The 71,890-nt window shown below is 42.8% G+C and overlaps 1 protein-coding gene across 4 annotated transcripts; it reads left to right on the top strand.

Moving 5' to 3' along the window:
- The first annotated feature begins 11,894 nt into the window (after positions 1 to 11,894).
- Positions 11,895 to 69,979, top strand: TAPT1 (transmembrane anterior posterior transformation 1). Of its 4 annotated transcripts, none has more exons than XM_036329382.1 (14): positions 11,895 to 12,123; positions 23,690 to 23,820; positions 37,150 to 37,268; positions 47,217 to 47,379; positions 49,971 to 50,106; positions 51,391 to 51,488; positions 51,664 to 51,733; positions 54,194 to 54,274; positions 56,921 to 57,030; positions 58,006 to 58,065; positions 58,453 to 58,521; positions 62,475 to 62,551; positions 65,838 to 65,998; positions 67,818 to 69,979. In XM_036329382.1, the coding sequence occupies exons 1-14, from the start codon at positions 11,934 to 11,936 to the stop codon at positions 68,030 to 68,032; spliced, it is 1,680 nt and encodes a 559-aa protein (XP_036185275.1). In that variant the 5' UTR covers positions 11,895 to 11,933; the 3' UTR covers positions 68,033 to 69,979. The 4 variants fall into 4 exon arrangements, with proteins under 4 accessions (XP_036185275.1, XP_036185268.1, XP_036185293.1 ...); XM_036329375.1 differs by having other exon boundaries at positions 67,815 to 69,979; XM_036329392.1 differs by lacking the exon at positions 11,895 to 12,123 and adding an exon at positions 17,928 to 19,522 and having other exon boundaries at positions 67,815 to 69,979.
- The last annotated feature ends 1,911 nt before the right edge of the window (positions 69,980 to 71,890 follow it).

Below are 71,890 nucleotides of genomic sequence, written 5' to 3'. Positions count from 1 at the left end.
TGCTAGGGACCCCACCTGTGCATGAATTTCATGCACTGAGTCTCAAGTGAGGAAATAAACTGGTCAATAGAGAAGCAAACAAGCTACCCTTCCTGCAGCCGGCATCTGTACAAATGCCCCCAGTCGCTTCCTTCTCTCTGTGGTACTCCCAGCTGGGTATTTCTTTCTGCATTCAGGCTGGCTGTCACTGAGGACAGTCATGGTGTCATGCTGCTGACTCTAGAGGACACATTGCAGTGTGTATCCTAGGGGCCCTCGGCAGCAGCCTCAGCACTGACCTCTCCTCCGCCTTGACCTGATTCTTCCTACTTCCTGCCTCTCCTTCATGGCCTCCTCCTCCTCCTCCAACCAGAATGTTGGTGCTCCTTCTGCTTTCCCGGGTGCTCTTCTTTCGTGCTATACATCCTCTCATGGGATGTCACCCAACCCCTTGTTCAACATCCAGATGCAAATGACTCCCAGACCTATATCTGGCTCCAGATGTCTCTCCACATCACCAGACCTATATACATATCATGTTTCCTGGACACCTCCTCTTAGCCATCGACAGGCTGAGTGTATCATTTTGACTCTGTCAATCTGAGGGCCAAAAGGATCCATAGTAAAATGTGTTGTAAATGAAAGGTTGACTTGAGAATCACGTATCATTAACAGATTTTAAAACTGCAAAAATTGTTTAAGGAAAATATGAGGCTTGATTTAAAAAATATAAACTACAGCTGACTATAGCAAGGATAGCAAATGGTACAAAAGTATCATTTCTTACAAATTGATGAAAAATCAAACATTTGTTAAAATGGTCTATGTGTGAAACCTGACATGCTAAATTTGCCATGGCAACAACAGTGGACCTAAAAGACAACTTAGCATGGAAAAAGCTGTACAAATTGACCAAGATGGAGAAAAATAAGTGGAAAAATCCAGCCTTCATTATAAAATCCACACAAGAAAGACTTTATCCTGATGAATAATGTTGATAAAATAAAAACTAAAGCAAAAACAGTTGGAAACAGTTTAAATATGCCATATAGAAAATGGATCAAGAAATTAAATTGGCTTAATGGAGTTCACCCCAGAATAAATATTTGTCACAAAATTCACTATTGTTGATATCATCCTTACAGTAATGTTTATATTCAAGAAAAAAAAACAAACCAGCAGGTCCAAAACCCAGAGTGGAACAAAAGTAGGTTTACAGTTGTGAGTATGCAAAATACAGAGTTTATTCTTTTATAATTATTTATTAGTTACTAGAGGCCCAATGCAGGAAAATTCATGCAAGAGTAGGCCGTCCTTCCCCCACCTGCTGGTACCGTCTTCCCTCTGGGACCCGGACCCGGGCTGGCTTCCCTCTGGCCCTGGCTTCATGAGGAAGGATGTCCGGTCTAATTAGCATATTACCCTTTTATTATTATAGACTGTATTATTTTCCATATGAACAACTGTAAACCTACTTTTGCCCCACCCTGCATACAAGAACTCAAAATGATGAAGTCAAAATGTCCTACTCTGCCCATGGGCACTCATACCCCATAGTTCCCACACCGGATTCCCTTTCCATTCCCCACCTACAATCCAAACCACTGACTTCTCTTGTGTTTCCTCTCCCTTCCTTACCACCTTTCCCCCACCGCCATATGTGATTATATCCTGACTTTTCTAGCTCCTAAGTACAGTCTTATTTCAATCCCATTGTAACGCCTTCCATGGAGGCCATCATCTAGGCAAACATCCTCTTACCTGTTTCCCTTGGCTATCTCACACCACTCCACACACTGCCAAGGAAGATCTTTCTGAAAAGCAAACTGACCACACATTCTTCACGGGTGCTCTGTGGTAGCCACATCTCCAGCTGCAGCCCCATGGCCACTGCTATTTTATGCCTCTCTCTGTGTCTGGATTCACTGTCCTTTCTCTGGCTCAAAGGCATTGCACATATTCCACCCCAAATCCTGCTGCCTTCACTCAGACCCCTAGACCTTGTGCTAGTGAATTCTTAACTCATCCTTCAAGACTTAAACTGCAATGATCTAGTTTTCCTGTTTGCCTCTCCCACCAAATTATAACATTCTCAGGGCAGGTCGTGCCTTATTCGCCGTTATATTCTTAGCACCCACGTGTTTTAGGACCTCTCTGTTTTTGTTAAACTGATGGATAGATCTCATTTAATCTTCACAACAATCCTTCACAGCAGGCAATACTACCTTTACTTAAAGAAGCTCAATGGAAATTTACTTGCCCAAGTTCCCCTAGCAAGTAACTTAGGATTTAACTAACAGCAGTTTAACTATAAAGTGCATGGTTTTTCTATCACCATGCAGTGCCTTTTAACTGGATTCAACCAAAACACTGATGGGCACACAGTTTCGACAAATATGGCATTGAGAGTCAAGAAGGGAGACTAACGCATGAAAAATCATGACAACACAGTGTGGTCACGCGGTTGGAGATATATGGACAAAAGGTATATTCAGAAAAGAGAATGGCCATCAGGGAAAGACACTAGGGAAGACTGTGAGGGGGATATTAGAACTGGGGTTCAAAGGATGAGTAAGAGCTTTGCTGGCAAAGTTGAGAAGCAAATTCTGGGCAGATGTAGAAAATGACTTTAGCCTTCTTTTACATCAACTGCTGATCAGAATAAGCTAAGAAATTAATATTCTCTCTGAGCATAGATGACAAAACTGTAATGCCAATATTTTGGCTTTCAAAACACTGAAGTGATTAAATGCACAAGAGTAGACGTGCCAATGAAGGTATTTCTCAGAAGTACCCGGCATTATGCGGAAAGCATCTTTCTTGGATGCTGCCCGAGTCCTCAGGCAGGCCATTGTGTAGGTATTTCTTTGTGTCTTGGACCACATCAACCTCTTCTGCTGTGTTCCAGTGCTAATTAAAATTGCACGCTGACGGCCAAAGTAAATGCACTTACATTAAAATAATGCGTCTAAATTAAATGGCTCAAAACAGAGAGATTCTAAGATGACACACAGTCCTTACCCCACCCCATAATTCTGGGGGTACAGGGCTGAGACTCAGACATAAAATTTAATAGCATATTTTTTCTGATAGTTGTAATTATTCAACATCATCTAGAACTTTAAAGTTTACAAAAAGCCACTTTGAAGCCATCATCCCATTTATCCTTGAAATGGTTGGACTTGGGCTTTTAAGGTGAAATGCTGTATATTTTATGGGGAGGATACACTGCCTATGATCCAAATGTATCTTTGATTCTGTCAGAAACCTTACCCTTTATCTTCCAGCTTTTTCTTCCAGCTAACCAAAACACATTTCTTGAAACAAAACAAAACAAAAAAAAGTTTGTTCTACAAATGTTATACTGAGATAAATTTCAACAACAAAAAAGATGTTGGTGAAAGTTCTTGACTAGATATTGGACTTGGATATGAGAATAAGGCTTAATACATAGTAAATGCTAAGAAATACAGATAACTATTCTAACTGGTCTACCCAATAATTATGGGTAAGGAAATCTCTTTACAAATCAATCTAAAAAGCTATGACTTATTTTCAAACTTGTGAAGAGGTAGTGTTAGCAACCTTTAATCCCCTGATTCCTCATTCCCCTTCCAGACCCTTCCTGCCCATTCTTCTGTCCAGGCAGCGTCCTGGCTCACCTACCATCTGCTCCCTATGATTGAGCCCTGAAAACAAAAACTCAGTCCTGAAGTTCCGCTCAAGCACTCTGCATTTCCCTATCCCTCTCACTCTGTCCATGCTCCTTTGCCTGCCTGTGAGTCCCTTCAGTTACCTTCTTCAGTCCCATTTTCTACATGGCAAACCCATCTTTCAAGATCTATTCAAATGCCACTTCTTCCTGAACTGTCCTGCCCACCCACCCCCCCACCCCCCTGGCCCCCAGAGCCCAACCAATCAATCTCTCCTTTGAGCTCTCAGGGCACAGCATTCATTCGCGCTGTGGGTACTTATCACATTGCAATGCAATTACTGTGGACAAGAAACACAATTCATTTATCTCTGTATCCCAGGGCTTTGCACAATACCTGGCACATAAAAAAATATTCAAGAAATGTTTGCCGAAGAAGAAATACTAAAAATTTGTTGATGGAAAGGTAAGCAATTTAACATAAGCATTACAATTTAGAACAAGGTACTAGTTCATCAGAAGAAAAATACTACTACAAGCTTATGCCAAGTCGACATTCAATTTCATCCTAAAATAACTCAAGAAGTACCGAGACCTCATAACTCTGGAACTGAAGGGAAACTTGGAGACAATCTCGCCCACCCTCTGCTATACGGATCGGGAAACTGAAGCCCAGAGCTCATCCCAGGTTTGATGACTAGTGAGGGGCAGCACAGAATTCTATCCAGGCCTCCTGACCCCCAGGGTACACCTTCCTCCATTTCACTCTGCTGTCTCTCTAGTTGAAGACCTTGTCTAGTTTACTGTTATCATTTGAGATTAAATTCTATGGTCTAGTCTCAAATAAATATCTTACCCACTTTGGCACAGAAGCAAAAAAAACCAAACAAACAAAACAAAACAAAACAAAACAAAAAAAAAAACACAAAAAAAACCCAAACCCAAAACAGATTGTTTTGAGAAAACCGTTAGCACGGGTGAACCCACCTGTGTTTATATAGGTCCCTGGAGAATTAATGGGCACTGTCTATCTGAAAGTTTAGTTAAAAAAAAATACAGATTTAGAAGAAAAATCCTTGCTGCTGTGTTATTTTTTTAAAAAAAATCACCCTTAATACAATGAAAGTTATTTGCTTTCAAGGGAGAAGCCAGTGATACCACCATAAAACAAGGCACTGTCCACAAAATCTCATACCAATTGGGCTTTCTCTGTGGAATATTAAAATGCTAAAAGGGAAATGAATGGTAGAAATTTTAGAGTGGACTTTTAGTTACCCAAAGTCAATGGAATCACCTCAATTTCGTACCTTTAAAATTACCCATCATGAGATTTTATTGTCTACATCCAGATAAACTAGAAACTGGGAGAGTATATCAAACTGGTAGAAATAAAATAAAATTTCATGACACTTAGTGTTTTTTAGAGAAAGGATATCTTGCTAGCCATGTCAGATCATAAATTCCAGCACCACACCATAATATTAAAGTTGAATATTTAAAAAAAAAATGGTTTGCAGCACTAAAAATAAATTTTATACAATTGGTGTTATTACACAGATAAGTATATGGATGAATGGTCAGAGGGAAAGTTGAGAGAAAATAATGATCAGCATCTAATTTAGCCTCCGTTTTGTTAATAATCAAATACTTATGTATGAATTGTACATGCCGGATTTTTAGCCCCAACCTGTATCTGTCACCAGCGGGCGTATGCTCAGTGAACAAGAATTAATGTTCGCATCAGCTCAGGAAAGCACAATTAGGAGAAAACTGCCCCAGGATGATGTTTGCTACAGACACATGTGCTCTCTCTTCACTGCTATTTTGAGAAATGAGCCACAGTACTGTTCTCCTCCGTGACATTGTACACCTAAGTTACTGCACTCATTAAGCATCCATATGGAAGAAAAGAGGTAAAAGTGTTCATTATTTGAAACTGATACTAAAGTAGAAAATGTCGAAAACTACAGAAGGATTTCATGTATAAATATAAAGTTAGGATATTGAAAAAAGGGGGGAATGTAACTGATACAGACCAAAGAACCACTTGAAAATGTAAGGCCTTGGACTCAGATCAACACATTTCTAAAACTTAGAAAGCAGAAACCCTGAAAGAGGATTACTTTGAGAATCTGAAAATTTATTATGCATTTGCAATATATTTTGGTCCTAAAACAAGAAGAGAGAGAGAGAGAGAGAGAGAGAGAGAGAGAGAGAGAGAGAGAGAGAGAGAGAGAGAGAAATAGGTAGGTTTGCACAGAAAGAGATAAAACTGAAATAATAGATCTTTACAAGACCCAAAGAATACATTCATTACTACTTCAGAAACAAAAAGGAGAAAGAAATAGAAAACAGATTAGAATGTAGAAACTGATTAATAAGCAGAATGAAAGCTAATTACAAGGGTAGACGTGCATGATCGCAGCCCAAAAGAACTGAAAGGGCATGAAAGGAAAATTACTCAGTTGTCTCCATCCATGCAAGTTCAATAGAAACACTAGGAAGAAAGGAAAACTGTATCTTAAATATAATATATTTTTATTACCAACTCCTATTTGATAAGTGGCCAAAAGAAGCAATAAATTACTCACCACCAGGGAATAATGAAAACTGGGCTATAAAAAATTCTGAAAGGCAAAACCCAAAGGAGTCAACAACATGAAGTAGGTGATAAATGAAACCTCCCCTGATTTGTGAATTCTCAAATTAAAGCCTTTGCTAGTGGAATTATTTTTTTTTAAGATTTTGACAATTATCAACAAATTTATTGAATGTCTGAGTTCATTCTGCAAATAGATTCTTGATAATTGTCTGACTAAGTGATTAAAACCATCCTAAACATGACACATCTATTTTTTGTGGGGATAATGAAAAAGGAACAGTGTTCTTTCTCCTTAAAGAGAGAAATCTGGAATGGAAAGTTTGCTAAGTCATCACCATGGTCCCTTTCAGCAGTATTTTAGAAATTTTAAATCTAATACAAAATAAGCCTTACATCTGATCATGTGTAAAAGATCCTATTAGCCAATAAAGTACGGATTTATGTTCACACACTTTTATCATATAAACAAACAAATTTAAGGTCTTCAGAACAGAATGGCTTTTATAAAACATCCCTTTTAACAAAATGCAGTTCTCAATAGGCCCTATTTAGAATGGTTTTAGTCATATATTCTTGTGCCAGAGAAATGCTTTTAGAAGCAAGATTTTACTCATGACCATTTTAGTTAAGTTGTAACAGGTACATGAAAATCAAAGACACATTATTCAGTTTCTGCTACATCTTCCAGAAACAAGCTGAGTTGATGGCCTTTAGAAATCCATGGAGTAAAGCCCAAACAAGATAAAACCTAATGAAAATCAGTCCAAAAATGATTGCCAAGGACAGAAAATATTGTTACTGAAACTCAGAGATTCAATAAACTCACATAAATTTACTGCAAAGCCTTGCTCTGGACCCAGCAATATATTTGATTTATTTAGAACATCAGTTGCAAAGCTGTTCAGGTTTTTTAAAAACTATCAACTCTTATTTTCCTCTTAGAAAATAAAATGTTGAATAAATTAAATTCAGAACCTTTTATGAATCAGCCACATAGCATTTATGGTTTAGAAAACAGAGTCATGTTCTGCTGAAATAATTTTCAAATGAGAAATATAGACTAAACTGTATTCTCTTCAGTGGTTGAATCTATACTCAGAAAATTGTGTACCCCAGCAACCGTCTCAAATCCCATTTCCATTGCTGTCAATGCCACCTTAGGGCAGTGTGCTTGGACTTAGGCATCTAGGTGCAATATGGGAAATTTGTTCCAAATGCAGAAACCCCGAGGCCTGGGGCGGGGACTGCAAAGGTGACCAGAACTCATCAGCTCTCATGCAAAAGGAACGGAGAATTAATGCATAGATAATAAAGAAGGCACATTAAACTTTGATGGGTTACAGCATTTGAATTCCTTGCATTATTTCAGTCCTAATTGCAAAGTCATTCTCTAATGAAGGATACCACACTTTTCTACCAATATTCATAGAATAGGCTTTTCTATCAATTTTTAACCCAGGGGTTCAAGAATCTGAAAACGGGTTGCAAGGATATTATTACAAAAGTTTGGAAGAGGCCAGCAGGGTGATCTGTCCAACATCCTGTAGTGAGGAAAGTGAAGCACAGAGAGGTCATGCATGTTACCTTAGGGCAGAAGACCAATTGGAGAGTCAGAGACCAAGCCTTCAGGGTCCTCTCAAGTCATCAAAGTACTTAATGTTCTTTTGTTTTGTTTTGATTTTGTTTGTTTTGTGTGTGTGTGTGTGTGTGTGTGTGTGTGTGTGTGTTTCCTTAGGAAAAGCAGGGAAGTGCTATTCAAAAGATAAATTGCTTTGTAGAGACAGAAGAAGAGAAATTGTACTTTTTTCAGCTCCTACTATAGAATAGATATTGGTCCATTTAGCAAGGAAACACACTGAGGGCTAGTTTATAAGCTTCATAAGATCATTTTCTGGAGCTTGAGTACATGGTTAATACTCAATGAATTCAATGTATTCTGTTTAGTCTCAAAATCGCAATTACTAAATCTTCAATAAAATATAAAGTTACTCAACTTATTTTTCAAAGTTGTGTATATTACTCACCAAATTTTCATGCTTTTAAAAAATACTTTGTGGTTTGCTATTTTCAAAATAGAATTGCCACATGGTAGATACTACAAGAAGGTGTAAAAATACACACTCAATTAAGAATACATATTGTAATATTAGAAACTTTTCATTCCATTTATATAATCATAATTATTATGCAAGTATGTTAGAATATAATTTTGAATATATAAAGCCATTATAAACTTATAAACAAAACTTTCTTACTGTATTGAATTTGTTGTTGTTCTCTATTGTTTAAGACTCTCATTCCCATTCATCACTCTTCTCTATTCAAACTATTTCCCACCAATGGAGAACTCCTTTCTCTAGAGGCTAGTACAGAGACGTGCTGACAGAACACCATTCACTACTTGCTGAATTAACGTTTAAATTGAATTACTATAGCTCACTGTCATCAAAATCTTGTTTTTACCTTATAACTTAGCTCAGAATGTTATTTGATTCTCTTTAATGGTGGGGATTGTCATGTTTTTTAAAGAGTCCTACTGTTTCCTAATGGCAGTATTATAAATGTAGGCCTCATTCTTTTTAAGACTGATATAAGATAAAGAACATTATGGTATTTTAACTGTTATTCCTTTTTCTCAGAGGACTGCTGGCTTTTCTATGCGGTGTATCCTTTTTTTTATTTACCTTAAGATTAATTGTAACTTAATATTTGGAAGATTTATAATACATAGAGACATGTTCTTGGGTATCCACGGGGGATTAGTTTCAGACCCCAATGGATACCAAAATCCAAGGATGCTCAAGTCCCTTATATAAATGACAGAGCACTTGCATATAACCCACACACATCCGTCTGCCTACTTTAAGCCATCTGTAAAAAAATTCTAATACCTAATACAATGTAAATGCTATGTAAATAGTTGTGTTGCTGAGGCATTCAGGGATCACCTTTCCGGAATTCTTTTCAAATATTTGCAGTTCGACGTTGGTTGAATCCCGGAATTCAGATTTCCTTACAGCCAACTGTATTGGAAAACATCCTTATTTAGGTTATTAATAACTTGCAATAGGTTGCATTAACTCAAAGAAAACAACTTTGCATATCCAATAAGCTGAAGAATAGTGTTAACTGGAAACGTCGTTTACATTAATGTTTGTTTTTAAAATGCCTTTCAGCGTGGTGGCTTCTTTGAGGGTTTGTTTCACTGTGCAGTTTCACAAAGTGTCCCATAAAGTAGCGCAGCTCCAGTGAAAAGACCCGGTTGATGAGAAACTACAAATACCTCAGCTTTCCCATTTCCGCTTTGCTCCTTCTGCTCCGTGACACTTTCAATACCTGCACTGGGCTCCTTCCTATCTCTGCTGCTTTAAAAAGGACAGGCGCAGCCCTAGCTGGTTTGGCTCAGTGGATAGAGAATCTGCCTGCGACTGAAAGGGTTTGGGGTCATTTCTGGTCAAGGGCACATGCCTTCTGGTTTGGGCTGGATCCCCAGTAGGGGGCATGCAGGAGGCAGCTGATCAATGATGCTCTCATCATTGATGTTTCTCTCTTTCTCCTTCTGAAATCAATAAAGATATATTAAAAACAAAAAAGGATAGACACAGCCTTTGGTACACAATGTCTTTCCTCGGGCCTGACATACATAGAAAATGAGAGAAAATTACTCCTACAACTGGATGCCAAAATAAACAAAAATTCAGATTTCCCCACCCCCCCTCTGGCCCCCTCTGAGTTAAAGGCAATAAGCCAATAAGCATGGTGAGACAGTAAATGGGAACTGACATACATGAGCGATAAACCCCTATTTTCTTCCTGACAATCAATACATAGGGATGGGCTAGGTTTTATACTACAAAAGATCAGAGAACAATAGAATTCGAGCTGTAAGCACCCTTAGGGGCCATCAAGTTTTCAGAACCTTTGATTTTCAAAATAATTGAAGACTCGACCAAAACGTTCATTTTTGATGAATTAAGGTTCAGTTTTGACCAAGTATAAGGCAGAGAATGCAATGGAGGATGGTCACAGGAGGGCTTACAAATGTAATCCTGTGAACCGTTCCTCCCTCACTCGGGAGGACTGAGGGTCAGTTCCCAGCTGGAGGGCTTAGTCCATCTTGGTCCCTCAGCGCAGCGGTCAGTGCTCAGGATGCTGCCCCCAGCACGCTGCCCAGAAGGCAGCCACTCACTCTGTCCTCAACTTGCCCTGAGCTTGCAGCCAGGTACTCACTAGTGTCAACTACCCTCTCGGTCTTTTGATGAACCAACAGGAACTCTGGTTTTGCTCTACACAGGCCCTTTTCATGTGGTTCTCAAGTGTGGGTCTAGGGGAGTTTTGACAGCTGAATGTGCGGGCAGGAATTCCTTTTCCTTTTCCTAGTCAAACGGGACACAGGTGGATTCTGAAGTTGGCATGCGGGAAACTGACCCACTACCGTCCCCCTCCTGGGAGCGCGCAGCAACCACGTGGGAAGCGGGTGGCAAAGGTCCCCGGCCCCTTTCAGATCACCTTCACTCCCGAGACACCAGTGGCAGGTGGGCTGACCCCGCGCTGGGTGCCAATCACCTGCCACAGCTGCAAGGGGCGGTGCGCCCCAGGAAAGCAGGTGATGGAGGGAGGGCGCAGCGGCCAAGCGCCCTATCCTAATCCGGAGGACACCTAGGGGACAGCCTAGAGCCGTCTCCTAACCCGGGGGACACCTAGGGGACAGCCTAGAGCCCTATCCTAACCCGGGGGACACCTAGGGGACAGCCTAGAGCCGTCTCCTAACCCGGAGGACAGCCTAGAGCCCTATCCTAACCCGGGGGACACCTAGGGGACAGCCTAGAGCCCTATCCTAACCCGGAGGACACCTAGGGGACAGCCTAGAGCCGTCTCCTAACCCGGGGGACACCTAGGGGACAGCCTAGAGCCGTCTCCTAACCCCGGCGCGCGAAAAGCACAAAGCACCCCGCTTCTTGGGCCGAGTCCCGAAGCCCGTCGCTCCCTCCGCACCACCCCCCCCCCCGCACCTGTTGGGCAGCCTCCCCAAGAGCCTTCCTGCCCAAGTGCTTTGGAAACTGTCCACGGAAACCCAGAGGCCAGGGAATGTGACGGGCGACCGTCATGCAGCCGAGCGGGAGCCCGAATAGCGGACACAGGGGGCCGGGCTTGGCGGGGGTCGGGGATGCCGAGTCCGGCCCCCGCCACCACGGCCGCGCGGCCGGTGCCCAGACGGGGCGGGCGGCGCCGTCGCACTCCGGGCACCGCGCCGGCAGAAGGGGCTCCGGGCGGCCGGACGCGCAGCTCGCAGACGGCGGGCAGCGCGCGCCGCGGCCGCCCCCCCGGGGCTGCCCCGCCGACCTCCCGCCCGCCGCCGCCGCCGCTCCCGGTCCGCCCCCGCCGGGCCCCGGCCCCGGCCCCGAGCCCCGCCGGCGCCCGGCGTCCCCGGCCGCGCGGCCCGGCGCCATGGAGCCCGCGCGCCACGCCGACGTCCGGAAGAAGATGGCGGCCGCCCTGGCGGCGGCGGCGGCCTCGCCAGCGCCGCTGACGCCACTGGAGCGCGCCGGGCGGCGGGCGGCGGAGGGCAGCGGCGGCGGCGGCCCGGGCTCCGGCGAGGGGCGGGGCGAGGCGGCGAGGGGGCCGGCCGGGGGCGGAGGCGGCGGCCGCGGCCGGGCGGGCTCCTGGCGGGAGGCGGCGGGGCTGGTGTGCGCGCGGAACATGGCGGGCGTCGGCGACGCGGTGCCGGCGGCGGGCGGCCGTGGCGGCGCGGACGGCCCCGAGCGGGACGGCGGCGGGACGGCGGAGCAGCCGGGCGGCGGGCACGGGCCCCCGGCGGCGCCGCAGCGCACGGAGACGCTGGGCTTCTACGAAAGCGACCGGCGGCGGGAGCGGCGCCGCGGCCGCGCAGGTGAGCGGGCGGCGGGCGGCGGGCGGCGCTAGGCCGCGGCGGGGGCGCGGGGCGGGGCCCCGGGGCGGGGGGCGCGGGGCCGGGGCTCCCGGGGCGGCTGACAGCTCCCGGCGGGTCCGCAGCGAGCCCGGCAGGTGTGTGGGCGCGGGGGCCACCGCCCTGCGCTCCTCCAGTGAGACCCGGTCCGAGCGCGGCAGGTCGGCGAGCATCCCCGGGTCCCGGGAGCTCCGGCTGCCGGGCTCCGGGCAGCTGTCAGGCTCCCGCCGCCAAGGTGACTTTTGTTGTGCATTTGAGCGAACTTGAGCCCCAGAAACCTGTTAGCGCGCCCCGCGCCGCGCCCTCCGCCGCCGCCTCTAGCCCCGTGGCTGTGACCGTGAAGTTCGGTACTGTTGCCGGAACCGATAGTGAGCGCTCTTCAAAATGTAACCTGTGAACTTTTCCCAAACAGAAACTTATGCCACTTAAAAAAAAAAAAAAAATGGCTGCGAAGATGCACTTGCGAACCCTGCTGTCAATGACGGGATTTAAGCATATTGTTGTTATTTCTTGCAGCTGTCGGGTTTTATTCTGGCTTTCAAAGCATGTTTTTAAAAATTGCGTTTGCATGGATGTTGCTGTTGCATAGTAGTTTTAAAAGGGGAAAAAAAAACACACAAAAGGTTTTGAGATGTATGTTTCATTGAATGTAGAGGGTTCACAACCTAGTAATTCTTACATAAGTCTGAGTTTTGAACAGCAACCAAACCAGAACTTTGTTAAATTTCTTCCCCCACAAAAAATAGCTTCTGGTGCACAATAAGGGCTTTATCAGCCGTTATTTTCTGCAGTTCATACACATAAGTGTTTAAGTCATAAGGCTTACGCATTGATTGTAGGGGGGTATTGAAAATGTAGGCTGATCAGGTGAGACCCTGATGGATTTGCTAATTGACAGGGACATAGGTTAGATTTTGAAGAGGTCCATATCTTTGAAAAATTAAGTACAGACTGTACCCTGTTCAGTTTTTTTTTTTTTTTTTTTTTTTTTTTTTTTTTCAGTTAACCACTTAAAAGTTCTCAACTCTGTTTGGTTTAGTCGTCAGTCAAACATTTGCCTGCAAGAGTACTCTCTGAATTGGCAGGGTCTAAGTAAGACGAAGTATTAAATCTCTCAGCTGTCTGTTTACTTACTTAGACCTGACTATTAAAAAGTACTCTGGGCCCTGGATACTCATTTGGTTAGAGCCTCACCCCTATATGCCAAGGTTGCAAGTTCAATCCCGGGTCAGGGCACACAGAAGAATCAACCAATGAAACATAAAATAAGTGAAACAACAAATGGATGTTTCTTTCTCTCTCTCTCTCTCTCTCTCTCTCTCTCTCTCTCTCTCTCAATCAATCAATAAATAAATTTAAAAAAGAAAGCACTCTGATGCAAATAGAAATAAATTAGCCAGGTGTCACTATAATTTCTTTAAAATATTTCTGAGTTTCAGGAAAGCCAATATTATAAAAGCCTTTTTTTTATTGTTGTTTCTTTGCATGCACAGAAAATGAAGTTGTCAGGAACCTTTTGATGAGCCAGATGTTGGGCCCTTGGGGGAACCCCTAACACCCCTTGCCTGGCCCTTGCTGGATGGGTCTGGGTGCCCATGGACTTTCATAGACTTCATCACACCACACACCCATTCTTCATTAACATGGGTTACTGAGCAGGGTTTCCTTAACATGTTTGAAGCTGGGCTTTTAACCCATAGTTGCAAAAAGTCGTTATCAGGGAACAGGCTCAGCTTTAGTCGGTGGGTGATCCTTGTTTCCCCAACTCCCTGACTTATGTGTGAGGAGAGACGGCAGTGGCAGCACTTGGGGATCGGGACTTAGGTGAGAACCCCAGGAATTTTTCAGCTGGAGTCACCAGCCAGTGCTGGTCCATCTGGGCCTCCCCGTGGGCCCCTATTCTTCCTCCCATGTTTGTCTTTGCTTTGCCTGTCACACAGCTCTTGCTACTGCAGGTGCCCACCCTCTAACTCAGGTGCCACATTGGTTGGAGACATCCCCCCTGGAGATTAGAATTCTTCCAGCACCCTTAAACGCCCAGGCTGCAAGCGGCCTCTGCATTCACCCTGACCCTCCAGCATTGCTCCCTTCCTCTGCTGGGTTACCTTTCCTTGTCTTCTGTCCAGAATTAGAAAACTGCCCTAGGGGCTGGCTTGGGCCGCTCAGCCTTTGAACGGCACCACCTAGCTCCTGTGAGAAGCATTTCTCCCAGAATCAGCAGTCTTCCCAGCCGAGGGGCTTGCACGACGGTGTTGCTTAGTTATTTTTTATGTTCTGGTGCTGCCTCTGATTCCCTCGTGCCCTCTCCCCAAACTAGAGCAGCCTTTGTCTTTCCTTTGGTGTCTTGGGGACCTGACCACCAGTGAGTTTCGAAGTCCCCTTTAGCCTTTCTCCCAAGGAACTGGGGCTCTTATAAATGAAGATGTTCGTTGGCCTGTCCTAAGACCCTAGGGCTCTATAAATGAATATACAGATTAGGTGCTTATCCAAACCACCCCGTCAGAGGGAAATAATGCAAAACATGGTGTTTGATACTCACTTTTTGAAAATACCTGTCCTTATTAATGTATGTGTATAGAAGATAAATGTGCCTATTATGGTGTATACACTGCTGTATGTATATACCTGCACGTGTGTCCACATTAAGCCTATGCTTTGCTTTTGTTTGTCTTTTCAAGCTCTCTTAATCACTTGGTTCTCTGAACTTTTTAGCTTATGTGTTGCCTAGCATTGGACTGAAACTTACACCTTAACTAATTCTTATACCCTAACATAGTTAGAAGTTGCTATCCTCTCCTCATTCCTGTTTTCATGCTCTCAGAGTGATCATTGGGTATTCCACATGGCCTTTAGTGGTCGCCGGTCTTGGGCTCTGGGTATAGTGGTCACCAGGAACTGCAGATTCATCTCATCTGCCTTCTTTTCTTCCTCTCTTAAAAAGAATGCCAACTGCTATTGTCCTTTTTTGAAAAACATTTAACTGCCTCATTGAATGACAAAAAGAGGAAGTAATATACAAGTGAAAATATGACTAATGATCCTTTTTCCTACTTGATAGGGACAAGACCTCCTTAGTGAGAATGTTACAAAACATGAGGCAGGTTCTATCACCAGCATAGTTGTAACAAGTAGACTGTTAATATAGTTATACAGATAACTGTTAGAAATGAAGAGGGGACATTTTTTTATGGTCCTAGAACTTTACTGTTGTCCTTTTTAATGTAAGACCAGATAGTAAATACATTTTACCATGTTTTTGTGCTTGTTCCCCACTTAACTCATCTGTAAAAGTTCTAAATGGGAGAGTTTCTGCATGGCCATATTCGCACTTAGGAATCTAGGTCTAGCAAGTCAACCTTGGACTCAGAATTAGGCAATCTGTTCTTGGCTCAGTTCTGTTGTTGAATTGCCTTGTAGACTCTAGGCTTGCCTAATGCATTTGGCCGTGTTTCATAACGCCACGCTAAACAGTATCTGAAGTATCTCAGTTGGCTGCAGTGACCATGGAGACTTAACAGTAGAAGACATGGTGTAAAATAAGTATAACACCTACTGGTGAGGATGAAACAGCACCTGTAGGATGCAGGTGTTGGAGTTTGTGTAGGGATGGGTATTGCTTATAAAAGAAGAGTCTGAAGTAAGGGGTGGGTAGGCAGTATTGTTTCTGGGGCCATTCTTTCCCTTTTTAAATGGTGACTTCACTTCTGCTTAAGCTTGTCACCATCTGTTTTGCTTCTCTTCTCTGCCTTTACCCAATATAGACCTCTAGGCAGGCAAAAAGACTCAAACCCAGAAAACCAATTGATCTTTTTTAGCAACTCCCACGAAAGATTTCAAGTGGGACAGAGATTTTTACTGTTCATATTTCCTATGCCTTATATTTTGTGTAATTAAAAACTTAAGCTTTTCTTATAAATAACATTTTTATTAAAATATAATTTTTTTTTTAATATATTTTATTGACTTTTCACAGAGAGGCAGGGAGAGAGATAGAGAGCTAGAAACATCGATGAGAGAGAAACATCGATCAGCCGCCTCCTGCACACCTCCCACTGGGGATGTGCCCGCAACCCAGGCACATGCCCTTGACCGGAATCAAACCCGGGACCCTTCAGTCCGCAGGCCGACGCTCCATCCACTGAGCCAAACCGGTCTCGGCTTAAAATATAATTTCATTTAACCGGTCCTCATCCTCCATAGAGTATCTTACATAGTATCTCTGTGGCCCCAGACTCACCCTAATGGATGATTAAAGGCTATGATTCTGAAATTATGCTCCAGAATCAATGCTTGGTTTCTCATTTACAAAGAAAAATGAGAGTAACTATAAAACTGGCTGGGAAATTACTTGGAGTAACCACAACCCTGATACAGATAAGGTAAAATTAACTTCTCTTCTGACAAACTAGGCTCTGCTTTAAAACTCTCTCTTGCTTTCCCTAACTAGTACGTGTAAACTAAACAAGCAGTGAGAAGTTTTTCATTTTGGTCTTTGACCAGGTCAATATCTTGGCTTTTTTAAATGTGTAACTTCGGCCCTCGCAGCTCATTTGTGGCCCAATTTGGGGAATGCTTGCATGAAAGAGGTCTTTGGAAAGACTATATAGCATTGAATGTCAGAATAATGATATTACAAATGTTCTACCTCTTTCTTCCCGAAATACAAACAGTTAGAGGGTCTTAAAACTTGAATGGTACCTTTACAGCATTTGACTTCAGAAGGCAGAATTGCTGTTGTGTTGATTCCTGGTTTGCCTTATTCAAGGGTGTGCCTCTATATTGTGTAATAAACTTACATTTAATATTTTAGTGTAATCTTAGTAAAGTTTATTTAAGTTTTACATTATTTAAGGCTGTGGAAAGTTGTATGTTTCATAATATTTTCCTAACAGTTAACCAGTATTACTTTACAATTTTTTAATGGTCAGTGCTATTTTAAGAAAGATATATTTAGACATACTACTGAACATATAAATATATGTGATTACTCATTACTTTTAATTAATACTTTCCCATCCTGGCTTATTTCTAAAACAAGCTATCTCAGTAGATAACTAAAAGATAATACTTCTTTTAGGGAAGAGGGAGAAGCAATGTTTTCTATACTTTTTCTCAATTAAAGATACCAGATCATAGAGCATTTCTGTGGTAGGAGATGAATATTGATTAAAAACACTCTGGACAAATTGAAATGGATTTATGATTGGTATTATTTTCCTTACATTAAATATTCAAAATGGACAAAACTTATTTCTTCTAACGTAGAAGCACTTGTTTATATTTTACAATTAAATAGTAAAATACTTCTATTTTAAAGAGACTTACTGAATGGTATTTCTTCATGGTGAGAATTAGATAAATGAACTAAAGTTGGTTGACATCTAAAAAGTTAAGTTAGTGTTCAGAATATAAACAATTATTATTTTACTTTGGAAAAGAGTTTGCTCTTAAAATAGAAAGGCAGATGTTGAGTACAACAGATGCGAGTGACCCTTTTGCTCAGAAGAAGTGAAATGTCATCACAGTATGGAAAAAGGTACACTGGCTACCTTGAAGAGTGGCGCCCACAGGTAAAAGAGCAACAGCCTTCCTACGTAATTGGTCAGGCAGCTATACCCAGGAGCACAGGACAGGTGAATGCAGGCAAGCCTGTAGAATGCTAACAATGTCTAAAAAACAAAACAACACAGAAATACTGTAACAGAGCTACATTGATACGGAAGATTAAGTAGCATCCTGTAAAATATGACCAGGGCTGGGGGATAGGTGGGCGTGGGCTGACAACGCAGCAAGCGGGCTAACACAGTCCCCTTCCTCGGTATGAGACACAGGGCTCTTTCTGATGGTTGAAGCCAGAGTAGTACTAGGTTATCTTCTCTCGTAAGATTGTCAGATGACAGATGATAATTATTGTACAGAGTAGAGAGCTCACTGGGCTTGCAATGCAAAGACCTAGGTTCTGTTCCCAGCTTTCCCCTTAACTTTTCAGTGACTTTGGACCAGTTTCTGTGAGCCTCAGTTTCTTGGTTTACAAAATGTGAGCACCGTTATCTGCCCTCTTCAGCTCTCAGAACTGTGAGGATTTTATGAGGTAGTATGTGCAAGATCTTCATAAACTGTCTCTTGCCATAGAGGGAGGATCCTAATCCTTAAATGGGGCCAGTTCTCCAGGAGGGTGGGAGAAGGAAGTGAGATAAAGCTTTTGGAACATTTTGCTCTGTGAAACGTAGTTCTTTTATTAGTACTGCTTTAAAGGTATCTTGTAAAACAATTCCCCAGCCCATTAGTATGGTGTGAATTGTACACAAACACTACCCTTGGATTCAGAACCGCCTGGGTTCTGGATATTGGGGAGATTCAGATACATGGTACCTGTTTCAGAAAGCTCCAGGCTGTCAAGGAGCCAGCAAGTTAGCAGTGTAACTTAGAAGCAAACCCACGGCTACAGGAGCACAGAAAAGGGAGGACGTCCCAGTTTTCCAGAAAGCACCATGGCCTGTTTACAAAAGCACTTAAGACAACGATAGTCGAAAGAATCCAGTGCCAAAAAGCCCACGCTTTAAGGATAGACTGAGTTTGAATTCTGGCTCCACCACTTACTCCTGTGTGACGCTGGAGGCTTCCTTAACCTGTCTGTGCCTTGGTTTCGTCATGTACAAAATGGACATCACAATAGAACCTGTCTCATAATTTTGAGAGCTCTGCACTCAAAACATATTTTTATCATTTGATTTTTAAGGGCTTACTTTAAAATTCCCCCTTGTGGAATGTAGATTGGTGTTTATAACTAAAATTCCTGCATTTCTAGAGGTGGAATCCTGACACAACAGTTTTCCTATTTATTTATAATATAGTGAAAACACTTTCATAGGTTTATATTGTAAAACTGCTTTACAGAAAAGTAGTTACGCAGGTCATACAGTTGTGCAATATACTTGTTTGTCAGATTACCTTTTATCCTTGGAAACAGGATTGCAGAAGTAGCATCAGTAAACATTAGGTAACCACCAGCTAGAATTGGTTAATGTACAGATCTTGTGAAATTAATAGTAAGTGGTTCAAGACATTGTGTCATGCTTTGTGATTCTCCTATGCTTTCACGTAAACCCTCTCTCAGCCCTTCAGCCCCCCGGTGTGGAAGGCAGGCAGTTGGCAGGCGTAAGCTGCTCTCAGCCTCGGTTTCTGCTCTGAGGCTTGAGGAGGGTCCCAGGACAAGTGTGCCCAGAGCTGGCGCCAGGACCCTTCCTCTGGCTTTGGTCCCCTGGTGGTTCCGGTGGATCCTAACAAAACGCTTCTAAAGGCTCAGGCAGCTGCCGTCATCAGGGGAAACATCATGTGGAGGAGAATTTCTGAATGAACAAGGGTATAGTTATCTCAGTCTTTGAATGTAATTTGCTTTTTTATAGATTGAAAATTGTGCGATAACCCGTTTCTATATCTCCTTAATGTGGTTGACATACTGGGGACTTCGCAGCGTCCCTCCCTGCACCTCCTGAGGATAATGCAGTCTCGCCTGCCGCACCCCAGGGCCCTCACTGCCTGTGACAGCGTCATGGCAACTGCCCTTTTAGGGGTGGAGGTTCAGGTACCTGTCAGGCCACCTTGACAGTCACTTAGACACAGAGGAGAAGCTCCTCATCTTCAGTGGCTGCTGTGTCCAGAGAGGCACCAGGAGCTTCCCACGCTTTCCCTGCCTATTTCCCCCCGCCCCCCACCCCCACCCCTTTCTCAGAACAGCTCTGTCTTGGTCACTAGTGCTCTTCTCGAGGATCTGGTATCTCGGCCTTTGCCATTTCTGATTTCCAATTTTGTTTCTGTTCTCTGCCACATATCTCTGTGGCTTGCCTTCCTCTTCTCTGATCTACATGTTATTTTAGCAAAGCCTTTGTTGAGCACCTATTACGTGCTATGCCCCGAGGATGCAAAAGTAAGGGAGAAAGCCAGACAGGAAAATGAGTGTAATAGGGCGCAGGGAAGCACAGGCAAGGGTAGTGCCTGGGCACCGAGCGGGGTAGGATGGTTCACCTGGCGACTCGGGAGCATCCTCCCAGAGCAGGCGTGGCTGTGCCTGTTCACCTGTAGGAAACTGGGAGGGAATCTCAGGCCAACGAAGAGTGGGAGCCAACTGACATGTTTTCAAGAAATGAAAAGTGGTGTAACTGGAGATTTGTGACCTAGAGATCCAGGGTGCGCAGGTGCGAGGCACGGCTGAAAAGATAGCCAGGGGCCAAGTTGTAAGGGATCTGGTGTCCTCGCTGAGGTGTGGGACCTTACCTAGAGGTAATGAAGAGCCAGAGAGCCAGGCGCGAAGGCTGTCCCTGGTGCGTGAGCCTGCTGACTCGCTGCTAGGCCAAGTCAGGGCTGAAGGGGGGTAGATGGGAAGATGGGCACGCATTAGGAAGCTCTCGCAGTCACATGGAGAGAGAGGATGAGGATCAACAGCTGGAGTGTGGAAAGGAGGGGAAGTTCAGTGTTTCAGAGCAAGAATCAGCAGGGCTTGGTGAGAGGAGAGAGGCCGAGGCATCGTCAGCTTCTAGCGTAGAACTGCCTGCTGGTGCCATGAGCTAAAGTCGGGCTGTAGGCAGGGGAGTAGTGGGGAGGGTCCTGGCTCCGTTTTGCAGGGTAAAGGAGTGTGGACTTCCAGGCGGAGTTGCACAGGACCTATTGGAAACATGGGTCCAGGCTCAGGAGTCAGAGCTAAAGAAATGGTGACTTTAGGGTTGAGATGATGGTTAAAACCTCAGGCTGTCCCCGGAGCGTATGTATAGGGGAAAAGAAAAGAAAAAGAGAGAAGGTAACTGAGGACACATCAGAGAAAACCAGCCTGAAAGGATGGCCAGCGTGTTACTGGGACTCATGTTGGGTGTAGTGAATGGAGCGCCCACCAGCAAACACTTAAGGGTGATGATGAGGAGGAGGAGCCGCCAAAGAGCCTTAGGACAGAAAAGTCTGCCACGGGGAGGAGTGGGGATACCTGTCCCGGGGCAGAGGCTGCTTGGATTCCCGTGCCATGACTCAGAGCTCACTGGCACCTGGGACTGTGTGCAGGTGCCGTCTCTTCTGTTCTCTGTGTCCCATTGCTTCTTGGTTTTTACTTGAACACCCAGTACGTATCGATACGAGCCAATCAGGACAGTCTTTCTTTCTAATTGGAAATCTGACCGAATGGAGTGTGGGTATAATTTTTGCCCTTTCACCAGCTTTGGCTGTTCTTGTTCGTAGCTCAGAAGCCTTTCTTATCCTCGCCTTCAGACAGCAGACCTTGTTCTGGTTTTAGCCAGCCGACAACAGATTAGAAAGTTCCTCCCCAAAAGTTTTACTCCACATGGCCCTGGGCCTTTTAATGGGATGTCTGGTTGTCCATGGCTTCAGCTGTACGCATGCTGAGAGTCTGATGCTCGGGGCCTCTGAGGATCCTGCGCTGGGCTGGAGTTACCTTTCATGGTATCACCAACTCCTCAAACAGATTATGAATCCAATATTTAAAGAAATGTGTGTGTGTGTGTGTGTGTGTGTGTGTGTGTGTGTGTGGTGTGTGTGTATGTATAATACTGGGGGGGAGGAGAGCGTTAACATCTAAACATAAGCAAGCCACCTGACTTGATGCCTAAAGAACTAGCCATCAGTTCCCGTGCTGGAGGAAGTAAGCTGTCTTAGGCCCGTTGACATAGTAGGCCTGCCTCTGAGTCTTCCTAGGGGCATTGCAAGGGTCTTTTTGACTATAAATGCATGCAGACCTTACATAGGATGCAACTCCTTAATAAGAAAAAACAGACACGAAATCACCTCCTCTAGTTGTAATTTTCGGGAGGGGACACCACTACTGCATTTGGTGAGAGGACCAGAAGGCCAGCTCAGAGCAGAGAGGGCAGTTTGAAACCTTTGGTATCCTGAGTTCTGGCAGAGAGTTGGGCTTCCCCAGGAGAAGGAGTGGGAATGTCCGTGGAGTCGGGTGCTGAGAGGTCCAGGAGGCGACGGGCCGGGAGGGAGTGTGACAGGTTGGAAATAGCTGAGGTCAAGCATTACCAGCTTGGCTTCTTGTCTCTAGTCGGTCAGCTGTAGCCAAGTGGGAAATCCCAGCCTCCCCTGGCCTGATCACCTCATCGGAGGCGAGAAGACTCGGGCTGTGTTAGCTGTGGAGGGACAGAGGAAACAGGTGGCAAATTAAAGAGCCAAGGAAAGGGAGGTCTTTCAGATCTGGTTGAAGTTCTGCTTGGTATGACTGACTATTGTAGGGGTTTGGTACGAGCCAGCCCAAGATGTACCTCAGTGGTATGCAGATTATTCTGGGCTAAAGGCAACCAAGATCCTGTGGGCTCAATAGAAACTTCTGCCACCCCTACCCCCACCCCCACCCAAATATCTAGAACAATGGTTCTCAACCTGTGGGTTGCGACCCCTTTGGCGGTCGAACGACCCTTTCACAGGGGTCGCCTAAGACCATCCTGCATATTAGATATTTACATTACGATTCATAACAGTAGCAACGTTACAGTTATGAAGTAGCAACAAAAATAATTTTATGGTTGGGTCACAACATGAGGAACTGTATTTAAAGGGCCAAAAGGTTGAGAACCACTGATCTAGAAGAATTTAAATTAGGGGCCTGGCCCATGATAAGAGTTACCACCAGAAGTAACTTTTTTACCTATGTACATGGCAGGGCAAACTCATAATTACGGAACTCGGGCAGCTACCTTCTGAAGCCCCAAGGTGCCTAACCTGAACCCTAGCTCAGAATGTCATGGATACTCTATTTTCCCTTTTTGTCTCTGAACCTCTCATGTATGCGGGGTTCCCACACATGTGTATGTAATTGAATTTGGTCACTTTCTCTTACTAATCTGCCTCCTGTTTATTAGATCATTAGACCAGCTGATAGAACCTGGGGGTAGGGGAGCTTCTTCCTCCCCTGCACCATGGGTAGCATCCTGTGTAAGCCTTCACCTAGCAATCGATGGACACTTTTGCAGGATCTCTGAAGCTGAGGTTACACCAGTATCCATGTAGTTCACCCAGGATAGTTCTTGGACTGAAGCAATGCCTGTTAGATGACTTGACTTTCTTTAAAAAAAACATACATATATATACACATATGGATATATATATGTGTGTGTGTGTATATACATATATGTACATATATGTATATCTCCATGTCATATTTACTGTGTGTATATGTGTGTGTGTGTATATATTTTGACTGTACTCTTACCTGCCTTCATAGTTCTATGTAACCTATAAGACACAGGACTGGGCTCTTGCAAAACACTTTTCAGACTATTCTGGCTCATAGTATTGTCTCTTCTGTATTCCTGTGGAATTTTCAGTTTATACCACACAGAGAAGCAGTTTTCTCAGCAGTCTTTGCTAATGATTTATGTATAGTTCAGTTTTGGGCACAGAATTATAGATGACTTTGTTTTATTCTTTCATCATTGTTTTATATATGTATTACCTATGGCCCCAGCTAGCATATAAGTTCCTTGATAAATACTGTTCTTTTGTTTTGTGTCATTTTCTTTTCCTGTAGAGCTTTCATTGTTGAGGTTCCTCAGTGCTGAACTAACAAGAGGGTACTTCCTTGAACATAATGAGGCCAAGTACACAGAAAGAAGAGAAAGAGTGTACACTTGTATGCGAATACCAAGAGAATTGGAAAAGGTACCTTTTTTTTCTATTACCAGACATCATTTTGAAAGTTATGTCAATGTGCTAATCATACCAAAAAAAAAAAATAGTGAACAGCTTGAGTTGAGTTTTTAAATATTTGGAAATAATTAAATATATTGGGGGAGTAGGATAAAGAAAGAGGCTTTAAAGAGTATATTTTTAGTGTGAGATCCAATGATTCTTAACTTTGTTTCTTAGTAAACTCATCCTATTTCCATGTGTGTCCCATCCAAATAACCTTTTCCAAGGAATTAATCTCCACTTATTCTGTTAGTTCTCTTCAATTTTGTTTTATTAGAAACAGTTCTTTTTTCCATTCAGCATAATAAATTATTTAATGTCAGCCTTCTTTAAGGTTTTAGTTTCTCAGACAGCCTTCATATTTAAAAACATAAATTATAGTCTCTTCAAGAAAAAGGTGGTTCATTTTGCCTTCATCACAGAAAATATCACATCATAGGTTGGCATAGTTATAACAGCTCCGTGTCTATACACACCATGTTCCCTCGATTGTGTCTCAGTCTGTCTAGACCAGTCAGATGTGGCAGGAAGCTACTCTCCTCTACATTGCTAGAGGAGACTGGTGACTCTGAGCACTTCCACATTTCTTGCTAGAAAGAAAGAAGAAATAATTTAGCTTTAGCTATATTAAAACATGTTTTCATAGTTTTATAGTAACACTAGAGGCCCAGTGCATGAAATTCATGCACGGGTAGGGTCCCTAGTGACAGCCAGCTGCCGGCTGGGCCTTCCTTCATTCCACACCACCCCCTGGTGGTCATGCCGGCTGGGCCTTCCTTCATTCCACACCACCCCCTGGTGGTCATGCCAACTGGGCCTTCCTTCATTCCACACCACCCCCTGGTGGTCAGCACACATCGTAGCGAGCAATCGAACTCCAGGTCTCAAGTTGAACTCCGGAGGAGACACTTTGCATATTAGGCTTTTATATATATAGATACAACTTAAAATATTTCAGTCACTTCCTTAGAACCGTATTATCTGTTCCAGTGGCTGTCAGAAGAGTGTTGTTGGTTTGTTTTATCACATATAATAATGGCAAGAGGTGTGATAGGCAGTGAGAAGCGAGGATCAGCTGGTTTGGCTGATGCTCTTTTTTTTATGACTGTCCGTCAGTTGGGTAGAAGGATGAGTCAGGCGTAGAGTGACAACTTGAGAAATGTTGCTGCACATAGGTTCTTGGTGGCATGTCACATGCTGAAGTTTTAGGAAGTTCCGTGTTGGGAAGATCGGAGAGCTAGGGAACCAGCAAAGATTTTGGGAGAGAACACACATGACAGTGCAGTTCTGTGTTGCCCTAGGTCAGGATCAGTGAATGTGCTTGGTTTATTTGTTCTAGGGAGTTCTAGGGTCCCAGGGGAGCCGAGGGCCTGGAGGATGAGAAGGGAGGGGAAGGGGTGTGCGGGCGCGCGCTGCAGCAGCCTCCTCTTGCAGCAGCGCCTTTGTTCTGTATATTGGAGTTTGTGTAAGATTTTCTTAGGGGTGGAGGATAATGTTTCTTATGCTTGCAAAAAGAAAGATTACACTAATTCTTGGATCTTTCTTAGAACACTTTAAAAAACTTGCTTTTCAAAGCTCACTTCTTCCATGTTCTTGTCAGGACAACGTTGGCCCGTTGGCCAGCCACAGACAGCTTACCCACCTGCTTTCTGCAGGGAAGTGCTTTCTTCCACCTGGTGGAGCAGATCTGGACTCCGTTCTCTGGGGAGAACACAGAGGGCTTTGCCTGTAGCCACAGCCAGGCCAGGGACACACCCAGGGGACTGCTTCAGAGCGGGGAGGTGTCTGTCTGTCTGACCCTGTCTTACCCATCCTGTGACACAAATAATGAGCAGTGACAGCATCCCTTTATAATTCTATCACCTCATCAGAGGCAGTTCAATACACATCATTCTCTCTTCTTTATTGGTAACATTGAAATAACAAGCAAGTTTTTTAGTAGATTTCTCGTAGAAACTTATAAGAGTTTCATGTTTGTTATTGTGAGTATTAAGTTGTCTTCTGGGGAAAATGCCTACAGGTCTTGATAAGACTAAAGTATAAATCAGTGTTTTTCAAACTGTAATCCATGACAGAACCACTGATGGGTAACCTATATGTATGGATTTTTTTTTTAAGAAAAGAATAGAAGCATTAGAGCACATTGCCTATACTAAGGGTATTTTTTTTGTGTGTGTGTGAAACTTTGGTTTCATTTGTATGTATGTAAAATGTAGAATGTCAGGAAAATTGAATTATTACTGTTCATGCACAGTTGTCATAACTTTCTAACCCTGCTTCCCATGAAGGAGGGTGTTGGTGTTAGGCCTATTTGGGAAAATTTGATTTAGTCTCTTAGAGCAACACTCTAGAAGCTTTATTGTTTAAAATGCAGGAAAGGAAGTCATACATTTCAGTTCAAGGCATTCTTCACTTCTAAGACTAAGGGAAACCTAGAGTGGAGGTAGATTTCAGTTTAACTTCGGGCTTAAATATCTCTCCTAACCATGAATGATACCCCTGTGGCCCTTATTTTCTATGAATAGTGTTTCACCTCGGGCTTTCTTTATAAGAGCTGGGAGAATATCTAGACATTCATGTTAATCTAAATTAGGTTTCCTTTGTGGTTGCATTGTCTATTCTAATACATAACCCCTTACTCATTTTTGTACTTGTTTTCGGTAAACGTTAAGACATTTTCTCCTAGCCTTTGGAGGGAGAGACACTTGATTACAGAGTGCTTTGCTTCCACAAGGGTTGCACGCATGGTACTATAAAACATGTAACTAACGTTTGTACTTTCAAAAGAAGAGAAAGATCAATATCTCTTACTGAACCTGTTTACTAATGTAAAAAAATCCCAGATTTTTGTCCAAGGGCTAATTTTGTCATCTGTATGAATCTAAAATTGCAGCAAATGGTAAAAAAAAAAAAAAAAAATCACAGTATTTTCTAAAATTACCTCATATATATAAATGCTAATGTAGAGAAATAATAGATCACTTATTCATTTATTTGTTTATTTTCCTGGTCTTTGTTTTGAATACTTACTATGTTCCAGGTACTTTTACAGTGAGGAAGGACTTGTGAAGGTAATTGGCAAGGTGATGAGAAAAAGAGGTAGATTTTGTCCGTGCATTGTAGGGCCTATGAGTGTGTGTGTGTGGGGGGGGGGGGCGTGTGGGGGGGTGGAATCTGTGAGGTTCACACAGGAAAGGACAGGTACACTGGAAGGACAGGCTGGATCCAGGCTGGTGAAGCTAAGGAGATTAGACTGGCTTTGGGAGGACTGTTAAAATAGGTTTCTTTCTTTTTTTTTTTTACAGAGAGCAAGGGAGAGGGAGAGAGAGTTAGAAACATTGATGAGAGAGAAACATCGATCAGCTGCCTCCTGCACACCTCCTACTGGGGATGTGCCCGCAACCAAGGTACATGCCCTTGACAGGAATCGAACCTGGGACCCTTGAGTCCGCAGGCCGACGCTCTTTCCACTGAGCCAAACCGGTTAGGGCTAAAATAGATTTCTTTGGCGTACTTTGAGCTGTGTATAAAACAGAATACTAACAGTTAGCTATGTATGTAATAGGATACCTAACCGTGGCTTAAATAAATAAGATTTTTTTTTTTAGCAAGTCTCAAGGAAGGAGGTCTCAATTGGTCCAGTAGATTAATGAAGCCAGCATGGACCAAATCTTTTTGATCCCTCTACCAGTATTTTGCCATCGTTGGCAAATTGGCTTTTGGTCCTCTTGCTCGTTGCAGCCTCAGGCATCACATCTGCATGATAAGCAGAAAGAAGAGATGAACAGTCCCCTCTCTGACTGTTCCTTTTATAAAGAATTAAAAGCTTTCCCAGAAGTGCCCAGCAGACTTCCTTCTGCTTGTATCTTACTGGCCAAGCTGAGTTATACACTCGTCCCCAGCTGCATGGGACACAAGGGCAGTAAGTGCTCTGCTTTGCCAGCAAAAGGAGAACCGATTGAGGGTGGTAATCGGATTAGCCACCTCTCAGAGCTATGCTTCTGAAAAATTAGGATCGCAGTGTTCAACATGGATTAGAAGTAAAAGAAGCAAGAAGATCTCAAGATCTCACCATGTGCATATCCTTCTTCAAATGAAAATCCATTGATTGATTTACCTTTAAGAAATTTATTCCTCATGTTAATTATATGTCAGGTGTAGGTTGTGATTAATACGAAGCCTTTTCTCAGAATTACTTATTTTCTGTGGTTATGTGTGTTTATGTAACCTTGCCTGTCATAAAAGTTAAAATTAAAATAACATTTTTGAATTTTTTTTACATTGTAATTCTATGCTTTTTGGCAATCCCTTATTGCTACTATGCTTTGTATATTATAGTTACTTAATACATTTTTTAAAATTGAATTCAGCTAATTAGTCTTTAAATGCAACTATTTAACTGTCTTAAGAATCTAGTGAATTTTTATTTTTAACTTTAAGTTTGTCAGATTGAAAATATAGGTATTGCTGTAGGTATAGAATATTGTTGTTTTTAGGCATAAGCTATTATTATTATTGAAAGAGAGAAAGGTTACTGTCACACAGGGGAGTATTTGTGGTAAAGATTCAATACCCTTCGCTTCTCATCTCAGGTCTGCAGGGCATAGCCAAGTGATCCAGTCGAGCCTGGAACCTCCTTTGGCTTTGACTTCATCTAAAATTAGAAGGTTGAACTAAGTCATCTCAGAAGGGCTAATGATTGCATATGAGAAACAGGAGAAATGGGGTGCATGGAGAGACCCCAGAAAGCGGTGTTACATAAAAGTGAAGGAACTTTGTTCTGCTTGTTTGAGGGTCAGAGAAGATAACATTTGGGAAAAATAATTGTAAAAGTTCCTTTCAAACTAATGGATTTAATGACAGTGTCATATAAAGCCTTTTTGTTGTTTCTCACTGTGAGGTATGTGTTAAGAAAGTGTAGTCATGGCCATTGTCTCACCCTGGTTCAGTAAACAGCCCTTGGATTTCCTTGTGAAACTAATAAAGGGCTTACTCAGACCCACGTTGGTGGCAGAGACGCTTGGGCATCCTGCTCGGTTTCTAATTTCATGAAAACACGTTTGGGGGCACCGTCCTTCTAAGTTCTTCTCATGGTGTGGCCCTCTTTTGTTACACACCCTGACTCGGATGTCCTGCCACACAGCTGCTGAGAAGCAGGAAAGGGTGGGGACCTGCCCAGCTCACCCTCTCAACTGCCTTGTCTGGTAGGCCTCCCTTCCCCTCGGAGGCTTGGCGCCCCCTGCTGGTAGAGGTTGTGACAGCAGCTTCCATATTCCTCCTGCAGGCAGGGCACAGGGCCAGTGGCAGCAGCACAGAAGCCCCCTCCAGAAACGGGTTTAAAGGTGATGGGGGAGTGGCTCGCGGCATCCAGGGCCTCCTTGGCCTAGTGTAGGCCCTGCTACCTACTGGGCACATAGGACTCATCAGATGGTTCTAGGGCCAGCCAGCCGTGACTTCCACCCCATTCACTGATATGTTTAAAGGACAGTTTGTGAACTTGGCACTGTGGGGCGATGTTTATATTTTTGAATCAGTAACTTACTTCTGTCACTTCAGCTTTGAAAACAGTCTTAAATCTCTTCTCCTCTCTCTCCATTTGCTGTATCAGGCCATTGTGAGCTGCCACTCAAACTGTGTTATTGTCCTTAGCTGTTGTTCCTGCTTGCACTCAGTCTGCCTTAATGCTCCTTGCTGACTGCTCCCTGAAAAGGAGACTTGTGCCTGTGATGGCAGCTACAGTAAAGACCTCGCATCCTTAGTGAGACTCAGACGTGCCATGGGGTCCCGAGAGCACAGCCAGCCTCCTGCCCGCTCCAAGCTCTCAGCAGGAGCGCACAGCCCTGCCTGTCCCTGCCACACACCAAGGAATGGTCCTTGCCTCCAGGGTTGTTGGGAGGATTAAATAAATTAATGTGGGTCCAGTGCTTACAAAATAACTGTATTCAAACGTGGATTGGAATTAAGAGAAGCAAGAAAATCTCAGGACCTTTCATGTGCATAGTGAAGGGGACCAGAATTTTGCCACCCCAAAATTGTCCCTTTTGGGATATTGGTTTTAAGCTGATTATTCAAAAACAGAAGACTCAGAAAGAACCTGTGGCCTTTCTCCTTTCCTGCCTAAGAGATTCAGATGAAAAGGCCTGTTCCAGGAAGGAAATCGCAACACCGTCACCTTAGCAGTAGGTAGGAAGGCTGCAGGCAGGTGCCTGGTAGATAGACATCCCCTCTACCCCCATTGTTTCTGGGTTGCCTAGCAAGAATTTGCCCAGCACATGTGTCCCACTCTTCCTCAGCTACCTGTAAAATGCTTGTTTCCTTTGAAATCTCAGGCTTCTGCACCCTTTCTCCTTTGTCCATAGTGGCCTCTAAACCTAAACTCCCCAGTCTGTTTCAGGTCTCATATCCTGCGAAACGCCCCTCCCCGCCCCCAGCATATACATTGGTGATGAACGTACATTTTCTCCTGTTAATCTGCCTCTGTCAATTTGAATCAGCCAGAAGAACTTAGAAGGTGGGAGGAAAAGTAGTTTTTTGGCCCCATAATAGTTTTTCCACATATTAACATCTTAAATTGATTTTTTGTGTTAAATATATGTCAGATATAAGTTGTAATTATTGTCAAGTCTTTTATCAACATTACTTTGTTTTCCATGGTTACATATGTTTTTGTAACCTGGCCTATCATAAAAGTACCTGGTTCGAGGTAATCCCTTTGTTCATCATCACCTAGAGCAGTGGTTCTCAACCTTCCTAATGCCGCAACCCTTTAATGCAGTTCCTCATGTTGTGGTGACCCCCAATTTCATTGTTACAAATTGAACATAATTAAAGCATAGTGATTAATCACAAAAACAATATGTAATTATATATGTGTTTTCCAATGGTCTTAGGCGACTCCTCTGAAAGGGACGTTCGACCCCCAAAGGGGTTGCGACCTACAGGTTGAGAACCGCTGGCCTAGAGTATAAACTTCCTGGGGACATGAATTTTTTAATTCAGGTGATTAAAACTGTTTTATTATAGGGACAGCCTTGAATCTGCCATCATTGCTTTCAAAGTCAGTCACTTGTAAACTTTCTTATTGATCACTCATTCTCCTTCACATTCTTCTAAGCATGAATCCTTGCATGTGGGCTTGTTGAGGACTTCTGGAACGTAGAGCAAAGAGGGGCGCTCCTTAGTAATTAACTGAAGGTGATTTCTATCCCTCTTGTATAATGATTACCTTCTGGCCACACAGCCACCCACTCACATTGCACCTGTGCACACTCTTCTCTTTGTTGGGAAGCCTGTTCCTCCTTACTGACCTGGCAAAATCCAGTGCCATCTTGTCTCCTCTGTGGGAGATCTTTGCTGACTCCATTCCCCTTCCCTGCGTGCACAATCCCCATGCCACCCTCCACTCACACCACACCCCATACTGACCTACTCTCTTGGCCAGTGCTGCTAGGGCACATCATTCATCAGGCTCTGACCACTGGTCTGTGTCCAGCTCACTGGCTTGTGCATTCCCTGGGGAAGGTGTCCTTTCTGGTGGCCTTTCATCCTCCCATCGTAGAACTGAACTTTACAGAAAGTGAGACCAGGGGGAGGGTGGGAAATGCCCCTTCCCGCTTTACTGCTTCTTGCCAACTGACACTCCAGACCAGCCGGGGAGCGTCCTCGGCTGGTGTGTCCTCCACTAGCCGGTGGCAGCTGGGGTCATAGTGGCAAGATGGTATTCAGAATCGCCAGGAGGTGGTTTGTCAGATTCCAAGAGGCCTATTTCAGAATCGTTGTGCTGTCTTACTTTTAGATATAAGACTTCATTTATTTTGAAATTTCAAAGGGCGTTAAAGACATTTTTGTCCGAAAGGTAAACATAGATGTTTTAAAAGATAAGCCTTGCTCTATTCTCCACAGAGAGAGGCTGTTCTTATTATTTCTTTGGAGCCTAGTACTGTTCAAATGATGAAAAGCAGTAGTAGGATGTTCAAAGTGAATGTGGTAAGAACTGGTTATGGAAATTTTCACTAGAACTGGGTTTTCCATTGATTTCCAGGGTTATAGGATTATTGGCATTTTGTGCTTTTCTTAACATTGCTGTTTTTTTAAATATATAAGGTGTCAAATCCAGTGGCAAGGTTGAGGCTGGAAGGAAGAGTGACAGGTGTCATTACTAGGAAAGTGCTTCAGTTTTCAAAGCCAAACTTTCTGCAGACCCACTGAAGTCTGGCCCTGCCTCTTCTGTTCATGAACTCGGGCAGGCTCTCGAGTCTGCAGAGTGAAGGTGGGGCCGTGCACACAGCCCACACACAGTGCCTAGTACTCTGGTGCCCGCTACCCGTAGAAGGCTTCTAAAGTCCTTCCAGACAGTATCTCCTGTGGCACAGAAAGGCCAGTGACCATTTCTGCCTTCGTTTCACTTTTGTTTTTTTATTCCAAAGAAGACTCTCAAGAACTACCTTATTACCCTAGCTGGTTTGGCTCAGTTAATAGAGTGTCGGCCTGTGGACCAAAGGGTCTCGGGTTTGATTCTGGTCAAAGGCACGTACCTTGGTTGCAGGCTCCTCCCCGGCCCGGGCCAGAGATAGGGGCTCATGCAGGAGGCAACCAATCGATGGGTTTCTCTCACATCAATGTTTCTCTCTGTCTTTCCCTCTCTCTCAAAAAATCAATGGGAAAGTATCCTCAGTTGAGGATTAACCAAAAAAACACAAGCAAACAAACAAAAAAGAACTGCCTTATTAATTAAGCAGAAGGTTATTTTGAAATAATTATTTTTTCATGTAAATTCTTATAAAACTTTGAGCACAGATTTTAAATTGAATCGCTGCAATTTGTAAATCCCTGTTTTTCATGCATTTTTGTACAAAGGCCTTTGCAGTGTTGCCAGTGCAGATGCTTCTGCAAAGCTCCTCGGGGCCACTTGGGACTGTCTTCACTGCTGTGTGGCCGCCAGGGAGGGAGCTGAATTCCATCACGCCTGTGCGTCCTGGAACCTCTTTTCAGACAGGACTTCTCACCCTTTGGTGGGTCATGAGTTTAATGAGACCAGCATTGTTTTTTTAAAAGGAAGTAGAAAATACTCATCTGTATTTATGGAGTAAAAGTATTATTTTAGCGAAAGTTTTCTTTTGGGTGTTTGAGTGTGTGTGTGTGTGTGTGTAGTGACTTGCAGTGTAAAGTGTATTAATGACTAAGTTGTGGTCAGCAATTAAATCCTCTTCTTTGGGTGTTGAGCTTCTTAGTAAGACTGTTTGCTCTTCTTAAAACAGTGAACATATGTTGGTCTGCCACATTAGGGCTGCACACTGAGTGTTTGCTACAGAGAAAAAAGGAGGAGCAAACCAAAGAATGAGTCTTCCATCCCCAGGAAAGTGGAAAAAGCCAAAAACTCCAGCGTGTGATTTCTTGTTGAGGCATTTTCCTTTTGCTTTAGTTCTTTGCCGTATCTTGGTTTTCTGCTTTCTGTTATTTATATCATGGTCAGTCTAAACAGAGGAAATATTTATTTTATGGCCTCCCCATAAAAGTGAGATAACTGTCAAGTGAGAGATCACATTTACTAGGTGAGGTGGGGGTGGTGGCAGCACCAGAGGAAGCGGAAGTAGGGAGGTGGGACCAGAGAGGGACAAGGCCTGGCTGTCAACCAATAGAACAGGTTTTCGTTGTGATATAAGGAAGCATATTCCACAAGCATTGTGCTGCTTTGACTTTAGCCACACCTGGCATTTACTTTGAAACTTCAAGTAGCACTTAAAGGAAGACAAGAGATTTTGGTGTTTATCAAAAGGGAAACAGGGTGACATATGACACTGTTGTATTACTTTCTTGTCACACCTCGTGTATTTCAGGGGAATTTTCTTTAGATATTACTTAAGACTGCTTGAATACTTTATGGTTATTTGGTTCAAATAAAATGAAATAGTGATTGCCTATTTTATCAAGATGCCACACAAATGACCCAAAGGTATGGAAGTACACATTATTCCCAATAGTAATATATACTCGGAGCTTTTAATTCTTAACACCTTTTCAAAGCTAGCTGTAAATAGAAATGTGTGACAGTTTCATGCCTTTTGTAAGTTTGATTCATTAAATGCCTATTTTTTATGACACTAGGCAGACTGGAAACAGGTGAGTTAGCACAAAGACAATGACAGTCTCCCCCCCCTATGCCTGGTGAAATAGTGGTGAGAGCGAGCTTGGGCAGGCATCCCGCCTCCAGAGCTGGGGCTTCCTCGGTGTTAGGTAGTTAGGTAGGGGCGACAGTAACCACTCAGAGCTGCTGGGAGGAGGGAGGCGGGAGCACTTACTCCTGCCTGGAGGGCCACAGCATAGGAGACATGCTTTGTACAGCCCCTTCCAAGTCCTGGGTCCATGGAATTTAGAGATGCTGGTTCAACATCTCGCTGGGCCAGGCTCGGGCCACACCAGCACAGGCTTTCTGACCTGCAAGGAAGGATGAATGTTTTCAGGGTTGTGTCTTGTTTACTTTTTTAGGAAATGATCTTATTTTCATTTGTAAAGAATTTCGAAGATGCTGTACCTATGAGAAAGGGTAACATTCGAACAACAGGCACAGTAGTTGGGTCACTTCTCCGCTTTTATAAACCCTGAAAGGAGTTTCTATTGTTTGTGTACTGTGTATTCCAACATCCAAGGATGGTTTCTTTCCACCCAGCTGCAGTTTCTTAGGTCTCAGCCACTATTTCCCTTCCATTTTAATGTGGTATCTATGGTATTGACAGCTCCCAGTTACGAGGTCAGCACAGTATGAGATGATGATTGCTGGCTCACGGAGTTTATTGGGCTGGTTTAATATGTGAAGGGAAGGCCCCTTAGACTTTAGTTACTGTTGTTTACCATAAATAATACTAATGCAAATTCCTCTAAGCCAGCGGTTCTCAACCTGTGGGTCACGACCCTTTGGGGGTCGAACGACCCTTTCACAGGGGTCACCTAAGACCATCGGAAAAACACATATATAATTACATATTGTTTTTGTGATTAATCACTATGCTTTAATTATGCTCAATTTGTAACAATGAAAATACATCCTGCATATCAGATATTTACATTACGATTCATAACAGTAGCAAAATTTCAGTTATGAAGTAGCAGCGAAAATAATTTTATGGCTGGGAGTCATCACAACATGAGGAACTGTATTAAAGGGTCGCGGCATTAGGAAGGTTGAGAACCACTGCTCTAAGCCAAAGAAAGGTGATTATACTTTTATTCTGCAAGAAAAGGTTGTCTTCATCATTACTTTCTCTGTGCTCTTGCTCATGCTCCCTCCCGAGCCTGGCAAGCTTCCTTCCCCATCTCCCCACCTCCCACACCTCCTCCTCCTATCCAGTCCACCCTCTCCATGTGGCAGTAGTTCTTCATCTTCTCAGATGTTAAAAGGGTCTCCTCTGATATGGGGCTTTTTCTGAGTCTCCCCAAGTTTGGCTGGCTATCTTCTCCCCAGGGCTCTGCTGTTCCCTGCATCCGCAGTTCTGCCCCGGCACAGTTACCACGTCCCTGTCTGTTACCCACATGCTGGCGTCTCTGCTGGAACCTGAGTAAGCTTACTGAAGGCAGGAGCCTCCTCCTGTGGTCCTGCCTGGCTTTGTGCAGCTGGGCTGAGCATGGGCTTGGTCCTGTGAACAGCTTAGTGGATGTTGGGTGAATGAGTAATGCGTCCATCCCCAGTGTCAGGTCATCAGAAAGACACCTGCTGACTCCTTCCCAGCGTGCTGTTTCCTTACACATGCACACTGAAATGGAGAGGCTTCTCCGTGACCAGGGACGGGATCATGACAGTGACCACAGCTACACACGGACGGCGCTCAGCCTGTTGCAGCTCTCCTTTGTAAGGGTGAAAAACAGGCAGCACGCAGAACCCTAGCTGTGCTGGCCACAGTGGGTGACCGACTCTGACAACTGTCGTGGTCGGGAGACTGAAAAGGGTGGTCTGAGCACTGACACTGCACTTTCCTGGTTGTTCATAAGTCTAAATTGTTTTTTAAAAATATATAAATATATATATATCCACACACACATATATACATACAGGTATGTGTATATATGTATATAGATAGGGAAATATATTTTTGAGACATCTTGCAAAAAATTGATAAAATTGTCCTTTCTAACGGTGCGATATAGTTTGCAAGGGCTGCTGTACTAAAGTACCACCAACTGTCTGGCTCCAGTTTGCAGACCTGAAGGTCAAGGTCTCACAGGTTCATTTCTTCTGAAGCTTCTCTCCTTGGCCTTTGTCTTTGTGTCACCCACCCTGTGTCGGTCTCTGTGTCCATGTTTCCTCTTCTAATAAGGACACTGGTCATACTGGATTAGGGCCTACTCATGAATGCATTTTAACTGAACTACCACTTTCAAGACCCCCCATCTTTAAATGCAGTCATTGTGAGGTGCTGAGGGCAAGGACTTCAACATATGAACTTGCAGGGAGGTGATGCAGTTCTACCAGCAACAGTGTGATTGTTAACTATTTCCTACATTTGTGTAGGCAGTTCATTGACTAAGGATACATGGAACGTCATGTGTGAGGGCATGTGCAGCATATCTTGTTTGTGTGTCAGACATACGGAAGTCCCTGCTCTTACAGTTGCAGAGTTTGGGAGCCTGGGTGTGGCAACTTCTCCACGCCATCAAAAGACCACACCCTCCTTTTATGAAATATAGTCCTACATTTAATGGGTACAAGTGTATAATGTTACAAAAAATAGGAAGGATTGAAGTATACAAGAAAGGGAGAGAGATACAAACCTTAGCAGTTACTTTTCCAATTAAGAATAATGCCTTCTGAATATAGCAAGTTCAAATACACACGAAATTGTGTTAAAATTAGTAACAATTTACATATTTTAACTCAATGGATATTCCAATTCTTCCCATCCATGAAGCACTCTGATAAACAGGAAATAGCAAATTTATAAAGATTAAAGTTACAGTTAAAAAGCTTTATCTAAAAGTTGTCTACAATATCTTTAAAATTTGAGGAAGTACTTAGAAAGCCGAATCAGATCTTTCATAGCCACGGTCAAGGGCAACTTGTCTTTTGAGTAATTGACTTCTGTGGGTGGTAAACCAAAGGCTCTGGAAGAAGAAGTACAAATTTACACTTTGAAAAAGGTTTTTCGTTAAAATATGGCTCTTATACACAAGTAGGACTATCAATTTGTTACAAGTTACAAGAAATGAACTTCCCACAAAGTTCAGAAGTTCCTTGTTTACATTTTGATCTACAATTATTTAAAGAATGTTTATTTATGTGTTGTTTTCTTCTTTCCTTTTAAAATCCAGCTCATGGTTTTTGGGATCTTCCTGTGCCTGGATGCGTTTCTGTATGTGTTCACGCTGCTTCCTTTAAGAGTGTTCCTGGCACTGTTCAGGCTCTTCACTCTGCCTTGTTATGGCCTAAGGTAAGTGTAACATCACTATTTTCAGTGTTAAATTATTTTTACTATTTGTAGTTGTTAAACTAAATAATCACATGGGTAAGTTTTGCAGAATAGGGATAATTCGTATGCTTTCATTCACACTTTGGTCTTTCATGCATAAAGTAATACTGTTTATCTTTTTAATGAATATTATATAATACGTTTGTGTAATATTTGTACTTTGTATACACACATTTATTTTCTGAATGATTCTGAACCAGAACCTTGCTTTGGCAGTAAACGAATGTTAAGAATGTGGGTGGAAGAGTAGGAAGGGCCTTGGACCTGAGAGTCAATGACCTCACTGCCACTCTGCAACTTTACCCTGTACCTCAATTTTCCTGAAGATCCTTGGCTATCTGGGCAAGATCGGTAAAGTGAGGACTGGGTTCTAGGCAGGGAGCTGGGGGCCAGGTGGTATCAGCATCTCCTGAGGAGCTGTTACCGTAGGGGTTCCTCCTCCATCCCTTTTGAGAGTAACTGTCTTGTGGCCTAGGGATCCTTAGCGACCAATTATAGGTGAGACTCCCTCTGATTTGTGAGAGGGGATAGCTGTTGAAGACCATTGTCTGAGTGGGAAGCATCAGACAGCCCTACCCAGCATTGATTAGCTGCTGAGTTGTGGGCAACTACTTGACTTCTCTAAGCCCATTTCCCCATCAGTTAAAAAGGGGATATTGAGAGTCCAGCATCTTTCACCACAGAGAGTGGGAAGCGTGCAAAGAATACCCAGAATAGTGCCTGGTTCACAGTAGACTGGAGCAGATACTAGTTTCCTTCCCTTTCTTCTCTACCAAAACTAGGAACAGTAAGATGAAATGTGAAGCTTATGCGAATCCTGGTGCTTTATTGGACCTGAGCTTAGAAGATGCTTGGGTTTCACAGTTTTCTGTCTTTGTATAGTTATGGCAACATGTCTCTACTCTGTGTACTCAGTCCCTGTAACAGTATGATATAGTTCTTAGCATAGCTGCCTGTGGTACATTTCTCACATGCATCTCTTTTCTAAATACATTTCATTTCGAGAAAGTTTTAAAGTGCTGAAGTGGACAATAACATGTAAAATTTCATTTAACTATAAAGTAGGTGTCTATTCCGTGATATATAAAATGCATAATTAATAAAATTATTATCAGTAACCTAACCATAGAAACAAAGTTACAAAATATTGGTCAATATACAGAATTATATGTTGATGTTTTGCGAAGACTAAAGTTATGGAAGATGCTCTTTTAAAGTAGTAAAAGAACATATACTTAATATTTAGTAAGCACTGAATAACACATATACGAAATCCTTCCAGTATATATTGAAGAATTTATTATGATGACCATATTGTGAAAAGAGTACAATTGTTTTTGCAAAATTGCACAGAATAAAACAATTGTAAGAATTAAGATCACATCATTGTTATATGTGATACTTTCCATTCTGTAATCTTACTCCCCCTTTTCAGAATGAGATAATTGTTCCATATTTTGTTAATTACATGTTAATCAGATGGGATAATATTTTTAGGAATTTACCATCAACTTTAAGGCATTCAAGTGCATCCTTTATACGTTTGGAAGAATTTTTAAGAGGCCCTATTGGCAAACCTTTTTTAAGACATTTGTAGCATGATACTTTAATATTAACAAAGCCTAACTTCCTATTCCATTTTTTTTTTTTTTTTATCACTATCGGGTGCTCGGTAAAATCATGGTTATTTCAGTTACTTTTTCAGAAGACACAAAAAAATCTAATAAGACATTACTAAATATAAATCGTCATTTGTGATGACCTAAAAGGATGGACCCGTGGACATGCAGATAAAGCCAGGTGAAGCTACCTGACATAAAATAGCTAATGTCATGTAGGGATTTTCACATCTACATGTTGAGCTAGATTATTTTTTGGTTATTCTTTGATCAACAATGTGAGTCAAATTTGTGTTCTAGCCATTTTTAAGTGACTGGCTTTTCAAGACATATGTTGAATGTGGCGTTGGCGTGATGAGGTAAAACATTGAGAGGATATATAACCTAAAGAATCTCTTCTGGAGTGGGTTCTTCCTTGGGTCTGTTAGCACACAGTGGAGTTGACTGAGTGGGGATTTTCCCGAGGATTTCCTTTTCAGGGCTCTTGTTTGAAGACTCCTTTTGTTGTACTGCCATCTAAACTGTGTCATTGCTATGTCACTTGGGGAGGCAGGACACCAAGGTCGCATTTGAGAAGTCTTTCATTGTTTGTCCTGAAAACTAAAAGAAGTTTAGGAGGGAGCTAGGAAATCTCCAGTCCTCTACTTCCATTTGCTTTGTTGTGAGTGGCCAGTAGTCCTTAGAGCCAATCTTTTCTATATATTTTAAAATATTTTAAGATAGTTTTAGTTTTTAAAATAAAGATGCTTGGTTTGTATATTACTTCTCAACCTAAATGAATTTCAGTAACATTTAAAAATAAAATTCAAGTGTTCTAATTTCAAGGTTTTATAGGTAAAATGACACTAGAGGGCAAACTGTTACATCCTACATTTAAGACTCCAATAAGTTTCCCTCTGCCAAATGGTTCTTGCTATTTCTACAATTTGGATCACCTGAAAAATTACATTTTATGCCATCACTAATAAATATATGCTATATGTGAAATGTGAAATGCAGTTAAAATTATACAATAGAACTTCAGCTATTTTAAATAGTCTGTGCTATTATTAATATTAAGTCTAATAATTTTCAAATATTTTAGGAATATAAAAATACATTTTACTTTTAAAAAGTGTTGTTATTAAGAAATAGCCAAATTCTGCGTTCTTATAGCTTTTCTTCTAACATTCTCTATTCCCATTACCAGCTTATTTCATTTGCCTTGCCTATAGCTGTATCAGGTTTCCTTTTTGAGCCAGCAAAATATGCTCTTTCCTTCAGTCTGACTTTGTTTTTTCAAAGGGATAAGAAGAACTTAAAGAGAACAGCAAGGAAGTTGACTACATTCTTTTATCTGTTTTCTTTTTCTCACTCTCTTCTATTTCAGTCTTCTTTTTGTAAAGAGAGAGAGAGAGAATGAAATAAAGAAAAGAAAAAGCTATTCTCTTCCTAGTCTTAGTTCTTTGAAATTATTCCCCCAAAGGGGGGGAAAGGGATATTTGTCAAAGGAATCCAAATGCTGACACGAAAACAGTGACTCTTTATAGTCTAGTACTGTTCCTGTTCTCGCATATGTATTAGGATAAACGTTATTGCCACCTTTTCTTATCTAAGATTACTGTTCTCACCTCCTGCCCTTGCAGAGTTCTATCTGAGACAGCATTTATGAGAGGCTTTTGAAAACTGGCAGCCTCCCGAATTTTCTGCTGTAGAATTCATTCTTTGAACCTATTTCTAAATCTTCTGTGACCTTGCTATGGTTTTGGGGTTTGGGTTTGGGTTTGGGTTTTTGCTCATGTGTCAGCTAAGTGAGTAGACAAGGGTTCTATCTTTCTCTGTGACCAAGGGCCAGGATCTCTGAGGGCCAGGGTGGTTCCGCAGCCCCTCATGGAAACCCAGCCTTCATCATGGTGCTCCATTGGTGGGCACTTCGCCATCTTCTGACTGTTCAGATGTTGTTCACTTTATGACATTGACAGAGTAATGAGCTTGGCTTGGTAGTGGTGTGTGTTGTCTGCAATGGATTCACTGCTTTCAAAAAAGTTTGTGTCTCTCCTTAGTAATCTCAAGAATACTGCATTAAAAACTGATCCTAATGAATGAACAATCTTGAAAAATCTTTGCCCCCAAATATTTTATTATTGTAGACTAAAATAAATAAACACCCATATTCTTTCAAAGCAGATTCAGTTATGTATTCTTCCCTCTCTCCCAGATGGGGTAGTATCATTTTAGAAAAACATTCCAGATACTACTTGAATTAGGATAATTTGTTAAATGATGAGGACATGGAAAACAAAATTAAGTTTTGATTCCTTATATAAGGTATCCGTTTGCCTTGGATAAAGTATTAAAATATTTGTGTTAAAAATAAAATACTCGTGTTAAAGTATTCTGTTATGCTAAGTCAGGTATCAAACCTAATTTTTACTAATTTACTTATAGGATATAGAATAACCAGTTGTATCAGTGTTTTTGATCTCCCTGGCATTTTTGTGACCCCTCTTTCCTCCTAAATCTTGTGACTTCATTTTGCGTGTTAGAATTCTTAGTCACATTTGAGTTGAAAATTGAGGGCCATTATAGAGAAAATGATACTATCTGGTGCCAAGATCTGCTTGTTATTTTTTAAAACATTTTAGACAGTAATAACTGTAAAGTAGGTTTATGTGCTAGGCTATTTTTTCTTTTACTCTAGAGCAACTGAAATACGTAAGCAAATTTTCTGGTCATTTCACCCTGGCTTTTAGGCATAACTCTTATTTGAGGCTCCTTGGGTTTTTGTTTTGTTTTAAGAGATGATAAAGTCCTTTTTTTCTTGAGCTTTTGCCTCTTAGAAAAGCTCTTATCTCCCAGAAGAATTATGAATTTAAAATGCTTGAGGGTTTCTTAACATTGAGTTTCCTCTATATGCCTACTTCCTTCAAGATAGTGCTACCTGAAATTGACTTCATGTACACACACACACACACACACACTCACGATTTTTCTCTATTTAGACCTATGCCTTAATTTTGCCCCACTGCTTCATGCCACCCTGGAGCACATGTAGGGAGAGCTCTTGGTACCCGTGTCTGGGGAAACAAGTTTGTTATTTCCTCTACCAGGGCTGATCTGCGTGGCTGATTTGTAGAGAGCAGTGTATTTGTTTTATTAGAGAGTCTTCGTAGTGCCAGGTGTTGTTGTCCCTTGTTCCCTCACATGGCGCTCTCAGTAGCGTAGCAACATTACAACCTTCTCTCTCTCTTTCTCTCTCGTGAATCAGACCCAAGGGAGGAGCACTTTCACTTCCTTTATAGAGTGGAATGTGGTGTCACAGGGACTCCTTGTGGTGAGTAAACCCTGATTTTTCCTTCTATTCTCTTGGCCAAATTGACATCAGTGCAAACAAATATTAATTATAATGAAAAAAACAAACCCCAGCGTAGGCAGACATACCCATTTGGGAATGGACACATACGAAGAAAATGTGGTTCCCCGGCTGTACTTTCTGGTCAGGCTTTGTCCACATTTACACAGGATTTGACCATGATCCCACCTAACACAGGAAAATCACCCGGTAAAATGATCTTGGATGACACATTCAGGCCAGACTTCACAGCAGCAAACGCAACCTGCCCAAGCCCAAGCCCACAGCAGTCTCTGAGCCCTGTTCCTTCCATGTAAGCAGTTCATTTTCAGTTTTCTAATCAAGGAAAATGTCTTAATCTCAGTACTTTATTCCAATTTAACTTTAAAATTATAAAGGGACTTACCTTTCATAAATGAGAACCATATTTAATATTTTGCATTTCAATAGTCCTTATAGTTCTTTTTCCTTTCTGTTATACCACATATAGCTTAAAACGTTTAAGCAGATAGAGAAAGAGAGAAAGAAAGAAAGACCCAGCCTACGTATTTTATAATGAAATATCCCATGGTGATACCTTGGCATGTTTCAACACCGATTTGAAAATGAACAAGGCAGGGTTACCCATTTCTCTTGCTCATTTGTGTTGCCTCCTCTCCTGATCTTTCTGTCTGAGACCAGTTTTTGCTGGTGAGCAGATTGTCTTCTGCTAAGCTTCTGCTAAGCAGGGAGGAAGAAAGTCTGCCCTTGATCATCCTGTCTGCAGTGTCACTGGCTCCCGTAAACCTGTGAGCCCTGGGAGACAGCAGGAGGGCTCTGTTGGTAATGCTGCAAGTCTAATGGGAGTATTTGAATGAGTAAAAGATAAAATTTAGGCATGTAGGAAATCTGGTTTCTGGAAGAGCAGTTTAACTTGAAAATTTAAAACGAATTTAAGTCCTGTTGAATGTCTTGTTTAATATTCCCGGTGTTCACAGCCAGCCTGTAAATTAGATTAGTGGGTTTTTCACTCTGCTCAACAGCTTTTTCACTTGTTTCTGTGTTCGTGTGGGGTTGTCAGCATTTGCAAAGTGAACTGCCAGTGACTGTAGTTTAACAGGCATTATAAAGAAGGACTTTGCCCTGAAACTGTTATTTAAAGCCAGTTCAGAGCAGATTGCAGGGCTGTGGATAAGCTTATTACAGAGTTGGACATGCTTATCAGAGTGTTATCTAAAAATACCCTGGCAGAGAAGAAAGCCCATACTGGGGCGGTTCCGGTCCTTAACGAACCAGGTAAACTGTTCTGGAGTTAGGTGTTTTCCTGTATGTCTTTTAAGAATTCACCATGCAAACAGGTGTTTTTGCAGTTTTTCTTTTTCATTAACAGGTATATTTGTATGGAAACAAAACCCTTTTTCTTAAGAGTTCTGCTTGTATTTTTTATTTGAATAATACTCCTTATTTTGAAAATCAGATTCATCTCTGTAGCAACCAGTTATGATAGAAGACTTTTACCAGAGCAGCGGGCGCTCAGAAAATAGTGGGTCCAATAGTCTGTATCCTATTTGTTCTCTTTTTGGAAGTAAAGAGCAAAAATGATAGATGTATTTGCTTTTTAGTACAATAGTTTTTCTAAATGTGATGACAGCACAGTGATAAATTACACAGCATTAAATTATGCTGAAAGATAAAAGCTACTGAGTTGTTGATTCTTGTAAGTTTAAATTTTCTTTTAAAGAAAACTCTAAAAAGGTAGATGGTGGTAAGGAGCAATCCTGGAGCCGGGCTGAGGTTCAGATCCCACTCCTCCGCCCCTCCCCCTCCAGCCGACCTGCTGCAGGCACCTCCTGACCACTCTGCCTCTTCTTTTTATTTTTTATTTTTATTGATTTTTTACAGAGAGGAAGGGAGAGGGATCGAGAGTTAGAAACATCGATGAGAGAGAAACATCGATTAGCTGCCTCCTGAACACCTCCCACTGGAGATGTGCCTGCAACCAAGGTACATGCCCTTGACCGGAATTGAACCTGGGACCCTTCAGTCCGCAGGCCGACGCTCTGTCCACTGAGCCAAACCGGTCAGGGCTACTCTGCCTCCTCTTAAAGTCTTAAAACCGGGGTGATGGTGTGCCCTCGTAGGGTTCCTGTGAACACTAAGTGCAGAGAGCCTGGCGTGGTGCCTGCCACGTAGTGACTGGATTGCAGCCTGGGTGTTTGCACAGCTTTTCTGTTGTTTTAACAGCCAGGTTTACTCCTAGGCAAGTAAAGCTCCTTAAAACTGTTTATGCTAAATTTCTAAGTTTAAATTTATTATCATTTTTATTTGGTCACTCTAATTTCTAACAATGACTTATGTTAAATATAATAGTTCTTCATAGATACACTAACACATCAGTCTTGGCTGCAAATGTTTATAAAGAAATACAATTAGGCATAGACAGTAAATAGTCCTTTATCTCTAAAGTAAAATAGCTTTGACCGGGATCACTTAACTTACTAGTAGTAGTTGCCAATCTAGTGCCAAAAGCTCTAAGTATACCTTTGTACTTTAATTAGATATTAAAATCATTTTGGTAATTAATGCAGATTCATTAATACCACCCTACTTTTTGTTCCTATCATTTTCTTTAATTCATACAACATCAATACAAAGGCCCACGATTATGAGGGATTTGTGATTGTCACCGTATGCCCAGCTGTGCCACACTTCTGAGGAGGAGGTGGGTGGTGCACTCCTCGCTGAGGCCTCATTTGTCCCCTGGGTGTACCCAAGGAGACCCTCACACAGGCCAGGAACCCAAGAGTGTTCAGTGTCTCTTCTCATTGCTTGAATTAAAAGTATGTTCATTGCCTGGCTGGTGTGGGTCAGTGGTTGCGCATCCACCCATGCACCAAATGGTCACCAATTCGATTCCCAGTCAGGGCACATGCCCAGGTTGTGGGTTCAGTCCCCAGTAGGAAGCAGCTGATCCATGTTGATTCTCTCCCATTGATGTTTCAATCGCTCTCACTCTCCCTTCCTCTCTCTCTAAAAAAAAAAAAAAAAAAAAAAAAAAAAATCAACAAAAAAAACATTAAAAGAAAAAAGTATGTTTAGCTCCAACTCTGGGCAAATGTAACCCCTCTTCCATTTTTAATCTTGTAGGGTGAAGGCACAGAATTAATTACCTTTATAGCCGAATAGCCCAGGCGGAGGTCTGTATTCTGGGCTAGATGTTGGAGGTAGGAGATGCAGCTCAGTCTGGGTTCCGTGGGGAGGAAAGGGCCAGAGCCTGCCTGGAAGAGAGAGGAGCAGCGCAGAGGAAAGGGACAGGGAATTGACAACAGACTGCTCAACTTCATCCTGATGCAGTTTTACCCAACACTTCAGCTGCTAAGAATAATTTCGCTGATTGTCCTCCCCATCTCAGGACTTGTCTGCCTTAGACGAATTCTGACCCCATGTCCCATTAGGTTCAGCCCAGTGTTTCCCATCTCCCTTTAGCCCTTCCTGGACATAGTCCTCACAGAACTTGCCTCTTCTCAGGATGTTTGCATCCTCGTTATCTCGTGTAACAGTGTCCCACGTAACCCAGGAAGACTCGCAGATTCCTTGTTCAGCTCTACAAGGATCTTTGGAGGAAAGGAGCCCCCAACCTAAATGTGGACGGGGGTTAGGAAAGCGCTGCAGAGAATAGGAAGGAAGGGAGGCCGAGTATTGTCAGTATTCAGCTCAGAACACTGAGGGCCAGCCTTGGGGTTAGAGCGTCATCACGTTGGGCGGGAATGAGGCAGTCCTGCAGCTCCAAGAGAGATGATCCTCAGGGCTTTACAGTGATGGCGCTGGGCATGAACGCTGCCCTCGCAGGAGACTGCGCTGGCCTTCTGAGGAATCAGCCTGCAGTGGGCGTGGAGGAAGCTGCTGACCCATCTGAGCCCAGGATCTCATATTCAGTGAAAGAAATTTTAAACCTTTTTGTAGCATATTATTTTTCTGTGTGGAAGTAAGCTGTTTCTACTCACAATTTAGGTTTAGCCCTTCATACTCTGACCTCAGAAGTGAGGAATGATTTCATATTAATTAGGGAAAAACTGTTTTCAACTCATGTCACAGAGGGCTAACTTCTATAAATAAAAGCTATTCTGCAAACCAGCAAGAGAAAGGTATGAGGAAAGAATTCACTGAAAATACAAGTAGCTTCAGTACATTAAGATGTCAGTGTCCCAGCGAGAGAAATTAGCCTTGACACTGCACTGAATACCAGTTTTTACCAGTGGGAATGGCAGAGATCCGGAAGCTGAGGAGACACCGTGTTGTGCACGTGGGCCACTGGCTTTCTTGTCTGCTTCTAGTTGAGGTTGAATTGGTGCAGCCTCTGTCAAGTGAACATAACCTCGAAATTCCAATTTTAGGAATTTAACCTAGAGATATTCCTTCATATACGAAGCATGACATGTGCATTCTGTCACGGTTTGCAGTTGCTGAAGACGGGAAATCGTCAGTGATTTGCTAAATAATGCCTGGTGCATCCACACAGTGGAACATTACACTGTTGTAGAAAGAGGAGTTCCTTATGAACCGATAGGGAAATCGGTTAGGCGGTGAGATGAAAAGTGCCAGGTACCAGTGTGCATGGAATGCGAACGTGTGTGAAAGGGGCTGGTCAGCAGTGACAGGGCTTCATCGTGAGGCGAAAGGCTTGTGTCATAATCTTGGAAGTCCGTCGCTTTAAAGCAGTCTATCCACAGACGCCCGCCCGCTGTGCTCACCTGTTAAGGTTGCCCACTTCTCAGAGTAATTCTGGTTGGCTATCTTTGTATTCTGTACTTGGCAGAAAATCCCACACTCTCAAGTGGTCAGTTATATACATAGCACTCCTTGTTAGGAGATGAACCTAATTCTCATTACCAGTGTCTGCCAGTGTGCGTCCAGTAGAGATTCTGCATTTTGAGAACCTAGGAAGTAAAACTCGGGCTTTTATTACTTCTTCTGTTTCAGGGACAGGCGTTTGCTGCAGCCAGCCCAGGTGTGTGACATTTTGAAGGGTGTCATTCTGGTCATCTGCTACTTTATGATGCACTATGTCGACTACTCCATGATGTACCACCTGATCAGGGGGCAGTCGGTCATCAAGCTCTACATCATCTACAACATGCTCGAGGTGAGGAGGGGCCTCGGTTCCCCGCCGGCCGGCCGGCCCCTGCCCGGGCTTCCGGACAGACCACTTTCCTGCCTGCTCTAGGGAGGGTGCTTCGGGCCCTCAGGGCTTGGCCAGTCACCTGGGGGCCTTGTTAAAATGCAGAGTCTGACTTGTAGATCTGGGTTGAGGCTGGGGAGTCTGTCTTTCTGACGAGATGGTACTGTGTTGCTGGTCCTGGGACTCACATGACCTGTGTGCAGGAAGGAAGAGCTACCTGCTGCCTGGGTATGTTTGGGTCAATGCCCCTTGAGAAAGTGAATTGTCATACTACAGGGAAATTTGTTTTGCAAATTCATTGAAAACCCATGTCTTCTTTATGCTAGAACATTAAAAATTATGAAGAAAATGTTAGGATTATATATATGTTTGCTATAATAGATTTACATGTGTGATTGCTTTGAACTTTTCACATCAAGCAAGTAAACATATGTTTCCAAAATCTTAAGTACTTAACATTTTTATACAATCTATCTTATGTTAAACTTAGAGCAGTCAGCATGTGAAAATCTTCATTTATACAAAAATAAACAGTTACACAAAGCAAAAAAGTGCTCTATTTATAGGCAGAATCTTAATAAGTTTTTAAACAGTAAGCTACTCTATGTTGTATAATACATTTTTGAGATTCAAATTGCATTTTTCTATGCTGTTTTTTAGGAACATAAGTGAGTTCTGCTATCTTAAATGAGGCAGAAAAGGGTTTTTCCTAATGGGTGGGCAGATGGGGGATGTGGGGCTGTCGGCCTTTCTCTCTCAGACTGCATTGCTGTGGTGCCTGAGGACTTCCCAGTTCGTCACAGACGGTGTGGCACTCGGTCCATCCTGGCTAAATAAATTCATTGACTATGATGGTTTCAAGCCACCCCCAGCTTCCCGACTCCAGGCTTCATGCCCTACACTTGCTTTGCCTGGTGGATAGGATGCAGATGGTGGGTGTGGATCAAGTTTGTAAGGCAGAGCACCATCCTGCTCCCCCTTCTCCTCTCAGAAAGAAACCCTGTTTGAGTGGCTCTTCATGCCATAGCCCCACTGGTCTCCGTTACTGCCTTCCCTCCAGGGACTGCAGGGGACCAGGGCTTCTGCCTCGCCCCAACTTGATGTGTGCCTCCTGATTCACAAAGCCCTGTACGAGGTGGTATTGCTGTTACTATAAAATGGGTCAAGAAAAAGGACCCATGAATTGCTGATCAGAATGGTTTTACTACTGTTCACTCATGGACTGCAGTTGATGGTGTGGTTCACGCCCAATGGACAAGAAGAGTCGGGCTCCCGTGCAGATAGAAGCTGCTGCGACCCCGCTTACCCTGCCCACGCTGCTGGTGGCTGAATGTCTCCAGTCCTCAGTTTCTCGTCTGTAAATTGGAGATCAGGGGACTTGTGAGGGCTAAGACAGTACACGGGAAGGGCTTAGCACAGTGCCACTCATGTGGTGAGAGCTCCCTAAATGGTCGCTATCATTCCTTCATTCAGCAGATATTTCATTGACATTTTCTGTATGCCAAGCACTGCCTTAGACCCTGAAGATCCAGTGGTGAACAAAGCCCAGTCTCATGGAGCTTATATTCTACAGGTGGGAGACAGACAGTAAACCAGGAGGTATTAGGAAATGCTACATGCCACAAGGAAAAAGACTAGGGTGATGCGTTACCAGCTGTGGGAGCCACAGGAGGCAGATGTCTGGGAAAGGCCTCTCTCAGAATGTGACCTTTCAGTTGAATCCTCAATGATATATCTTCTTTTTTTTATGTGTTTCATTTTATTTATCATACTATATTTTGGAGACCAGTACCTGAAAATGTCTTTAAGAAGTAAATCTGCATATTATCCTATATAATAAAAGCCCAGCGACCATAATGACGTAACGACCAGACGACTGCTTGTCCAGTCGCTATGAGGTGTATTGACCATCTCTAGGTCTCTCCCCAAAGGCCTGCAGGCTCCGATCACAGGATGGCGAATGGGGAACCACAGGGAACCAGGGTGGGTGGCTGTGGGGTGGGACTGGTGAGTGGGCAGAAGATGGCCCTGATCACAGGCTAGGCCTAGGGACCCTACCCGCACATAATTTTGTGCGCTGGGCCTCTAGTATTCTATATAATAAACCTCAAACAAATTACATCTCCTGTTGTTGGCAAATACTAGGTATGAATAGAATGGATCAAATGATATGTTTGTCCTAAAGGATTTAAGTTTGAATCCTGAATTTGAATTTAGAGAGTTAAAGCCAGAGGAACTATGGTTTTGCTGTGTCCTCTCCCTTTGATTTTTGCCAGCATGTAGTAAGACTTTGTTCTGTTACAAACGTGGCTGATTAGACAGAATTTCATTCGTATAACACGAGGATCGGAGCACTGCTGTGTCAGGGAATAAAGATGTGGTCGTGGATACTAATAAGTGCACAGATCCTGCTCTTTCGGACCTGGCCTTCAGGTGGGACTAAGTGTTTATTTTTGTATAAACGCAGAGCCCTAGTATTTGAGTTGCTTCTGAATTGTAGTAACATGTTTGAATGGAATAATAAGAAACATCTTTTCAATCATTTTTCTCTTTAGGTAGCAGATCGTCTGTTTTCATCATTCGGTCAAGATATATTAGATGCTCTCTATTGGACGGCAACAGAGCCCAAAGAAAGAAAAAGAGCTCACATTGGGGTGATTCCTCACTTTCTCATGGCTGTTCTCTACGTCTGTATCCTTTTGACGTATCAGACATTCTAGCAGTCAATGCGTATTCTGCATTGTTTTATTTGGTTAGCTGTTTCTCTGATTTAAAGGTATGTGTATGTGTGTCCTGAGCATTGTGTGAAATGTCTGCTTTCTTTAGAGAAATTAGTTATAAGACTCAATTATATGTTAACTTAACGAGCCTCAGTGCATGCTGCTGTGAACTGCTAACAGTTCTGTTCTCCGTGCAACTGGTTCTGTGGAAGGATTTTTGACTGAAGGGTATTATACATACTTTACGTTTATATACATCTGTGTAGCTTTCTATACGTATATGGAATTTTTTAAGGTTATCTTTTTTTAAGCCTGTGGATTCTTTGTTATAACCTGGGCTTAAAATGTATACAGTTCATCTAGGAGTAAAATTTGAAATTGGTTTGGAGGAATTTTGGAGGTTTTATCCTCCCCTCTCACCGCCCTTTTAAAGCTTTTTTTTTTCTTTTCTTTTTTTAATGATTAAAGGCTTCATTACATATAAACAGTGTGTGTGCCCATTCATATATATTTACACACACGTGCATGCCTGCATGTTCCGGGTGGGGTCAGATTCATTCACAGGAATGTGCCACATGGTTTTCCATACTCTCTCTCAAACTGATACTTGAAAAAATCAGATTAATACTTGGAAAGTTAAAGGACTTAAGTGGGAAGATTTCTGTAGAGTAAAAGCTTGTTCCAAGTATACTGGAATAAAAGTTACTGTTCTAATTTAAATAAACCATTCCACGTGTAATATGAATATAATTCTACAACTTGTGATGTCTTCAAAAAAGACAATGAAGACGAACCTTAATTATCAGACAATTCTTATTGTCTATGTTCCTCATCCCCAGAAGAGCAGTCTGTTTTAGAATGTAAGTGATCTTAATTCAGAATGTGTATTGCTAAGTGTCTTCTTTTAGTATTTACCATATTCTATTTATTTAAGAAACTTTTTAAAGGGCCTGTTTCCCAAGCATTGAGCCAAATGCCAGAGAACCAGAAAGAACAGGACTCACAGTCCACTTGAATGGTGCACCGCGGGTCATTTCTGCTGTTGCTTGGTTCATATGGTGGTGTATGTCGTAATCCAGTCAAATTTGGATCGCCCAATAAAAAATTACAAAGAATAAAGTACTTATGTAAAACTTGACTGGAAAACATAGTCATCTTTCCCCACATTATTCACTTTGAAAATTGTGTAGTATTATCTGTTACTATAATATGAAAACAGACTTAAGTTACTTTCCTTGACATCACTTACTGCTAGTTTTGCATGCAATTCTTATAATGGTTCAAGCAACAACTCTCAACGTAGCGTTTAACTCACACAACAAGTCCTTGCTCACTATCATGATGTCTAATAATGTGAGTATGAGGTTTACTTTACATTTCTGAAGTTAAATGGGTACTTTAACAGCAGTTTCTAGATGGGATGAATTATTTTTTCTAAACATTATTTATTCAGGAAGTTTTATATATACTATATCCATGTTTAAAACAGTTGTAATGATAAGGATAATATTTTCTTTTACTATTTCAGTTTGTTGAAATTAAAGGAAGTGTTTTCAAGAAGTTTGAGAAGAACAATCTTTTTCAAATGTCAAATAGCGGTATGTACAGTTGGACTCAACTTGCAGCTTATGCATATTATTTTGCAGTCTATTCTAAAACTCTGATGTCACATTTCCTGTGGGTTATTGTTTCTTTGACTTAAGCTGTGCTTTCTCTTACTCTCTCAACATCTTTACCAAGTTTGCTTATTATTTTGGTTATTGCAATCTCAGGATCTTTAAGATAATAACAAATTACAAACATTTGTATCGAACCTTATCAGTACTTTTAAAAACTTCTCATGAACCCAGAAATTTACTTGCAGCAGATGATATTATTCCATGTTATACATGTGAAAACTAGAACACAGGGAAAGTAATTTGACTTGGCCAAGTACGCTAAGCTACCAAGAACAGAATTATGACAACCCAGGCCCCTCACAAATAAGGGCTAAGAGCTGTGCTACCCTGGAGAAGGTATTGTCCCTGACTGGACAGAGTTTAGGCATTTAGGGAATGCACATGTGGGAAATGCCACTTCACTTGGAGACCAAGGTTTAGTTGTAGAATGAAAGTCTAGATCACTTGCTGTAGAGTAGCAGGGAAAGGTGGAAATAAGAAAAGAGAAGCCACCCTAACCGGTTTGGTTCAGTGGATAGAGCGTCGGCCTGTGGACTCAAGGGTCCCAGGTTCGATTCCGGCCAAGGGCATATACCTTGGTTGCAGGCACATCCTCAGTAGGGAGTGTGCAGGAGGCAGCTGATCGATGTTTCTCTCTCATCGATGTTTCTAACTCTCTATCCCTCGCCCTTCCTTTCTGTAAAAAAATCAATAAAATATATTTTAAAAAAGAAAAGAAAAGAGAAGCCAAGACAGTTGGAAGAAGGACACCAAGGTGAAATTAAAATGCAGAGGGCTATAGGGGGTCCCACATTTGAGTGGCAAGGTGGCCCAGAATTATTACGATACTAGAATATTAGGGAAACGACAGTTGTATATATACAGGCCTTGATGTGGGTTACTAGGTAAGTGATTGCACTGGCCACAGCCCCACCCACACGGGTGTGCCAACTTACTGCAGACATGGATTTCTTTCATTTCTTGATTACATAATATCTTAGACTGTAATAAGAAAATAGTTTACACAGTGAAGTGTAAACTAGCTCTTAGCAGGAATTTAGTTATTTGCTTTTATTAAATCCATTCAGACCAATGCCGGGGTCCAACCCCAGCAGGTCCAGGGGTCCCCAAAGGCGTAGACGGAGTCGGCGAAGAAGGAAGGACACGGAGACAGTGTTCAGTTGATCAGCAGCCTAGCCAGGATCTCTAGCGAAGTTCTGGTCAGGATCTCCAGCAAAGTTCTGGTTAGGATCTCCAGCCAGGTTCTGTGTCCATGTTCTCTTGCTAGGTTCCCCAGCCAGGTTCTGTAGTCATGTTCCCTCGCTAGGTTCTCCAGCCAGGTTCAGTCACCAGGTTCTAGTCAGGTTCTCTTGCCAATTTCTGTAGTCAGGTTCAGTCCAGGATCTTTTCCCATGTTCTCTCCAGCGAAGTTCTTCTGTCTGTGTAGGTTCTGTGTAGGTTCTGTCTTCTAAGTTCTGTCTTCTAAGTTCTGTGTGTAGGTTCTGTCTTCTAAGTTCTGTGTTGTTACATCTGTATTTATACCAGTTGATTCCAATCCTATCAATCTCTATTCCAAAGGTTAGGGCGTTTCTTATCTCCATTCCAGGGAGTAAAGATTATGTAGCTTAAGCATGATTGTTCGTAGTTAAAGTGATTAATTACCCGCCTGGCACTTAGTTAAGAGGTTTTATTCCCTCCCTAACTTCAGGGGAAAATCCCTACCTGGGGAAACAACCTTTCTCAGAAACCTTGGTTAAAACACATAGTGCCAAGAAGGTGAGCAAACATATTAAGAACAGTATGCCATATATGCCAGGTCCCTTGAAACAGCAAGCATGGACTGGCTCCCGGCAGACCAAGATGATAGTGTTTAGTAACATGATAAATACGAAACCTTGTTGTTCCCCCTCCCCATAAGTTCTACGTATATCTTAAGAAATGCTTTCATAATTGTAACACTCTATTAGCTAAAGGATTTGTCAGGTCAGTGCTGTATACTGACTATTTAGCAAATTGGAAGTATTCTGCTATAGAAGGGTTTCACATTACCCAGTCCTGTACTTCACTCTCTGCTTCTATTTTTTAATTCTTCTATGAAATGAAAACAGTTGTAAGTCCCCATAGTCCATTGGGGGAATCTGACTCAATCTGAGCAGACTAATGGTTTGAGTATTTTTTGAAATTTGTAGAAAACTGGAATTTGCTTGCTAGAATTGTGTTGGTGAAAGAAATAAATGGCTTACCAATGTAGTGACATTCTGTATACAAAATAGTATGTTTATTGTACAGATACTTACACATAACATAATTTCATGTTCTCACTAAAAGATAACTTTATACATACACTTTTATTATATGGTTTATATGCAATATATATTTATATGTGAAATTTTTTTTCAGATATTAAAGAGCGATTCACAAATTATGTGCTTTTGCTAATAGTGTGTCTACGGAACATGGAACAGTTTTCTTGGAATCCAGGTAAGTAACTTTTCACAAATACCGTGGCGTCCAATATTACTCTTTTACATGGACTGAAATGTGTATGCAGTACACTTTACAGCATCGAGGCTGCTCACTCTGGGTGTGAGCAGTCCCTGTCTCAGTAGAGGATTTGTGGCTGGGAGACGTAGCATGTGCAATAATCCTTGACCATAAACGGCACAGCGTCTCCAGGGCTGTGTTCTTGGTGGGTGGTGGACCCTGCAGCTTCCAGATGAGCCATCTACACTAATCTACACTAATAAAAGAGAAAAATGGTAATTGGCGTACGGTGCTACCCTTTTCATTGGCTAATCAGGGCTATATGAAAATTAACTGCCAACTAAGATTGGCAGTTAACTGCCAACAAGATGGCGGCTAATTTGCATATGTAGTCACAATGCAGGGAGACGAAAGGGAAAGCAGGAAGAAGCCCCCTGCCACTGACAGTGATCTGAAACCCAGGGGGGAGCTAAGAGCTGGGGGGCAGGGCAAAGGCGGCCCCAGGGCCGCCTTTGCCCTGCCCCCCAGCAATGATCGGAGAATCAGGTGCCTTTTCCACCCTGGCCAGTGATAGCAGGAAGTAGGGGTGGAGCCAGCGATGGGAGCTGGGCACGGTCGAAGCTGGCAGTCCCAGGAACTAGGGGTCCCTTGCCTGGGCCTAAGGCGAAGCCCACGATCGCGGGGCCGCTGCAGCTGCGGGTCCCCGCTGCCCGGGCCGGACACCTCAGCCAGAGGTGTTAGGCCTGGGCAGGGGCGGAGCCTGCAACCGTGGGGAGCTGGGGGTCCCCTGCCCAGGCCTGACACCTCTGCCGGAGGCCTCAGGCCTGGTCAAGGGGCCGATCCGGTGATTGGTGATCGGAGGGTGATGAGGGTCAACTCATCAGGCCTGGGTGGGGGGGCGGAGCCAGGGATTGGGGGGATATGATGGTCCCCTTGCCCAGGCCTGAAGCCTGGGTCAGAGGCATCAGGCTTGGGCGGGGGGTGGAGCAAGCGATCAGAGGGTGATGGGGGTCCCCTGCCCAGGCATGATTCCTGGGCCAGAGGCCTCAGGCCTGGGCGGGGGCCAGAGCCAGTGATCGGGGGGAGATGGGGGTCCCCTGTCCAAGCCTGACACCTCTGGCGGAGGCATCAGGCCTGGGCAAGGGGCTGATCCTGCGATTGGAGGGTGATGGGGTTCAATGCCTGAGGGCTCCCAGTATGTGAGAGGGGGCAGGCTGGGCTGAGGGACACTCCCCCCCACCCCCCCACACACACCCAGTGCACGAATTTCATGCACCGGGCCCCTAGTGGTTATATAAATGCAGTCAGACTTTTACATTTCAGGGGTTCACCAGAAGAACTTCTGATCTTTCCTAACCTTTGTCTTTTATTTGCTGCCTATTAGCATCTTGAATAGTGATAAATTAAAGAAATACAATGTCAAGCAATAAAGTGTTACTTTTATACAGCTCTGAAGTGAGGCTGACAAGTTGTCAGGATTCCATGAATTTTCACCATCCATGCAGTTGGCAGACATTCACTGCCTGTCTGCTACGTGGCACATGTGAAAAGTGGTAACATATGTTAGGATTCACAGGCTGACAGAGAAGTAGACAGGTAGTTACAGCACCGTCTGGCAATGCTGCAGTGAGCTTGGTGGGCAATGATCCACATGTTCAGGTGTCTCAAGTAACTTAGAGTTTTCTAATGTCAGGCATTTTTGTACAACTTTGTTCTTAAGAAGTGAGATCATGTTTTACATTTTATTTATTACCTGAGTGCTATGCATGTTCTAGGCATTTAATAACTTCCCGTTAATTTGTTTTGATTCATTGCTAGTTTTCAGGTACCTGTGAAAAATCAGAAACAGATATAAAATGAGATCTATGTCCAGAAGTTATTTTCTTGTGGAAACCATAAAATCAGGTCCCTGATCCCCCCAACCTCAGCCTGATGTCAGACTCACTAAGACCCCTGCACTGCCCGTCTGCAAGTGTAGCCCCAGCGTCAGTGTCTCCACCCCGCCCTGCAGCTGCCCGGGTCCTCAGTTGCTTGTCAGTGTCTCTAACTTTCTTCTTGCCCAGTTCCGTTCTTATACCCTTCTTCAAGGTCTTAGGGGTTTATCTGTTTGCTGTTTTTTATCAAGTACTTGGTACTAAATTGACATTTTTATACATGTAAAGATGTACAAATTACATCTGTATGACAGTTAAATAAATGATTGAGCTATATCTTTAAGTCACCATGATCAGAGAGGGAGAAATTGTTCAGTTGCCTTCAGCACATGTCCCTACTAGCTGTTTACTGTCCCCCTGAGGCAGCTCTGGAATCAGAGGGGTTTATAATGAGCCTGCTTAATTAGTCACCCACCAGTGGTCCCTGCTGGCTCCAGCAGGGAGGCTGAGGCTCTGCTCACACCAGGTCCTCCCTGAAGTGCTTGGCACAGAGAAAGTGCAGAATAAGCATCTGTAAATGAATTATCCCTTCACTTGCTAAAATATGGCTCCTTTGATAATTTATTGAATGCTAGTTCTGTCTCTATATCATTTTATTGAAAACATTACAGTTTTGCCCTGTGAATTTTGGATTTCTGTGATAGCCTGTGATATTGGATTCTATTTATATTAAGTAGTTTAACTGTCTATTTTTTCCTGTACTTTATAGATCATCTCTGGGTGTTATTTCCAGATGTCTGTATGGTGATTGCATCAGAAATTGCTGTGGATATTGTAAAACATGCCTTTATCACTAAGTTCAACGACATTACTGCAGATGTATGTATTTTCGTAAGCAATTTAGTGTTTGAAGTTCACTTCTACTTAATAATATACAGTTGTAAAAGAACAAGTTTAGGTTTATTGCATTTATGAAGATACTAGAAGCGTACTGCTACTATAAAGTTAGAATTATATTTTTAAGTTTCTAAAAATTATTACACAACTGAAAGTATAGTATTTCAGTATTAAATACTTCTGGTTCCACACTTTTGGGTGGAGGTGTGGATTGACTAGTAGTTGAGATCAAAATCATCATAAACTGTTAATCTGTCATTACCTGTTTACTTACTCTTTTTAAAATAACATTGTTTTTATTAAAACAGGCTTTCAAAACTCAATTTAATATCTTACTCAGCATCTATTTTCTAAGAAGGCATCATTATTATTAGAGATAGAGTAATAATAATTTTTAAACTGTTTATTTAAAATTTCCAAATTATATATGTTATACTACTTAAAATAGCCACTATTCCCAAAACTCTAAACTCTCAGGACTCTAATCATTGAGTATTTATCTCTCCTTTTTAAAAATTTAATTCTCACCCAAGGATATGTTTTCTTCATTGATTTTAGAGAGAGAAGAAGGGACTGAGAGAGAGAGAGAAATATCAATATGAGAGAGAAACATTGGTCGGTTGCCTCCTGCATACGCCCCGACCAGGCATTGAACCTGCAACCTTTTGTTGTATAGGATGACACTTCAACCAACTGAGCCACCCATCCCAGGGCTAGTATTTATCTCTCTTTCAAGAGAAACCTTTAAAAGGTTTGTGAACATAACAGTTGGGGGACTTGAAGCTGTTTACTCTTGTTGTAGGAAAACAAATAGAGAAACACTACCCAGGTGTCGGCTCGGCTATTAAGACCTTTTTACTGGTGAATTATTAAACATATTGATCTGCAAAGTATAAGTCTTCCCACATTAGATATTTGCACTATATTACTTAATATTGCATTCTTATTTGTTTTTAGGTCTACAGTGAATATAGAGCCAGCCTTGCTTTTGACCTTGTTAGTAGTCGACAGAAAAATGTGAGTATTATATCAAAGACAGAATCTGAAATTAACTGACGGAGGTTTAATTTAGCTCCAAATATTGGTTAAGGGAAAGCTACATCAACTTAAACTTCTTACTTATTCCTGTTCTTGACAATAAATTTTTACAAATTAATAAAAATAATACTAATACTTAACATAAATAGGGTATGATTTTTGCAGCTTTGTAATAGTTATACAACTTTGTATTTAAAACTTCTTATGAACATTTAAATTTCCACATCATTTTGCTAACTTACATAATAGGTGCCAGGTGCCTTCTTCCTCGTAACCTCACCTGTTTAGAAAATGTGCTGGTGATGAGTGAATGGTACTTTATACATGTGCTTTAAGTCCATGAACCCTTCTCCCCTCTCTGTCTAGGCGTACACTGATTACAGCGACTCCGTGGCACGGAGGATGGGGTTCATTCCTCTCCCACTAGCTGTTTTAGTAAGTCTGTACTTTCTTACTTTTTTAAATAATGCAATGACTGTCATTATAGAATATTAATCAGTGGATTATCAATAACTTTGTTTCAAAAGGATGATATAAAAATTAAAGGTAAATGACCTGGAGGAAATTTTTTGTTATCCTTTTGACATTTGAGTCATCCAATAGATAAGTGATATCAGGAACTGTTTTTACATAATGGCTTTTCTAACAATGAGAAACTCTGCTTATTCATTTGGCAAAGTTTTTTTTTTATGGAAATACCTGGTGGTAGGCGTGGGTGTGGCAAGTATTACATATGTTGGTTGAAGTGTAAGTTGGTCTAGCACCTCTAAAGGGGCAGTTTGACAGTTTAATGGGGTAATTTCAGTTCTAGGAATTCATTCTAAGGAAATAGCTGTAAAAGGCATATAATGACTTATAGGCAAAGTTACACATTATAGTGGCATTTATAGCAAAAACTTGGAAACAAATGAAGTAGATTAAATTATGAAATGTTTAAATGGAGAAATATTCTGTATTCATTTTCCGAAGTTTTTACATTGACATTTTCTAGTCTTATATTTAGGAATTATGTATATTTTAAATAATAGCACTGAAATTTACTAAACCCACTAAAAATGTCATCGAGTTTATATCTTAATGAATTGCTCAGCACAGCCTTGTGAATAGTTACTGGCCACGTCAGGCTCTAATAATGTTCGTTAACGTTTGCTGGCTGCACTCGTACTTCATTATATTCCTTATTGGCTACCTGTTCTCACTTCAAAACAAAGGCAGCGAACTTTTTGCCAGAGTTCTCCTGGAGTTCTCGCTTAATGCAGAGTCACGGAGTCACCTAAGTGGTGGAGAGAGAAGCTGTAGGTCATACCAGCTGTATGTTAGACTAGCTTGTCCGGTTGATGATCAATAGAGTTCATGTTATTTAAATTTCAGTACAGCTCTCCAACTAACCACGTCCTAAATGTTTTCAATTATCTTGGTAGTTTATTATATAGTAATATAGCTTTCTTTTACTTGGGAAAATGAACTCCTAGAATTTTGGAAAAATGGAGGATTTTAAAGAGTAAAATAATTATTTGTTAAACGTTTAAAAGATTGATAAGATAGAATATTGAATTTCTCTACATTTGTCTTCTACAACTAGAAACATGATACATACAGTGTGAGGATAAATCTAGTTAGCCAGACTGATTATTATCTAAAAAGATTGGTTAGATGATTGTATTTGAATATGGCCCTGCTTTGCTAAATAATAACTATCTAGTAACTTATCTGCCAGAAAGCTCTATTCATGATTAGTATGGGGTTTTTAATTTGGTATTTAAAGATTTTTTTTCTTTAAATGAGTTTTTATGGTTGTTATACCAAAAGATGTAAGCTTATTGAATAGTTAACCCTGCGCTTTCGCAGTGGGTTGTGCAGTGGTCCAGTGGCCGGGGTTTGCAGGCTTCTCTCGCAGACCTCCAGCAGACGCTTCCGACTCTGAGGAACCTACCGAGGCCTTGGGATCAGTTCTTTAAGGCCCAAGAGAGGCAATGCTTCTTCTTATAAACTTATTACCTTAAGTCCTCAAGTGAATTCAAACCCCAAAAAAGTAAAAGAAATCATGTGTGAAGGTCTCATGGAAATGAGGCTTTGGATGAATGTGTCTTAAAATTGCCTGATAATATACTAAATAAAAATGAAGTCCTTTAATCCTTGAATGTGATCATTGGCAAACCTTTCTTATCTATACTAATAAAAGGGTAATATGCTAATTAGACCGGGCATCTTCCGGACTAAACCTGGTGGCAGGGGCCAAGGCAGAGGCAGTTAGGGGTGATCAGGCTGGCAGGGGAGAGCAGTTAGGGGCAGTCAGGCAGGCATGCATAGTGGTTAGAGGCGATCAGGCAGGCAGGCAGAGAGTTAGGGGTGATCAGGCAGGCAGGGGAGCAATTAGGGCAGTGGTTCTCAACCTTCCTAATGCCGTGACCTTTTAATATAGTTCCTCATGTTGTGGTGACCCCCAACCATAAAATTATTTTCGTTGCTACTTCGTAACTTTAATTTTATTACTGTTATGAATCGTAATGTAAATATCTGATATGCAGGATGTATTTTCATTGTTACAAATTGAACATAATTAAAGCATAGTGATTAATCACAAAAACAATATGTAATTATGTATGTGTTTTCCAATGGTCTTAGGCGACCCCTGTGAAAGGGTCATTCCCAAAGGGGTCGCGACCCACAGGTTGAGAACTGCTGAATTAGGGGCATCAGGCAGGCAGGCAGAGTGGTTAGGGGCGATCAGGCAGGCAGGCAGGTGAGTGGTTAGGAGCCAGCGGTCCCGGATTGTAAGAGGGACATCCCCCGAGGGGTTCCAGATAGGAGAAGGCGCAGGCCGGGCCCCTCAGCCCGAATTTCATGCACTGGGCCTCTAGTAAAATAATGAAATCCTAGAGCCACATTAGCTTCATCACAGCTATTTGGACAGCAGGTCATTCCTTATTAGAGGAAATGATGAGGACTTCAGTTTCTCATAACAAAAACTTTATAGAACATGTGACAATCCATCCCTCTGTGTCCTCCCAATTATTCTTTTACTGGCAGCATTTTAAAGATATGTTCAAAATTTATTTTATGATGTTTATTTAAGGCACCCTAATAAACTCTTTTAGATGATAACATTACTAGATAAGGTCTGTTGTTCTCCCTGACTTTCCATTTCCATGTAGTAGTCCCCCAGACCCTGATACAGTCTCCCCACTATCTTAACGTAGAGCGTTTCTATGAAACCTCTCATATGCCTAAATAGCGTAAACCAAAGAAGCAGGGGACATTAATTTATGTGTTTATTTTGTTCACCATGATGATCAAAATGCTTAATTATGTACACTTCTACACTTAATGTAAACCCCCTTCTGAGCTCTACTGCTACTAAGGACACATCTTGCTAACGGATACACAAAAAATGAAGATAAAGCCCAGATGTTCCCAGACACAGGGCTCAGCTGTGGTGGCCTGATGCCGAGATGCTGATGTAGTTCCCTGGAAGGGAGCTTGGCGGCCACTCTTGCTGCTCAGGGTGTGAACTGTGTCTATGTCAGCTCCCTGCAAATCAAATGCTTTTTATAGTAAAAGCAAAAATTACCTTTGGATTTCTTTTGGTGAGTGAAAACAAGTACCAACGTGGTCTTTTGTAAAAGCAAAGTGGTGTAAAGTGGTCTTTTGAAAAGCGGAGAATGCCTGTATATGGGCACATTTTTCCGCCAAAGCTATTATAGCTGAGTGGTTTTGCAGTGACAGATCCCACCACATTTGCTCATCGGGCTTCCCAGGATCAAGATTTTACTGCTTTATTTCTGTGAGATAAAAAAGAAAATGGGTGTTTAACCACAGCTATCCAAAAGAGACAGAAATTTTTCAATCTTTACATAATTGATTTTGCAATAGCTTTTAGTTCTTTTAAGGTTCCCTTTTCTCTATGATCCCTGAGAGCCATTGAGGATTCTTAAAAAGAGTCAGAGGACAAAGGACAAAAAAAAGCAAGAAAAATGGAAATGCCCACTCAATGGATCTAGCTGTGGCAGGGACACAAACAGCATGATGAATCCATTTGTATTTTCCAGAATAATTTTTCATGTTAAAAATCACTGCATTTGCTTCTCTATTAGGGCCAGGCAGATGTGTCATTTATGAACTAGGCACAATGTCTGAATGGTTGGCATTAGCTATGGGCATCCTAGATTTGCCTGAACCACCCAAATCTACCACAAAAGGTTTTACAAGTTGTCACAGTTTGTTAGGAATCGACAGATCTAGAACTGCCTGCTTGGATTTAGACAGGCTACAGGTGTGTGCCTAAAGTGTTAAAATCAGTATAGATGACTTTACTTAAATATGAACTAATAACTCTTTGGTTGTGTGTTTTGTTTGTGTGTTTGTTGTTTTGGTCTGTTTCTGGCTAGCTCATCAGAGTTGTAACAAGCTCAATTAAAGTTCAAGGAATCCTGTCTTATGCCTGTGTCATACTCTTCTATTTTGGGTAAGATAACTATTCTTGAATATGTTTTTGGTTATACAGTAAAGTATAAATGCAAGATGTAATCAAGTCAGACTACACCCATTCTAACTGTCCTGGGGCCCCATAATGACTTGTACCTCCAATATGTTTGTGACTTAGTTAAGCTCTGGTTCAATTAAATTGCTGCTATTTGCTAGTAGTATTAATAGCACTTTAGATTTTATTTTAACCTTTAGTGTAATCATTTACTTAAAGCTCTTTTTGCTTACAAGTTAAGTTTTACCCATATTTTATAAAATAAAATCTGCCATTGCATTCAAACATCTCTCTATGTACAAAAACCTCTTTGAATTTCTACTGTGTTTGCCATGTTAATGGTTTAGCATACTCGAGGCCTATGTCATAGAAACCTACAGAAGATGCAGAAATGTAGTTGCTCTGCCTGTTACTGGCTGAATTTTTATTTGCAAATTTGTTGGTCTTGCGTGGCTTACACTCTGGTTGGGGAAGAGAAATGATAAGAACATAACAATATAAAGATAAGTTTTTGTCTCCCTTAGTTTTCTCAAGAAGTCAATTTATGATAAATCAGCCGATCCCAGCTTTAGGTTTACTTACCCAGAAAGAAAAAGGGACCCTCCTGCACTGGCTTCAGTGGAGCGCGAAGAGTTATGCTGCGAGTGTCAGTCTGGGAGACAGTCAGAACTGAGTATCTCGAGGAGAAAAGGGAGAGAGACCAAGCAGGACAGTAGTAACCTCAGCCCTAGATTTGCTCAGAATCGTCCCCTGGGCTGAGGTCTGCTTCCCAGAGACATCTGTGTTGTCCTGGTTTCCCACATATGTCTCCTACCTTGTCCCTGCCTGGTGCCTGGCACATGGCAAGTGCCCGGAAGCTCCTGCCACAGGAGCACAGCATCTCTCACTTGTCATTGTCTCAGTAGCATCATGAGTCAGGAACATGCTTCCAGACTGTTCTCACTGAGCTGTGTGGCATCTCGCAGCCCTGCCCTCATAGGTCCTCTACTCAGCGCTCCTCGGTGAGCAGTGCTCGCGGCTGCTCCCAGTGCTGGTCTAGGGACCAACTGAAAAGAACACAGGACCTGCCTTTGTGTCCTAAGTTCCAGTGGGAAAGTAGGCAACCACCAGAAAGACAAATTGGTAGCAAGTGTCAGGAAGAAAAGCATGGTAGTGTCTGGACGGAGAGCCACAGAGGTGGCTGCCCTGGAGAGAGCAGGGGCTGTCTGTGCTGACGGATGGAGTAAGGGGAAGCCCATGCAGGCTCAGAGAGGGGACACAGGGCAGGCCTGATGCCAGGAGCACACGGGAGAGGACCCGGCAGCCCTGGCAGGGCCCAAGCCTCAGCTCTGCAGGAGGGAGAGCCCTGGAAGGTCCTGTGCAGAAGAAAGCACCACTTCCCTTGGCTTCTTGCCAGGACCACCCTGGCTGCTGGGCAGAGAGGGGACTGGAGTGTGGCGACAGGAGGAGCATAAGCCGGCTGGGTCAGGAGGTAACTGTTACTGTTCTTTCAGGGCCGGTGGCCGTAGGTGGAATTGAGTGGGAGGGTTTGTCAGGGGCATATTTTGCAAGTGGAGCTGGACAGGACTGGTGGAGGGATTGATGGGATGTGCGGTGTGAGGGGATGAAAAAGAATCAAATGTGAGTACAGAGTTTGGAGCCCAAGCAATTAGGGCTATGGAATTGCCACTTACTGTGACAGGGAAGCCTGTGACATATATATGTGGGGTTCATTTTGTTTTGTGTTTGGAGGGTTAGGGCTGGAATCAAGAGTTCTGGTTCGGATTTTGTAAGTTAGACGTCCCCCAGTCAGCTGGCCAAGGAGCTGTGAGGCCCGAGGTGGGAGCGTTGTCTCCTGGTGTAGAGTCCACAGGGGCCTGCTAAGCCCTGCCTCGCACTTGCCCCCCTGGCCTGTGACCTGTCGTTGCCACCTTTCATCTCAGACCTCAGAAACAGCACCCACTTTCTCACTCCCTACCCAGGGCAGTGAGGTCCTGGGCACTGGGCCATTTAGGGCCTCGTAAGTGAGGAGATTCCAATAGGAAGAGGGTTCTTTTTGTTTTGTTTTGTTTTGTTTTCAGATTTTTTGCCAGATTTGTGTCAGGTACCTGAAAATGTTACGTACCTTTGGTCTAGAAATCCGACTTCTGTAATTATAGCTGTCTAGGAACTTATTTTGAGGAAATACAGATTTAATGTAAGTGTTCTTAATCAGAAACTTTTTAATAGAAGAAAAATACTTAAAATAATCTAAATATCCAGAAACTAGGGGCTTTGAAGGGGCTTTGTTATATCATAACCCATACAGCACAATAATTAGGTCCGTTAAAATACTAGTAGTGCCCCTGAAGAACATGAACTGATAGGGGAAAATATTTATCATATGCTATTTATGTGAAACAACAATGATGATAATGAAATAACAAGATTGGTTGACGTTTCTATGTGCCTGGCGCTGCTCTGAGCACCTCATCAAAGGCATCTCCTCTGTGGACTGACAGGTTAGCAACGCAGGTCCACACAGCTTCTAGGCCACTGGTTCTCAACCTTCTGGCCCTTTAAATACAGTTCCTCATGTTGTGACCCAACCATAAAATTATTTTCGTTGCTACTTCATAACTGTAATGTTGCTACTGTGATAAATCGTAATGTAAATATCTGATATGCAGGATGGTCTTAGGTGACCCCTGTGAAAAGGTCATTCGACCGCCAAAGGGGTCGCGACCCACAGGTTGAGAACCGCTGGAGCAGTGGAGTCAGGTGTGAACTCAAACTCTTGGGCCCCAGGTCTGTGCTCTGACTCCAAACTCCAGCTCCTCCTGCTTCGTAGCCCCATTCCAAACAGCGGAAAAGTTCAAATAGATGTGTGCGCACAGCAGCATGGTGAATGGGATGCAGCAGGTGTCCCAGGGATCATCGCTAGAGTGTGGAGCTATACATTATTTTATATATGTTTTTTGTTCATCTGTAGCTACTAAATGTATTTGTTCTGTAGTAAGAGAAAAAATTAAATAATTTGGAAGGTGAAACTTCTAAGTGATATAGGAAGAAAATAAATGTTAAATATCAGAAGGTATAACTTTTAAATGATATGACTTCTTACATGAGAAGTAGGCATTATCCCAGATTCCTCCGTGATAGGGAAACCTGTGCGTGGCATTAGGCCCTCGGTGTGGGATGTCTCAGACTCGGGCCTCTGACTCCCGGGTCCTCTGTTCACCTGGTGATGGGTGGCACTCCCCGCGATTGAGATGAGTTCCAACAGTGGTCGCTTGTCTCTTTCTGCGTTTAGGTTGATATCCCTGAAAGTACTGAATAGCATTGTGCTGCTGGGAAAATCATGCCAATATGTGAAGGAGGCCAAAATGGAAGAGAAGCTGTTTGACCCTCCCCCCTCCAGCACTCCCTGCAAGCCGTCCAGTAAACCACAGAGCAAGTGCAAACCCTCCCAAGGTAGGCGGGGTCTTCTCATCGCTTCTCTGCATCATCTTCCGGAGAGTTACTGTCTTCTCTCTCCCCGTAACAAATCACTGCCCTCCAACGTTCAGCAGTGCTTTCAGGGTTTGACTTCATTTTATTAGTTGTTATTGCTAATGTTTCTGTTTAGGCCTCATCACAGATCACCCCATGCAGTGCTCTGAGTTTTTACATTCAGTGGATCTTCAGTGAGCACCTGTTGACGCGGGTTAACTAACAGTAATGGCGTGGCTTCTGCGTTCCATTATACATTACTAGTGCCTGGTGTGCAGATTCATGCACATTGAAAGAAAATTAATTAGAAGGTGGCCAGCGGGGCAGAACTGGGCAGGATGGGCCAGACACGCCCTGGAGCCAACCTCCCACAGTCCCTCCTGGGTGTCTGCAGAGTGAGGGGTCCCTCCGGCAGGTGGGGTCCCTTGGCCTGGCCTGCGGGATCGGGCCAAAACCGGCTCTCTGACATCCCCCGGGGGGTCCCGGAGTGTGAGAGGGCACTCGGCAAAGTTGCTGTCATACAAGGTGTGGAACGCAAACACAAGTGTGTAGTAAACCAGATTCGGGCTGACAGTGCCCCAGCAACAACATAACCCACAGCCTAAGGTAGAATCATGCAGCCCCATGAGGAATTGGACTCCCTCCTCTCTGGTTTCGGGGTGCATCACCTGAGAACTTCCACTGCCAAGTCACTGCAGCTCGGCAGCTCCTGCATTGAGTGTCTGCCCACTGATGGTCAGTGCGTGTCATAGTGACCGGTGGACAGTGGGAGGGACACTTAGCATATTAGCCTTTTATATATATGTACACTAGAGGCCCAGTGCACAACATTCATGCACTGGGGGCTGTGGGGGGGGTCCCTCAGTCTGATCTGCACCCTCTCCAATCTGGGAGCCCTCAGGAGAGCCCTCTCCAATCAGGAGTTTCTGCCTGTCTTTGCAATCATATGAGTGAATTGTCTGAGACCCCAACTCAGTTTGGTTTGTTGCTCACAGAATAATAGAGGCATTTTTTTTCCCTTTGCTTCATTGGTGGAGATTTCCTGGAACTTTTAGGATATCTTCCCTTTAATTTTTCCTAGACACTCTGATTTTACTTATGTCTCTCACCTTTGCTTTCCCTCCATCCCCCACCACAAAGGTAACTTGTTCCAGGCTCACTTTGCTCTACTGTCTAGGAGATCCATCTGCCACCAGAACTACGATTCCCAGCATTTCTGGTGCTCCCCGCACTCTGGGCTTCCGCTTCCGGTCCTGGGGCTGCCACCAGAATTATTCCCAGAATTCCTGGTGCTACCTGCGCTCTTGGTTTTCCCTTCCTGCTCTGTCTCCGTCCCATGGCCTCCCACTCTGCCAAGACCTCCAAGCCACCAGCTTTCCCTCTCTGCTCTCCATCTGGCGGATTGGGGAACCAAGTTCCCCAAGCCGCTCCATTGCTCCGCCAGCTCTCCTGCTCTGCTCTCCACCCTGCGGCTTCGGGGGAGCAATTGAGGGAGCCAAGGCCCCCCAAGCTGCCAGCTCTTCCACTTTGCTCTCCACCCAGTGCCTGTGTATGCAAATTAACCTGCCATCTTTGGCAGGTTAATTTGCATACTCACTCCTGATTGGCTGGTGAGCATAGTGGAGGGATGGTCAATTTACAGGTTTCTCTTTTATTATATAGGCTAGATGGCTGCTTCTGCAATGTGCTGTTTGGTTATCATTACACTTTTTATTCAGTACCATGGTATTGGTAAGCTCATCTTTAGTATACGTTTGGAGGAAATCCTATTCTAACTAAAGGCCCTGTTTTTCCACAGAAGAAACCCTGTCTGCCTCTGTCACCAACCAGCCTAGCCATCAGAAGGAAAATGTCATACCGTTACTTGTGACAAGTAATTCTGACCAGTTCCTGACAACTCCAGACGGTGAAGAGAAGGACATAACGCAGGAAAACTCTGAACTGAAGCACAGGTCCTCAAAGAAAGATCTGTTGGACATAGACAGGTTCACAATTTGCGGAAACCGAATTGACTGAATTCTGTGGCTTCCTGTGCCAAGCGCCGAGGCCTGGGGCAGCCACAGTGCTGCCAGGGTGGACAGATGCGAAACGTGGCACTTATATATTTATTTAAAACTTAAATTATTAACAGAAAGCAAATCTGAGTAGCTTTCTTCCAATAATGTGGCCTGGCTGAAGGTCAGGTCATGGAACAGCAGTGACCTCCAGCCTGGATGGCGTGGGGAGCCCCTCTTCCCCCGAGAAGCAGCAGTCACTCTGGCCCGATGGGAACAACCTCGAATCACTTCAGCTTGGTCCGTCTGTGCTTCCAGAACATCGGCTTTGGCCGCCGGCCTCTGCAGTGTAAGGGGATCTACCTGGGAAACGGAAGCTTTCCCCACAACGTTACCTGCCCTGTCCCATACTAGTTCCACAGACAGTTTCAAACTGCTTCATCTGCCAAAGCATTTAAAGAAGTAATTACACTTAAGTCAAGATAAATATTCTCACCACAGAATAATCCTGGAAGATGTATCTGAATTAATCAGAATAAAAGGCTACCTTAAATAAGACATGATGAATAGTAGCATTTTATAGGGGAAAACAAGCCCGAAGCCATTTTGTCTATTTAAAAAATATTAATTAATGAAGGTTATGCATCACTGAGAATATGTTTATAATTTTTCAGTTTACTCGTTAAAGCAAAATGTGAGCCGTGTATTGTTTAATTGCAGTGGGTGAAATAGAAATTACCTTACAAAGACGTACTTTTTATACTGAAAAAAGCAGAGCAGGGTTAACTTTAATGTACAGATAACTGATTACACTTTAAAACTAATTGCTTTATCAATTGTTACAGTTAAAAGGATTTGGTGTTGAATCGGCTACAGAATTGTACTCAATTCAAAGGTGTCAACCTGTAACTGAGATTTTTAAGTGACAATTTTAAAGTAAATAAGTGGATTGAGCAGTCGTCTTGCTCAGGCTTATAAAGTGCATTAGCCTTTCTGTCTGGAGTGCCTGTGCCTGTGCCTGGGGCTGGCCTGTGTCCTATGGGAGCGTCTGTGTGGGGATGGCACTACCTGGTGTGCCTGCGCTAGGGGAGGAAGCCAGTGAGGGGTGTGGGTGGCTGACTGGGAGTGGGGACGAGTTTGTGTGTAGATGTTGGGAACAGCAACCAAAAGGTGCTTTTTGGTTGGTCGAGGTCAAGATTCCATGTCTGCTTGCTTATTAGTTTGTGGCCTGCCTCATAAGACAAGCTGTTTCCCACTACATTTTAGCTTGAGAACCCTTCCTGCATCTTTATAAAAATTCTGCAGCCTCCAATTTCAGAGTGTCCAGGTGTCACTGTTCTTTCCTTTGACCTTTTCATTCTGAAGTTCGGCTCCTGTGCTGCTATTTCAGGCACATGATGTGCAGAGGTAAATTTTAGGGGATTTGTTTCCTGGGTGAAACGTAAAGCTAGCTTGAATTCTTTGGCTTTTCATGTGACATACAAGTGAATTTTAATGTTTTGCATTAAGTGAAGAAATCTGAAGGTTAATGCTCACATGGGATAAAAGGAAACTGTACAGAAATGCTTTTGTGAGACCGCGAAGTACTTCGCGTTAAAAATGAAAAGACTTCTAAGTTGCTTTGTGTGTGTTTCAATGAAGCACCATTTTAGAATTACTTTTTGTTCTCATCTTCTCTTTTCCACCAAAAAGAACAATGTCCACAATGAATAAGAATAGTTTTGGGGAAAACTTTGCCAAACAGAGCCCTAATCGGAGCAAGAATACGGCAGGGGTGTATCTTTCACTTCAGCTCGAATTATTCTGTGACTGTGCTGTCAATTCCATAAGATTTTAATTTCCTTTGCAGGATATATTGGGAGTTCGGAATGATGTTCATTTCTTCTGTCAAAATGGCATTCAGTACTAATTTTATAAGTGCATCTTGTGTGAAACTCAATAAATTCAATTTTGTAATCTTTTTTAAAAAGGTCACTGAATTTATTTTCATGATGTTTACTGTTATATTTGGTAGAGTGAATTTCCCATCCTGTAAGAATTTATTTCTAATTTATAAGTGGCAGGACTAATTTGAATTATTCTTTTGTCATAATGGTGGCAAAATGTTTGAATCTTGTCTTTAGGAAACAAAAGGCTGAGTATTGATCATAGACCGTTTAATATCTGTCTGTATATGAAGGGACCTGCATTTTACAAGTGTTTGGAATGTCACACAATATGCTTTTCACATCTGGGAGTTAAGACAGGATTTTGGGCCAGTCAATGTTGCGCAGTGGTTGAGCGTCAACCTATGAACCAGGAAGTCATGGTTCAATTCCCAAGGCACATGCCTGGGTTTCCACCTCAATCCCCAGTAGGGGGCGTGCAGGAGGCAGCTGATCAATGATCATTTCTCATCATTGATGTTTCTATCTCTCCCTCACCCTTCCTCTCTGAACTCAATAAAAACATATATATTTTTAAAAAGACAGTACTTTGGTTTTAAAAATAATCTCAGCCACAACATAAGGTCAGACTCTTACTAGCTTTCCTTTGGAGTTGAAATGTAACACAGGGTCATTCAGGAGCTTGTGCAGATCTTCTTGGTACTTGGTACTTTTGTATTTTGTCTAGCATGTGGATGTTATATTCTTTACACATGGTAGAACCTTTTTATCATTAGATCCTCAAAAATATTCCTTCTGCTCTCGGTGACTCAGCAGAGCACACACATCACAAAATAATTTAAAACCACTGCATTGTGAAATGTCTGAGCTTTATTTTTTCTTTCAGTGGAGATTTATTGAATGCCCGTGTGTCAGGACTATTGGATGCTGCAATCAGCAGTGGACAAAGTCCCTGTCCTCCTGGGGGAGGCCCATAGCAAACTCGTCAGCAAACTAGTGTGCTGGAGACAGCTAAGCCCAGGTGGTCTCCACTTGGTTTCATTCTGAAATAAATCCAGTTGTTTAACATTTTTATGTAAGTTAAGTCTTATTATTTTTCCTGTTGAATTTGCTTAAAAAAGATAATTGAGTAGCAGTTTCAAGTGCCTCTATAAAGTACAAAGAAATAAGAAAATTCTCCTTTACTAAAGACCCTGGTTGTCCATACAGACAGAGTGCTAGCTGGGCACCGAGCTGTCCAGTTGGGGACTGCTTTCCTGAGTCCATCCTGCTATTCCACGTGGCCAAGGGACAAATCCTCACCGAGGGATGGAATTTGCAGGGGGGTATGCCATTTCAGGTCCCTTCCACCTTCTCTCTGCTTCCCACCAGCGGGTACCCAGCGGTGTGCCCTCAGCAGCCATGCAGACAAATGCGTGGCGCTCTCAGCACCCAGGGAAGGAACCTGGGTCCACGGAGGCCTCTGCAGAGCCTTCCACACAGCGCTGCCTACAGCGAGAGAGCAGCGCATGCCTTCGCTTCCAAGCCATGGAGTGTGGAGGGGCTATCACAGCCCACGTCCGTATGCCAGGGACTCTGAACGGGCCCAGTGAGAGAGCTTCACGTAGAAGGAGTGCGGGTTAGGCCTGACTCTCTAAAACCTGTGCTTCTGAAATACTCTTGGATTCACGTTTACTATTGTTTTTAGGGGAAAAGATAAAGATTACTATGTGGTCAGCCTCCCGGCACCCTGGTCCGTCTTGAGCTGAACATTGAGCATGCTCATCAGTGGCACAGTCCTCTTTGGTCAGATGCTCTACCAGACAGCCCTGCCTTGCCCCTTCTTCCTCAGGAAAGTGGGGTGCACAGTCACAGAGCAGGTGAGTATAGCCCGCCAGCACAGAGACCTGGAGGCAGAAGGACTTCATATGTCCGAAGAGCAGCGCTGGACTTCCTCCACTCAGGTACGTGTCTGAGTGCCTGGCAAGTGCCAACCCACATGCTGAGAACATGTG

Source organism: Myotis myotis, unplaced genomic scaffold (assembly GCF_014108235.1).
Source record: "Myotis myotis isolate mMyoMyo1 unplaced genomic scaffold, mMyoMyo1.p scaffold_m19_p_1, whole genome shotgun sequence".
In the NCBI taxonomy this organism is placed as follows: domain Eukaryota; kingdom Metazoa; phylum Chordata; class Mammalia; order Chiroptera; family Vespertilionidae; genus Myotis; species Myotis myotis.
The sequence above is the reverse complement of the archived record's forward strand: the minus strand, read 5'-3'. Positions and strand labels throughout refer to the sequence as shown.

What these genes read in the sequence shown, in the direction of transcription:
- TAPT1 (XM_036329375.1), top strand. Translation starts at nt 11,934, where the DNA reads ATGGCGGGCGTCGGCGACGCGGTGCCGGCGGCGGGCGGCCGTGGCGGC. An exon ending in ACAGTTTTCTTGGAATCCAG is followed by an intron (nt 54,275 to 56,920) that starts GTAAGTAACTTT and finishes TGTACTTTATAG; the next exon opens with ATCATCTCTGGGTGTTATTT. An exon ending in GTCATACTCTTCTATTTTGG is followed by an intron (nt 62,552 to 65,837) that starts GTAAGATAACTA and finishes TTCTGCGTTTAG; the next exon opens with GTTGATATCCCTGAAAGTAC.